The sequence below is a fragment of the Bombina bombina genome, chromosome 6 (genome assembly GCF_027579735.1).
Source record: "Bombina bombina isolate aBomBom1 chromosome 6, aBomBom1.pri, whole genome shotgun sequence".
Classification (NCBI taxonomy): domain Eukaryota; kingdom Metazoa; phylum Chordata; class Amphibia; order Anura; family Bombinatoridae; genus Bombina; species Bombina bombina.
In genome coordinates this window covers 496,274,074-496,346,162 of record NC_069504.1, presented here as the reverse complement: position 1 = coordinate 496,346,162, position 72,089 = coordinate 496,274,074, and the positions used below count along the sequence as shown (strand labels likewise).

The 72,089-nt window shown below is 37.3% G+C and overlaps 1 protein-coding gene across 1 annotated transcript; it reads left to right on the top strand.

The window, feature by feature from the left end:
* The first annotated feature begins 23,093 nt into the window (after positions 1 to 23,093).
* CPLX3 (complexin 3) lies at positions 23,094 to 54,638 on the top strand. The gene is made up of 3 exons (XM_053717360.1): positions 23,094 to 23,257; positions 33,183 to 33,270; positions 53,371 to 54,638. The coding sequence occupies exons 1-3, from the start codon at positions 23,094 to 23,096 to the stop codon at positions 53,593 to 53,595; spliced, it is 477 nt and encodes a 158-aa protein (XP_053573335.1). The 3' UTR covers positions 53,596 to 54,638.
* Positions 54,639 to 72,089: the final 17,451 nt, after the last annotated feature.

Sequence of the window (72,089 nt, the reverse complement as noted above, 5' to 3'; positions counted from 1 at the left end):
ACTACACGCTGAGCTTGTTTCCTGCTCCCAAGCGTGACTCCAGCGTCTTCACTGTCTGCGTGCGTGCTGTGTCACCTGATGGTTAGAGTCCAATGGGGTTTCTCCAAAAGCGGTCCAGTTTCGAATGTCACTTTCAACATACAAAGTGAAAATTTTCCAGTGTGGTGTCCAAACGTTTAGTAAGTCTCTTCTACGCGTTTCGGCACGTTGTGCCTTTATCAAGATTCTTGATAAAGGCACAACGTGCCGAAACGCGTAGAAGAGACTTACTAAACGTTTGGACACCACACTGGAAAATTTTCACTTTGTATGTTGAAAGTGACATTCGAAACTGGACCGCTTTTGGAGAAACCCCATTGGACTCTAACCATCAGGTGACACAGCACGCACGCAGACAGTGAAGACGCTGGAGTCACGCTTGGGAGCAGGAAACAAGCTCAGCGTGTAGTGCTCTTCGCTGCTCACTCCACTGTGAGCCTGGAAGCAACTTCGGAGCCACTCTTAGCCGCAAGTCTGTCAGGTACGTGGAATACAATTTCAACCCCACTTTACCGTTTTTGGGGTGAACATTTGTCTGACCGGTCAGCATTTCACTTATAAGCACTTGGAAGAGACTTACATTTCTAAGATTCTATGATATATGAGCTACCAACTATCACATTTGTTTCTAGTGACTTTTGTGTTTGCCATAATTTGTTTTCTTGCGCACAAAAAGTGAGACTTGAATTTCACAAACCATTTTACCGGATTTCTATCTTTTAATATTAAAGTATAAGCAGAAATAGAAATTTTTTATATATATTCATCACATCTGTGAGATTTCTTGTCTTATATTTAGCGGTTGTTTCTTTAGAGTATTAACATCCTCCAAGTACGTTTTTTACTGTTCATTGTATATCTATGATCAAATGCCTCATTAATTGTTTGGTTTTTAGTATTTATGATTAGATTTTAGACGATGTGGCCACATCCTATAGATTATTTTAGATCCAATACTTATTATTTTTACTGCCCCCATTTATCTATTGAGTATTAATATTTATCATATGTATATTTATTCAACTTATTTGTTTCATTTAGAGCTTGTGATTCTACTTATTTGTTTTATTTAGAGCTTGTGAATTGATTAATAAATAATCTGACTGACATTACGTCCATTTAGTGCTTTATCAGCAGTTATTATATTGTATATATATATATTTAATTTTTTGGTAAGGATATTGGCCTTTTTCCATTACATATTAGATTTATGAACTTAGCCTTGTGCGCCACTCTATCATCCTCCCTAGACTTACTTGACCTTCTTTACCTTTAGCAGGATCTCATACCTGTTGTTATTTGTTCGCAATTATGGTTGGAGAATAAATATTCCAAAAAGTATTCTTTCTCCTCAAACATGTGTCTCTTTTCTAGAAGTCATTATAGACTCAATATAAGTAAGACTTTCTTTAACAGATCAAAGGAGATCAAAGTTACAGATAACATGTGTGACACTTCAGTCATTCTCCAACCCTACAGTAGCTCTTTGTATGGAAGTGTTAGGTATGATGACTGCAGCATCAGATTCCCTTCCATTTGCTCAGTTTCACATGAGACCTTTTCAACTTTGTATGTTAGATCAATTATGCAAGGACTACACCCAACTTTCTCAAATGATCCATTTCTCTGGGTTATCCTTTTTCTGTTTAACTTGAACAATTAGCATGACTGGCACAAGTCTCTTGGGTTAGGTGCAGTATGGGGGTCCAGGAGAACACAAGTTGTTTGGGCTCCTCAGGAGGTGAGGTTACCAATAAATATCTTGGAACTCTGTGCTATCTTCAGGGCTCTTCAGAGCTGGCCTTTCCTGAAAAAAAAGAGACTAATCTGTATTTTCAATCAAACAGTTCCACAGCAGTGGCTTATATGAATCATCAAATGGGAATTTGCAGTTCCCTAGTGATGAAGGAGGTCTCTTGAATTCTAACTTTGGGCACAAAACAATTTCTGTATAATGTCTTCAATTTTTATCCCAGGTGTGAACAACTTGGAAACAGACTATCTCATTTATCTTTTTATTAAACATTTGTGGGACATAAGACAACAAAGAAAAAAAAAAACAATATCCATATTGTATATATTTATAATACACAAGCCATAAGGATACTCATCTCATTCCTATACAAAAATATAAATCATCCTAACCACTGACTTCTTGGTTCAAGCAAACAATATACCACAACATTATACAAAAATATAATAATATGGAATAGTATAATAGTGTGTCTACAATCAACGGAGTTCCCCCCTCGTGTTTAAACTGTAACAAAGATGCAGTATTCTACTCTTTTTCTTCGGTCCACAACATGTATTTTCCAATATAGATAAAACAAAATCGATATAAAAAAATAATATATATATATAACACCCTGCTCACTTCTATCAACACTTGAACAAAAATCTATACTTCCATATTTATGGATCCTCGTTACTAATGTAACCTGCTTTATAAAAAGGTTTCATTATTTCCTCTTTAAGGTCGGCTGTCTGGACCTTGATAATCTTCCTCCATTTTGTATATAAAAATTTAAACTGATCCTCATTATTAGGTTCTATATTCAATTGTTCTTGTATCAATTGAGCAATCACCTTCTGTCTAAATTCTGCTATTCTGGGATATTTTTGTGCCTTCCAATGTTGTAGTATTAAATTTCGTGCTATTTGTATTGCTGTCGTTATCAGGAGGTATTCTTCCTTTTTAAATTGCATTGGAAGCACACAAAAAATATAAAGGTAGGAGTAGGCGTAAAAGTGTTAAAAATCTATTAAGCCAATAAGCCACATTTTCCAGTACTGTAGAATCCTAGGGCAGTACCAAAAACAGTGTATAAAATCTGCCTGTGGGGCATTACTCCTTTAAAGTTTTTATCCCATTTAGCCAGTAATTTAGGAGTGATATATGAATTATTTATAATGTAGCTGTGTGTTTCCTTCCATAGCGTATTACTATATCCAGCTATCTCTATGCTCTGTTTAATATCTATCTCTAGAATTTCTTGCAAACAATTTTGCCATTTATTTTTCAAACTTCCTAAATGTACCTTGCCTGTAATTTTTCATAGTCATCTTATACCATGTTGCAATTGAAAAATGACCTGCCCTAAAGATTTGGATACCTACTCCAATTATCCCTAACTCCCAGTTAATATCTTGATTATACGTTAAGCAGTTATAAAATTGTCTTGCCTGGAGAAAGCCATAGAAGTGATGTCTCGGTATAACAAATTCTTCTTAAATTTGTGTTAATGATTTTATCATTCCAGTCCCCTTATCTAACAATTATACTATTTCAAGGCCTGCTCTTCTCCATACATAGAAAATACCATAGTTCAAACCGGGACCAATATCAAACGCCTAGATTACGAGTTTTGTTGGTAATGGTGTGCGGTGCTAACGATCAGTTTATGCTCACCGCTCACTTACAGACAGCGCTGGTATTACGGGTTTTAACAAACCCGGCGTTAGCCGCAGAAAAGTGAGCGGAGAGCAAAATTTTGCTCCACATCTCACCTCAATACTAGCACTGCTTACGTTAGCGGTGAGCTGGCTAAACGTGATTGTGCACGATTTCCCCATAGGAATCAATGGGGGAGAGCCGGCAAAAAAAAAAAAAACAACTCCAGCAAAAAAGCAGCGTTCAGCACCTAACAGCCCCATTGATTCCTATGGGGAAATAAAAGGTATGTCTACACCTAACACCCTAACATGAACCCTGAGTCTAAACACCCCTAATCTTACACTTATTAACCCCTAATCTGCCGTCCCCGACATCCCCGACACCTGCATTATATTATTAACCCCTAATCTTCCGCTCCGGACACCGCCACCACCTACATTATACTTATGAACCCCTAATCTGCTGCCCCCAACATCGCTGACACCTATATTTCATTTATTAACCCCTACTCTGCTGCCCCCAATGTCGCTGCCACCTACCTATACTTATTAACCCCTAATATGCCACCCCCAACGTCGCCGCCACTATATTAAAGTTCTAAACCCCTAAACCTAAGTCTAACCCTAACCCCCCTAACTTAAATATAATTTAAATAAATCTAAATAAATATTACTATCATTAACTAAATTATTCCTATTTAAAACTAAATACTTACCTATAAAATAAACCCTAAGCTAGCTACAATATTACTAATAGTTACACTGTAGCTAGCTTAGGGTTTATTTTTATTTTACAGGCAAGTTTGTATTTATTTTAACTAGGTAGCATAGTTATTAAATAGTTATTAACTATTTAATAACTACCTAGTTAAAATAAAGACACATTTACCTGTATAATAAAACCTAACCTAAGTTACAATTACACCTAACACTACACTATAATTAAAATAATTCCCTAAATTAACTGCAATTAAATACAATTATCTAAAGTACAGAGAGAACACACCACCCACACAACCAACCCTACTCTAAAACCCACCCAAACCCCCTTAATAAAACCTAAAACTAACCCCTTGAAGATCACCCTACCTTGAGAAGTCTTCACCCAACTGGGTCGAAGTCCTCAACGAAGCCGGGCGAAGTGGTCCTCCAGACGGGCAGAAGTCTTCATCCAAGCCGAGAAGAAGAGGTCCTCCAGACGGGCAGAATTCTTCATCCAGACAGCATCTTCTATCTTCATTCATCCGGCGCAGAGCGGGTCCATCTTCAAGACATCCGACAACTGAATGAAGGTTCCTTTAAATTACGTCATCCAAGATGGCGTCCCTTCAATTCCGATTGGCTGATAGAATTCTATCAGCCAATCAGAATTAAGGTAGAAAAAATCCTATTGGCTGATGCAATCAGTCAATAGGATTCAACTTCAATCCTATTGGCTGATTGGAACAGCCAATAGAATGCGACCTCAATCCTATTGGCTGTTCTAATCAGCCAATAGGATTGAAGTTCAATCCTCTTGGCTAATTGCATCAGCCAATAGGATTTTTTCTACCTTAATTCTGATTGGCTGATAGAATTCTATCAGCCAATCGGAATTGAAGGAATGCCATCTTGGATGACGTCATTTAAAGGAACCTTCATTCAGTCGTCGGAAGAAGAAAGAAGAGGATGCTCCGCGTCGGATGTCTTGAAGATGGAACCGCTTCGCGCCGAATGGATGAAGATAGAAGATCCCGTCTGAAGACTTCTGCCCATCTGGAGGACCACTTTGCCCGGCTTCGTTGAGGACTTCGGCCCGGTTGGGTGAAGACTTCTCAAGGTAGGGTGATCTTCAAGGGGTTAGTGTTAGGTTTTATTAAGGGGGGATTGGGTGGGTTTTAGAGTAGGGTTGGGTGTGTGGGTGGTGGTTTTTAATGTTGGGGTATTGTACTTTTTTTTTACAGGTAAAAGAGCTGATTACTTTGGGGCAATGCCCCGCAAAAGGCCCTTTTAAGGTCTATTTGTAATTTAGTATAGGGTAGGGCTTTTTATTATTTTGGGGGACTTTTTTATTTTATTAGGGGGATTAGATTAGGTGTAATTAGTTTAAAAAATAATTTTATTATTTTCTGTAATTTAGTTTTTTTTTCCGTACTTTAGATAATTGTATTTAATTGTAGTTAATTTAGGGAATTAATTTAATTATAGTGTAGTGTTAGCTGTAATTGTAACTTAGGTTAGGTTTTATTTTACAGGTAAATTTGTCTTTATTTTAACTAGGTAGCTATTAAATAGTTAATAACTATTCTACCTAGTTAAAATAAATACAAAGTTGCCTGTAAAATAAAAATAAATCATAAGCTAGCTACAATGTAACTATTAGTTATATTTTAGCTATCTTAGGGTTTATTTTATAGGTAAGTATTTAGTTTTAAAAAAGAATAATTTACTTAATTGTAGTTATTTTATTTAGATTTAGGGTTAGACTTAGATTTAGGGGTTAATAACTTTAATATAGTGGCGGCGACGTTGGGGGCGGCAGATTAGGGGTAATAAATGTAGGTAGGTGTCGGCGATGTTAGGGACGGCAGATTAGGGGTTAATAAAATTAACTAGTGTTTGCGAGGTGGGAGTGCGGCGGTTTAGGGGTTAATATATTTATTATAGTGGTGGCGATGTCTGGTTCGGCCGATTAGGGGTTAAAAAATGTATTTTAGTGTTTGCAATGTGGGGGGCCTCGGTTTAGGGGTTAATAGGTAGTTTATGGGTGTAAGTGAACTTTTTAGCACTTTAGTTAAGAGTTTTATGCTACGGCGTTAGACCATAAAACTCTTAACTACTGACTTTACAATGCGGTACCAGGCTTGACAGGAGAGGGTCTACCGCTCACTTTTTGGAAGACTCGTAATACCGGCGCTATGCAAGTCCCATTGAAAAAATAGGATACGCAATTGACGTAAGTGGATTTGCGGTATTTTCGAGTCTGGCCGACAAAAGTGAGCGGTACACCTGTACCTTCAAGACTCGTAATACCAGCGGGCATTAAAAAGCAGCGTTGGGACCTCTCAACCTGCTTTTAAGGCTAACGCAAGACTCGTAATCTAGCAGTATGTGTCCTAGAAGTAAGGTGTTTAGAGATCCTATAATTGATATTGAGGGCAGTACAAAATGTTTGCCATGCAATTACTATATTACTTATCATCTTTATATTTTTAATAGGTAATTTAGTGATTGGGATATGCAATATGGCTTTTAAAGAAAATTGTTTTATTAAGCTCTTTTCTATCTCTAGCAAAGAAAACTGACGCATTCCTGTGATCCAATCAACTGCTAATTTTACCATAGTAACCTGGTTATATAGTTTAATATTGGGAAGTCCAAATCCCCCAAATTCTTTATCCATATACAGAAGTTTTTTAGCTAATCTCACCCTTCTCTTCCCCCATAAAAAGGAATTACATTCTTGTTCATACTTCTCCAAGTCAATATTTTTAACAAAAATAGGTAAATTTTGTAGTAAATATAACAAGCGGGGGAATATAAAGTTTTCAGAACCGTAATTTTGGCTGATAGTGAGATAGGTAATGATCTCCATCTGTCTAGCAGACTTTTACTTTCTTGAAAAAATTTAGTAAAATACCAATTATACCATAATCCTGGATTATTACTTAGTTGTAAACCCAAATATTTAATTTGTTCTACCTCATGAAATGGATGGTTGATAACCTGCCCTGCAGGGCACCTAATCCATAATATTTCTGATTTTCCCTGATTGACTTTATAGCCTGAAAACGAGCTAAATTCGTCAATTAATTCTAATAGCACTGGGATATTTTGTGTGGTGCTGGACAAGAAAAGTATTAAGTCATCTGCATAAAGAGATAACTTTATCTTAACGTCTCCTACCCTTATGCCCGGTAAAACTTGTCTAAGTGTCATAGCAAATGGTTCTATTGACAGATTAAATAACAGAGGTGAAAAGGGCACCCCTGTCTTGTCCCCTTGGTTAACCTTATTTTTGTAGACAATTGACCATTTATTAAAAGGCAGGATTATGGTGTGTTATAGATCAATTTCACAAAATTTTAAAAATTCCCTGATAGCCCAAACTGGGTTAATGTAGTGAAGAGGTGGTCCCAAATGATTACGTTGAACGCTTTTTCTGCGTCTAGTGTTACTAAGACTATATCACTATCACTGTAATTACCTTTTAACTTAATTTCATTCCAATAATAATAATAACTTTTCTTATATTTTTCTATTTTCTCCCTGGCATAAACCCTGATTGATCCCTATGGATCAAGTTATTAATATATTTTTTTAATCTGTCTGCAACTATTGCTGTAAGTAACTTGTAAGCATTATTCAATAATGATATTGGTCTGTATGCATTTGGGTTTTCCGGGTCTTTATCTTTCTTATATATTAAGGTGACTGTAGAGGCAAAAAAACTAATTAGACTCTGCAAGGTTCTTAGTATAATATTGATTAAATAGGTCACTTAACGTACCAGGTAATTCATTTTTGAGTATTCTGTAAAATTCGACCAGAATTTTATCTGGGCCTGGAGATTTATTCAATTTGGCTCTTCCTACCATATTAAGAATTTCCTCTTCTGTTATTGGCAAATTTAACTCTCTTAATTCCTCTGGATTAATTTTTGGGAGGGAGACTTTTTCCCAAAACTGTTCCTTTACCTCGTTATTACAAGCTCCGGCAGTGTGTATTTCCTTGTAATACTCATACATTTTCTGTCTTATTTCGCTAGCGGTAGTATACCTTGTATCTCCTATTCTAATAGATGTTAAATATCTTTTTTCGGCCTTCCTACCCTTGATGATTTTAGACAGTACTTTGGCTGACCTCCCATGGTAACTTGCAAAGAAAGCATTATTTTTTTTATCCTGTTTAGCCATTTTTATTTTCAAAAAATCATCTCTTTCTGTTTTAGCCTTTAGGTAGTCTGCCCACCTGATCTCATTAGGCATATTAATGTAAGCTTTGTATTCGTTTTTTAGTTGGTTTGCCAGCTGTAAATCTTTTGCTGTAATTTTTTTCTTCTACTTAATCATATAGGCTTTTATTTCTCCCTGGAGAACCGCCTTAGCTGCCTCCCAGAATATATTAATCTTATGATAGCAGTTTTTGTTTTCTTCATAATATAATTTCCATTTTTGTATTAAAAATCTGTTAAATTCAATATCCTGTAATAAGTATTTAAGAAAGTAAAAGTTGTTAACACCACTCTTCCGCCATCTAATACCATCTATTTCTAGTCCCACTATTGCATGATCCGAAATTACTATATCTTGGATCATAGGGATTAGATCAAGCGAAAACATTGATTCATTTATTAGGAAGAGATCTATTCAAGACATCGCCTTATGTGTCTTAGACTCACAGGTGAAAGTTCTTATATCTGGATTCTTAATTCACCAGATATCAAACAGATTCAGTTTACTACGAAAAGAAGTAAATATTTTTTCTTCAGTTTTTCTATCTACATGAGGTTGACCAGTTCTAATTCTGTCTAGCATTGGGGCAGTCTTCATATTAAAATCCCTGCCAATAATCAAATTTTTGTTAATGTATGGGTATAATTTAATATAGATTTTATCCCAAAACTCGGGGTCTAATTCATTTGGGCCATATATGTTGCATATTACTAAATGTGTGTCACCATGTTCTATTTCAGCTATAATATACCTACCCTCTGGGTCCTGCACTTGTGAAACAATTTTATAGCTAAATTTTTTTGCAAATAATATTGCAACCCCTTGCGTTTTGGGCCAGGAGCTGATAGTATCTCACCTACCCAGCTACGACTAAGTTTAGTCATTTCAACATCTTGTAGGTACGTCTCCTGCAGGAGAGCAATGTCTGGCTTTTTTTTTTTTTTTAATAGTTTCAAAATTATACTCCTCCATGTTATTCCCCCAACATTCCATGATAAGATATTAACTATCTCTTCTTCTAGGCCAGGGTGCTAAAAACAAAATAGAACACACACAAGAAAGAAAAAAAAAACACAGCAAAAATACAGTACTATAAAACAATAAAAACACAATTCTCTGAAAGCCATAATTCTGTATGATCATACTCCCCACCATCATATTTTGTTCATTTGTGATCTTGGAAAAATAAAACACTTTTAGTGACCACTTGTGGTCTTCTGTTATTCTCCTATTGGCATACATTACACCAAAAATAAAAGAGAAAAAAGACTTTCCTTTCCAGGGATGTACAATATACCAGATTTACAAGTCAGGTTTTTAAAATGACTATAATGTACTCATGATATATAAGCCTGGCCTGTACACCTTTCTGAATTAGAGCTGTACAATAAGGGGCCATTTACTTACGTTTCATCTGTGTTTCCTCTGAAAAATCTTGGAACAATAGTATCTTATCCTGGCCTATCATTAGCAGGTTTTTCTGTCTAAATTGTCTCATAATTAAAACCTTATCTTGAAAGTTTAAATATTTTATCATAATAGGTCTAGGCTTATGCGTACCTTCAGTGTCATTTTTAAGCGGCCCTAGTCTATGTGCCCTTTCTACCTTGAACAATGAGTCTGAGGTTTGAAGGCCTAATAGAGTTGGCAGTTCTTGGGCCGCAAATTTAATTAAACCCTGAGGCATTATAGATTCTGAAAGGCCCACTATTTTTACATTGTTCCTACGTGAACAATCTTGCAATTCCTCCACTTTAGTTTGTAATTTTATTATTATATCCTCTTGGGTTTTAAACAGCTTATCCTGTATTTCTACCTGATCCTCCAAGTCTGAAATTCATGATTCTGTCTCTGCTAGCCTTTTGGAAAATTGTCTGACTTCCTCCGTAAGACCGGTTATGTGATTTTTAATTGAGCTAAATTGTGGCATTATTAAGTCAGTAATTTGTGTCTGTGATTCATGATTACCTGGCTGGACCAATTGAAAACCAATACTCTGTTCTAACTCCATATTTTTTGTTGTCTTTCTTTCTCGTTGTTTAGGTGGCATTGCTGGCGATTTGCTAGATTGTGTGATATATCTATCCATAAATTAGAGAAAGGTGTGAGTGATCTTATGTTCCTCTCCTGAACCTTTGAGTCTTCCCTATTATGAATGGACTCTAAGTATGGGAGTGAAAAAAATATATATAAGTGTATGTGTCAAGTTGAAAATTCATTGTGCTAACCAAAAAGAAAAAAAGTGTGGTTATAAAAAAAAAACTAGACAAAACCAACAAAGCAAGGTGTGACTTCCCTTCCGATGACTATAGTGTGGTTTTTTTTTGTTTTTGTTTTAATAATAAGTGAAAATCTAAGAAGCTAAATTAAGCTTCAGTGCGCAAGTTATGACGCCAGACAAAATTAGTTCATATTTCCCCAAAACAACTTTTGTAAAAATATATCCAATCAGGCCAACAGATAAAGCGCAAGTTACTATCTTGCAATAGAAAAGGAGAAAAAAACTAGCTTACATGTATCACCTATTTAACAACTTACAGTGAATCATGAGCTAACAAGATAACACCTGTTATACTACTACCTGTTATAGAACAAGATAACACCTGTTATACTACTACTTTTCCACTATTTTTCCCTTTGGCCTTTCTAGAGGTTAAACCTTTTTTTTTTTTTTTTTTTTTACTCCCTGCAAACCATGGATTGTGAACTCCTTTATACTGCTATATATCTGAATAGTAATTCAGGATTACCATCAAATATTATAGTACAACCAGAATCAACACTCTATTGGTTTACTAGGTATTACATCAGGGTGAAAAACCTCTTCTTATGTTCATGTTTAAAGCATATTTTCTTGTTGTTTAATACTTATACAACAACAGCCAGTGTTCATGTATCAACAATCTGTTGGCACTTTAGGAAAAATTATTCCAACTTAATCGGGCTTTGAAGCACCTAAAGTTCTTCACCAACTGATTGTCCCCAGGGCTGTGTTTTTCTCTGCTGTATTCAGCTCTGTTCTAAGGTTTACAGCCTGCTTGTAGACAGAACCATTTTTGTATTTAGGCAAAAAACAGGCTTGAGACCCTTAAGAGCGATCACTGTTTCCCATTAAAAGATTATAAAGTTCCAAGCATATGGGACGAAATAAAGAGTACTTTTAAACTTGTACTGGCCAAGTCCCTTCTTTTCCTAGGAGCTGCGGGATTTACCCATCTCCCAACACAAAGCTGTAGGTTCATCTCCTATTTGATCCAGGGATGATCACTACTACTGCTCTTTCGCGTGTTTAGCAATTCGGGCACGTATGCTCACCGTGCTTGGGTTGGTGATGTCTCATCTATTCCACGTCACTCCAATTAGGTCCACTGTAGGTAGTGCCAAGGAAGCCAAGGAAGCCTGGAGCCTAGAGGAGTGGTCCACCTCCACAGCATCTCCACTCGGTGCTCCGTGCACGATCACCAGCTTGACCACCACATTGGAGATCCACCTGCCGCTCCCAGTCGCCAGCCACAGACAAGGTAATGCTCGAAGGCTGTGTGATTTACCCGTCCTCCACCTGTCAGGTCGATGTAGTGTGGTCTAGTGTCCTCAATCTGATCTCTGGAGCCCTCCGTAGTCGGCTGGTGAATTTATGTTTTCAATGCTCTAGGGACACCCGCCTTGACTTGGCCGGTGCCTGTACTTCAGGATCTGCTTGAGCCGATAGGCAATAGAGTTGCTTCTGCCACAAAGCTTTGTTTGGTAAAATGTGACTTCCACATCAGCGACCCGTGGGTCCGTTGTCCAGGCCGGTGGTAGCCGGCAATGGTGTGCTGTGATGTGAGGGGATGGTAGGTAACTCGATAAGCCAAGACAGAGAGCTTCAGCAACTTGCTCGCTCTCCTTCCCCCAACCGGAAGTCACCGGAAACAGACTATCTCAGTCATCAATCCCTTAATCCAGGTGAAGAGTTTCTACATCTGGATGTCTTCAATCAGATTGTAGCACAATAGGGTCTCCCAAAAAACAGACCTGATGTCTTCATGTTTGAAGAACAAGATTCTCAGATAATTTGCAAGATCCAGGGATCCTCAGACGGAGTGTGTAGATGCTCCAGCAGCGTCTTGGTCTTTTTGTCTTGCTTAAATATTTTCACCAACTTTTCTTCTTCCAAAAGAGATAGCTCAGATCAAGCAGGATCTATAGTCAGTAATTCTAATTGCTCCAGCTATACCTCCCAAAACTTGGTTTGCGGATTTAGTGCATATGTCCAGCTTGCCTCCATGGTCTTTTAGCAATATCTTCTGCCATATGAGTTTCTGAATTGTCTGCTCTTTCTTGCAAACCTCCTTATCTTGTTTTTCACCAAAATAGGGTGGTTTTAAGGACTAAAGGTGGTTTCTTCAAAAGAGAGATAATAGTGAGCAGTGTTTCACACTCTTCTACAGGCAATGAGAAAACACAGGTGAATCTAAAATGGCAGCCAAGATAAAAAGCTTCAAATAACTAGTGAAGTCAGGGTGAAACCCTGACAGTAAGAGAGCGATGAGACTAAACTTAGTAGCTGAAATCTCTCTAGTACTTTATTCAGCTCCTACAAAACAAACAACAATTAAGTACTAGAAAGTAACTGTAAGTTTATAAATTAAAATATCAAAGAAAGACATACATTTGTTAAAGTTTAGTGTCGGCATCCAGATGAATATAAATTTACATAAGTTACTTAAATGCAGATCTTCGGATAGCAGAGGAATCCAGGTTTAAGGTAATCTAAGTCAGACAGTCGAGGTTAAGGCCTCACCGGGAAAAGCAGCACAAAATCATTAAACAAATGCAGAGTTCACAAACAAGCTAAAGTCATAAATCAAGTAAGTCCAAACATAGGCTTAAACAGAAGCATAGTCAGGGAAAGCAGAAGTCAAACTGAAACCAGAATATTCAAACAGTAATTGCCAGAGAAATTGTTAATAACTCAATCATCAAGCAACATCATGCTACAAAAACAGAGCAAATATAGACTACTGCAATTAAAGCCTAATTGATCTTTTAGGCCTCCTTAAAGGTACAGTACACCTAACTGCAGTAGGGAAATAAATCACTTTTTTAGACAAACACCTATCGGTACATGTCTTTTTGTATTGCATAGTTTTCAAGATGCAAGGTTAAACTGAGTTTTCCACAAGCGGTCTCCTTCTTCCACATCTAGAAAAAACATAATAAAAAGCACAATTTATACTTACAATAAATAAGCCTATCATATATTCACATCATCAGCACAAATGCTCATCTCTAGATGTTGCCAGTTCCTAGGTATCTTCCTAAGTCTTTTTTTAATGGTCTTCTTTTTCTATATTCTACTATTTTCCAGCTTGACTATATATAAGGAGGTGAGGGAAAATGTCTAACTAACCTTCTGCTTTCTTCAAGAGCCACATTATTGTAACACCTCCCAAGGCTTCATTCCCCCCCCCCCCCAAAAAAAAAAGTCAAGGTATTTTAAATTAACTAAAAAATAAACGTAAAGTTGAACATTCTTTGCAATTTGAAGAACGAATTCTACAGGTATTTTAGTATTAGAGGGTTTTTGGTATACAACATGTAACCATAAGGACATACATATTTATATGTCAGAAATTTGTGAATCCTTTCTTTTGAATTTTACCCAGAATCCTTTATCTTCCCCTCCTATATATTACTAGATTGGGCACGTTATTACCTCAGTATTATTATTTATAATTCTACAACAAACAGTTACATTAAATTTATGTGATCAGACATTTTTATTTAATGTTTACATTTGTATCAGTTTATTCATAATAGTATGTTTAATAAATTGTTATCTTTTTTTCCCTTTCAACTGTTACAAAATGTTCTCATTAATTATTAATACAACTCCTGGTCGTTAGGAGATGTCTTTTTTTTATATATTTAAGTTGGACTTTGTAATTTGTTATGTTTGCTTCCGCTATAACAATCTGGAAGTGAACTGTCCAGAACTCTGGTCTTTTGTTGACTGATAGAACAAACAAGTATATAATGGAAACTGTTACTTTCTTGTGCATTGTATTGGTTTTTTATGCTTCTGTATTCTGTATGATGAGAAATAATAGAGAGTAAATAAAAAAATGTAAAGCCAAGCCTTTAAAACATATTCTATATTAACTATTAGTCTAAATATAAATGTCTTTAGTAAAGTAGTAAAGATGTCTAGAATTCAAAAATAGAAAAAAAAAACAATATTAAATGTCAAAAAAATCTTACTTTTCTGCCAGGGGCAAAGTTTGGTCTCAACTCTGCTTTAATAAAATTTCAAAACGTAAACACTAGAACAAATAGAAAACATACTCTCCCATCTTATCCAAGAGTTCTGTCTTCAACAACAACAGGTTCTAATTTTTTGGTTATGGGGGGGGGGAGTACAAATTTTAAATGTCAAATCTGCATTGTTCTCTTTAAGGGCCTGATTCTCTAAAGTTCTCTTTAATTTTACCCGTAGTAGAAACTGGCAAGATTTACATCTATTAAACAAGAATTCAGTTTGTTTGAAAATGCTGTTAATTTGAAGAGCACCAGATTTCTGGAGAAGCTGAGATATTCATCCCCAGATATTTTATGATGTTTGTATTTCTAAAGGAATGCATAGCCATTCATGGGATATGAAACACAATTATTTTTTATTATTCAGACAGAGCAAATATAAATGACTTTCCAATTTACTTTTATTATCAAATTTGCCTTTGTTGAGGGATCAGCAATACACTACCGGGTGCTAGCTGAACACATCTGGTGAGCCAATGATAAGAGGCATATTTATGCAGCCACCAATCAGCAGCTAGCTCCACATTATACAACCTTTTATAAACCCTGTCTTATCTTCATGTATAAGATATTTTAAGACTAGATGTATTCTTTTAGCAGTTATCAAGGCCAAAATTTTAAAGTTGCAATTTAGTATTTTGATAGGGTGGTATGAGCCCATGGACAGTAGGGTGAGTAGGGAAGCTTCTGTCAGTGTGATAAAGAGACCAGGTCACAGCCAAGTACAGAAGTTGTGTGGAGCCAGTGAAAAAAGCAGTGGACAGCCGCACATCAATATTGGAAAGAAACCGGCTACTGAGCAACAGCATGAAAAAACTTCTCCTTTATTCCATATAAAACTAAATATACAAAACACAAAGGAAGGGCTCAGCTATCTTACGTTTTTCATGCCATAAGGCGCTTAGTCATAGATACTGAGCGCAAGTAAAAGCGCCATCACATTTGAAGGCTGAACGACCAATCAGACCATAGGTCAAAAATGACGTAAACTACAGCTGTCAAACAGACAACCAAACAAATGTCCGTATTGTGGTAATCACACCCTCAAAAAAATGTAGTGGCTTCTAAAATCAAATGATCATTATTTACAGATGATGGTATGAGCCCATGGCCTCTAGTTATCAATGTCTGTCGGACCTGATCCAACAGTGCGGATCAGGTCCGACAGACATCGCTGAAAACGGCGAGCAATACGCTCGTCGTATGCAGCATTGAACCAGCAGCTCACAAGAGCTGCTGGTGCAACGCCGCCCCCTGCAGACTCGCGGCCAATGGGCCGCCAGCAGGGTGGTGTCAATCAACCCGATTGTACTCGATCGGGTTGAATTGCGGAGATGTGTGTCCGCCTGCTCAGAGCAGGCGGACAGGTTATGGAGCAGCGGTCTTTGTGACCGCTGCTTCATAACTGCTGTTTCTGGCGAGCCTGCAGGCTCGCAAGAAACACGGGGCATCAAGCTCCATTCGGAGCTTGATACATATGCCCCCATGTCTGTACATTTGTCCAGGTTTAAGAATTAAAGTAACTCATGAATTTGTGCTAATTTGGAATATATAAACAAAATATTCATGAAAAGAAAGTTTTAAGCATTTGAAAATGTTAACTTATCTATCAATATAAAATATTAATTAGCTGCTTGATACACATTTTAGGGGTGTTTTCATGCAAATGTGAATTTAAATGATTTAATTTATATAATACATTGTGTATTTTTAGTTTAACTGTCATTTAATTGTATGCATTTGTCAATTATTTCAAATGAAAAATGTAAATTGAGACTGTGAGTTTTGCAAGGCAGGTATAACTTTCTCCAGTAGTGGCACATATTGTTTCCTAACATCCTGTATTATGTTCTTCTGTAATAAAAACCTGCACTTGTGTGGTGCTATATAAAACATGAAGTACCAAATGCTGATTGGTAATAGCTGTTAATTTAGTGATATGGATGTGTAGCTGCTGTGTACAGTGTGTGCTGCTGGAGGAAGACTGAGCACTGTATATCACGCTCCAATGGGTGACTTCACGCAGATGGGGATCTCCTGGAACACACTCCAAAAATAGCTGCATAATCCTTATAACAGTCACAAAATCAAATTGCATAGTGGCCCCTCAGGGACTTCATGGATCATTCTGCAATGCAATATACATTTAATTCTAAACTTGCATACTATATCTATCTATCTATCTTGTCTGTCTAATCTATCTACCTAATCTCTATCTATCTAATCTATGTATCGAGATAGATAGATAGATAGATAGATAGATAGATAGATAATACACATACACTACTCGGCACATGCAAGTAAAGACTTCACCATTAAATACATTTTGATCTGACTGTATTTACAAAATATACAGTATATGTAATGCTCAACATTTCCATACACATAGTGCTTGGTATTTACAGATGATATATTTTATTCTCAGCACAGCATTGTAGTCTTACAAACACAATAGCTCTTATATATTGTTGTACCTACTTTGCCTTTGAAAAACAGTTAAATGGGTTCTTCTTTATTTGTTTGGTGATAGGAGAGGGAAAGAAACCACATTATGAAATAAAATATAAGCTCACATATCAGATAATTGTTTCAGATACTTGGCCATTCTCTCCCCTTTTTTTACCATTAAGTTAATAGGTCAAACGTTTTTTATGGTAACAGCTCAAAGATTGCTGTGTGAAAGGGTGACACCCATATGTATAAATTACATGTTCCATATTATAAGCTTCCCAGTTTGTTTGTTTATACAAATCTCATACCCCACACATAATTACATCTACACTTAGTCCTTTAGTTTTTCACTGGTCCCTTATAAAGTTTAACCAGGGAATCTGAATTATTGTTGTCACCAAGAAGCATATAACATGATACATTATTAACTTTGACAGAAGTTTTGTTGTCACCAAGAAGCATATAACATGATACATTATTAACTTTGACAGAAGTTTTGTTGTCACCAAGAAGCATATGACATGATACATTATTAACTTTGACAGAAGTTTTGGTGTCACCAAGAAGTATATGACATGATACATTATTAACTTTGACAGAAGTTTTTTCTCAGATGTACAAGTGTTATTAAATTGCATCAAGTCGGTAGGTAACCTGACAATATGCCACGGCCTGAGTTCAAAACAATCTTGTCTTCTGAAATCCTACAGTTAAAATATTGTCATTGTCACACTACCATCGTCAGTAGGGCATTGGGTTTAGAGATTTGTAGTTATAGACTGGGATACTGTTAACCCATTGGATGCCAGAGATTGTAATACACTGCAGTATTTTATGGTATCCAAGTAGTTAACTGTAGACAATTGCATTCATTGGTGAAACAAATGCCAAATATGGCCATGGGCAGCGGCATTTGTCTATTTTCGGTGCCAGATTTATTTGTGTGAAAGTGTAATACACAAATATCTGTATTTGCACAGTCTTTATGTGTTGCACACAAATAAATATGGGGCTGAAAATAGCCAAATGCCACTGCCTGCAGCCATTTTCGCCATTCACTTCACCAAGGAATCAACTAATGCACATGCCTAGTTAATTTAGCTTGTTGCGATGTGGGGGACTGGCGATTTAGGGGTTAATAAATGTAGTATAGTGGCGGTGATATCAGGAGTGGCAGATTATGGGTTAATAATTTTATTTAGGTAGTGGCAATATCGGGAGCAGCAGATTAGGGGTTAATAACTGTAGGCAGGCGTCAGCAATGTTGGGGGCAGCAGATTAGGGGTGTTTAGACGTAGGGTTTTAGGTTTAAACTGTCTTTTTATTTCCCCATAGACATCAATGGGGCTGCGTTACGGAACTTTTGTTTCCGCGGTCGCAGGTGTTAGGTTTTTTTTTGGCCGGCTCTCCCCATTGAGGTCTATGGGGAAATCGTGCATGAGCACGTCTCAGCAGCGCTCTGATTGTGTGCGGTATGGAGCTCAACACAACCATATCGCACGCAAAAGGCGTATGTTTGAAAATTAAATAACGTAACTTTTGTTGCGTTTGTTAATTTCTTTATAGCGCTCAAAACTCATAATCTAGCTGACTGAGCATTATTAGTAGATCATGTCATTAATACGGCTGAAAAATAATTAAATAATAATTATTGAGCTACATCATGTTCCAATATTGATGTTTCATTTTCAAAAGTCAGATATATTACATGATGTTGTTCAAATAATACTCAGCATGATTATATATATATATATATATATATATATATATATATACACACATGATTCTAACAACACAAATGCTTCAAAGGTTTATCTTTACATAAACCTCATATCATTTGTAAAAAAAAAGGTTTATATACTAAGGGCCAGATTACAAGTGGAGCACTAAATATTACGTGCAAGCAAACGGTATTAGCGATCCACTTTGTAATACCAGTGCACGATAATGTAAAATCGCAATGATCCACATGTACTCTAGCACTAAAGGTTTGCTAGGAAGCATTGCACTCACAAGAGCGCGCTTCTATAGGCTCCTCCTGTCAGAGACAGGTACATTGCGGTCTATGAGAACACACAGTTCCTATAGACCGCAATTTAAAGGCACTTTTCAGTGCCGTTTTTTTTCTAACACCCCACTCCCAAAAACTGCCTAGTGCAATTGATTTTTTAGAAATCTAACCAAAGATCTAATCTCTGGTCATTTTCGTAGCGCTAAATGATACTGCGAACTCTTGAAATGGCTGGTTCATTTTTGGCAACAATTTAGCTCTCCACTTGTAATCTAGCCCTAAGTGTAAAATAAAGTGTAATATATATATATATATATATATATATATATATATATATGTGTGTGTGTGTGTGTGTGTGTGTGTGTGTGTGTGTGTGTGTGTGTGTGTGTGTGTGTGTGTGTGTGTGTACTACACTTTTTAACCTAATCCACACTTTTTTTTTTATTTAAAAAGTCCAAAGTAAATTCAGTGATTACAGTAATTCCGGAGAGTACAATACCAGTCTCTTGAAAGCTTATAGATTGAATTCTTGTCAGTGAGACCTTCACTGTAGAGGAGAAATTGCTGTTCTGCTACATAGATTACATGGCACATGCTAGTTCCCATCCAGATAAATGACCTACCGACTGTCAGAGTAAAACACAATCTTAGACTCAAGACCCTTAATGAGGCAGATGTGTCAGCGCCTCTGATGGGGACCACAGTCCTTTTTTAAAAAATATCCTCGCCAAGGGCCCACAGCATCCTATATGCAAATGCTCTACCTTAGGTTCCACGTCAGGCCCTATTACAAAACCTCAAGTTTACAAATCATGCAGCCTGGGCCCTAGCATTTGTCCTAATGATAAACCTCTAGAATTGGCACCATAATAAATACTGCTACAAATCTACAGAACATTTTCTATTATAGTGCCCTTTAGAACGCAATGGGCCACATCCTTTAGCTTAAACTTCACAACATATCCTACAATAGTCCCAACATCCTGAAGCTTAGTCTGCAAAACATGCCACGGTCCTTAAAGGGACATTTTCTTACATTACAATTTTAAAAAAAGTTTTCAATTTACTTCTATTATAAAATTTTCTTTGTTCTCTTGTTATTCCTTGTTGAAGAGATATCTAGATAGGTAGCATGTACCTGTCTAGAGCACTATATGACAGGAAATAGTGCTGCCATCTAGTGTTCTTGCTAATGTTTAACATTGTTGCAAAACTGCTGCAATATAATGCTGGAGAGTTGTGCATAATCCTGAACTTACCTTCTTGCTTTTCAACAAAGGATAACAAGAAAATAAATACAATTTGATAATAGAAGGAAAATGGAAAGTTGTTTAAAATGATCTGAGTCATGAAAGAAAATGTTGGGTTTTATGTCCCTTTAATCTTAGGACCCACAAGATGCCTTATTACATATCCCTTAGTTTATGGGGCCGATTTAAAAAGGTCCATATTGTACCCAATGCTTCTGTTTCCGCGCAAGCCTTCAGCCTTCTTAAGACCGCTGCTCCTTAACTCTTCCACCACCTTTGAGGCGGCGTACAGCAATCCGCCCGATCACATACAATTGGGTTGATTGACACCCCCTGCTAGCGGACGATTGGCCACAAACCTGCAGGGGGCGGCATTGCACAAGCAGTCGGCATTTATCGATGTGCGGCGGACATGATCTCTTCAGCGGATCATGTCCGTCCACACAATGGTAAATCTACCCCATGACTCAAGAGACGTTTTATTACATATGTCAACATAGTTCAAGGTCTAAAATTATTCTGGCACATTATCTTTCCTAAAAGGGCCATTGAAGGGACATGAAACCAAAAAATGTTATTCCATGATGTAGGCAGAACATACAATTTTAAACAACTTTCCAGTTTACTTCTATTATCAAATTTGTTTCATTCTCTTGGTATCATTTGTAGAAGGAGCAGTAATGCACTACTGGGTGGTTTCTAACTGAACACATAGGTGAGCCAATGACAATCGGTAGATATATGCAGCCACCAATCCGCAGTTAGAACCTAGGTTCTTTGCTGCTCCTGAGCTTGCCTAGATAAACCTTTTAGCAAAGGATAACAAGGAAGCAAATTCATTAATATAAGTAAATTGTAAAGTTGTTTAAAATTGTATGCTCTGTCTAAATCATGAATCTCTAATTATGACTTTACTGTCCCTTTAAATATAGTAAAATTGCATAATAAACAGGTGCATAATAAAAAGACAGTGCAACAGTAGTTACTCTGAATTTAAAAAAAACAGTAGATTGTTTTTCTGACAAATTTTAAAAAAAAATCAATCTATTTCTGGACCCCTGCATCACGTGACAGCTATCAGCCAATCCCAGATACATATACACTCTGATGTCTTGCACATGGTCAGTAGGAACTAGTGTTTCAGAAAGTGTGCATATAAAAAAGATAATGCACAATTTATTAATGGAAGTAATTTGGTAAGTCTCTTAAAACACCATGCTCTGTCTGAATGAAAGAAGTTTAGCTTTGACTTTAGTGTCCCTTTAACATATTTTATTGCACACTCCAAGTTCAGAGCTGTGGTTCTAGTGCTTAGACATACCACAGAAACCTTACATAGCCTAGAAGAGCACCATACATGTACTGTGACACTAACACATATTCTATCACATATCCCTCCTCTGGACCTATATTTCTTCCCTAGGTATTATTTTTTTTACAAGTCCCTTAGCATTTTTATCTATAGTCCCTTAGTGATGAACTTCAGGTAGCTATTTTCTCCTACCTGAAGTTCAACACTAATAGACTATAGATAAAAAATAAGACACCCTATTCAGCTAGCTATATACACTCCAGTATCCTAGTATTATTTAATTGTCACTTAATAGCTTTTTTGCAGTACACTACATTCCTGACAGATTTATACGTCAGTGTCTTAAGGGACTTGAATCTCATTTATTGATATATTTGCCCTATATCCAAATGTTTCTGCTGGAGAGTCTTAATGCCACAGAATTCCGAGCACTACCCTTCATTCCAACAGTTTAGAGATGTGTCTTTGACAAGTTATAGACAAACACCTCGAAGTGATAATTGTATCAACTTGTCAAGGTTGTTGATAGGTTTCACACTTATAACCTAGCACTGCCTCTGTATCATTGGTGCGAACAGAGCTCTTCAGGGTATCTCAGCACCTGTTAGCAAACCTCAGTATTACTGACTGTATTAACCCATAAGTTAAAAGAAAGAAGGCCGTCTGGAGTTCAAGCTGCACATCTGATATGGCATGTGGCCTGGTGACGTTATACTTGTAAACAAGTTAATCTGTCTTTAGAATAAAAGGAGAGTGCTTGGGTAGGAGGCAGTAATAGGGATTTGAATGATTCAATGCTAATGGATATAGATGTGTGTCTGCTGTTACTTCCTAAACACTGAATCTCCCAGCTGAGCTATGTGAACAGCTTGGAAAAGCTGAGTGACTTCACGAGAGCCAATGGCTTTGATGCTGTAAGCCAGACTCAACAGAAGGCGCTGTGAGTTTCTGTGTTAGCTGTGACTCCTGTGTCCCCCTCCCTATATCACTGTCTCAGAAGCAAGTAAGACACTGAAGACTTCATTTGGAACTGTTCAGCACTCTAGTTCTGAATCAGGAAACAGGCAAAGGAGAAGGATTGCTTGATATTTGGAAGACTGGATATTAATTAGCACATGCTGATTAGGAGGACTGATTGTTGTCATTAACTGCTACATAGCAACATGCTTTTGGCAATGCAATCTACACATTAAATTGCCCACTGAGTTTGAGGATGCATCGTCTATATTGAGCAACATAACAGAATCTACAAGGAAATAATATTGACTTTAGTTCTGAAACAGAGCTGAGGAGCCTACCGTGTGGCCAGCTGTAACAAGTTAATTTATAGAGCATCATTTTATAAAGACAAAAGCAGAACTTCAGAAAACTCATTGTCCAAACTCTTGAATAGCGAAATCATGGCATTCATGGTCAAGACTATGGTGGGAGGGCAACTGAAAAACCTCACAGGAGGGTTGGGAAGTAAGGAAGAGAAAGGGGAAGGGGAGAAATCAGCAGCTGAAGCCCAGGGAATGACAAGAGAGGAGTATGAAGAATATCAAAAGCAGCTTCTTGAAGAAAAGTAAGTATTGAGTAAATGAGGTTCTTACAGAGAGTGTACTTTGTGACCAATTGTAAAGATACATCACTATGTCCATTTACCATTCTTTACCAATGCTATAATTCGCCATTCATTCTGTAGTGTACACATTAAAATTATTAATTTTTTTAATGTGGAGAATTAAGCTCTATAATTCTTCTCCCTCTGGTGTCAGGTTTAATTCGCAGTGTACGCCACAGGCAGTTGTGAATTATTATAATGATATTCTGCACACAGAAAAAACCTTAATTTAATCTGACAAAGAAGGGACTATTAATTACTAGCGTTCTGACCTTATCGCTGCCAGCTCTGAAGCTGTCAGAGATTCTCAAGCATTTATATATTTATAGATCTAACAAAGAAGTGTATGTTACGTACAGTAAGCTGTGCAATAAACAATGCGTGTTTAACATAATGACTAAAATAACGTCATATACAGAGGTAATACATCATAAAAACAGAAATGAAAAAGAAGTATGATAGCATGTGGAGGTGCACTATTTGTAATACTTGTCATAGATGTTCATGATATGCTAAATAATCTATTATTAGTAACCTGAACAAATATACTGAAATGATTAATTATACAATAACACAGACATAGGTAAGACTCTGTATAACAACCTGTATAAACATAATAACATAAACATATAGCATCCTGCAAATATGTAATAACTAAAATATATATAATAGACAGAAGCAGAAAACCTTGCAGAGATATAATCTGCTATAAAGATATGGTGAATACGCAAAAATATAATCTATAAATCTTAGCAAATAGCAATCACAATTGTTTTAAAACAATAATAATAATATACAGTAGTTCAAGAGACATAAAAGAGACAGATGATAGATAGATAGATAGAACTAAAAGAATGCCAACACAGTGATATTTCTGGCAGCAAATAAGTTAAATTCTCAAATCCGAATTAATTTGTGTCCTGTCCAGTATTATGGATGCTATTATAGCTTAATTCCAATTCCTGTACATTTCCATTTTATCGTCTTGAGCCCTAAATGTCCCTAAACATAATCCCTCCATCTGCCAGACACAGCCCCTTTCTCTCCCAATGTGCGTACTGAATTGACTGGCAGATTAGGTGGGCAGGGCAGACAGGAAATCAGGTTCATTCATACAGCAGGGTTGATTAGGAGCAGAACATTACCAAGGGATTAACACTTACCCTGCTAGAGGGTAATGAGCAGAAAGGATCAGCAGTATAATAATAATAGTACATTTAAACAAAGCTTTGTGAGAATATGTTGGGTGAAAACATAATTGTGAAATTGAATATTGACATGAAAAGCAATAAAATGACATAAAAAAATATATGACAACATGCAGAGAGAGGTTCGTAAAATACTGAAAAAACAATCGGCTAGATTTAGAGTTCTGCGGCCAAAGGGCTGCGTTAGGCTCCAAAAAGGGAGCGTAGAGCATAATTTACCGCCACTGCAACTCTCAATACCAGCGGTGCTTACAGACGCGGCCAGCTTCAAAAACGTGCTCGTGCACGATTCCCCAATAGGAAACAATGGGGCAGTTTGGGCTGAAAAAAAACCTAACACCTGCAAAAAAGCAGCGTTCAGCTCCTAACGCAGCCCCATTGTTTCCTATGGGAAAACACTTCCTATGTCTGCACCTAACACCCTAACATGTACCCCGAGTCTAAACACCCCTAACCTTACACTTATTAACCCCTAATCTGCCATCCCCGCTATCGCTGACCCCTGCATTTTATTATTAACCCCTAATCTGCCGCTCCGTACACCGCCGCAACCTACGTTATCCCTATGTACCCCTAATCTGCTGCCCCTAACCCCCGCCGACCCCTATATTATATTTATTAACCCCTAATATGCCGCCCCCAACGTCACCGCCACCTACCTACAATTATTAACCCCTAATCTGCCGACCGGACCTCACTGCTACTCTAATAAATGTATTAACCCCTAAAGCTAAGTCTAACCCTAACACTAACACCCCCCTAAATTAAATATAATTTTATTCCAACTAAATAAAATAATTCTTATTAAATAAATTAATCCTATTTAAAGCTAAATACTTACCTGTAAAATAAACCCTAATATAGCTACAATATAAATAATAATTATATTGTAGCTATTTTAGGATTAATATTTATTTTACAGGCAACTTTGTATTTATTTTACCCGGTACAATAGCTATTAAATAGTTAATAACTATTTAATAGCTACCTAGATAAAATAATTACAAAATTACCTGTAAAATAAATCCTAACCTAAGTTACAATTAAACCTAACACTACACTATCAATAAATAAATTAAATAAACTATCTACAATTATCTACAATTATATCAACTAAACTAAATTACAAAAAAACCCCACTAAATTACAAAAAAACAAACACTAAATTACAAAAAATAAAAAAAGATTACAAGAATTTTAAACTAATTACACCTACTCTAAGCCCCCTAAAAAAATAACAAAGCACCCCAAAATAAAAAAATGCCCTACCCTATTCTAAAATAAAAATTGTAAAGCTCTTTTACCTTACCAGCCCTTAAAAGGGCCTTTTGCGGGGCATGCCCCAAAGAATTCTGCTCTTTTGCCTGTAAAAAAAAACATACAATACCCTCCCAACATTACAACCCACCACCCACATACCCCTAATCTAACCCAAACCCCCCTTAAATAAACCTAACACTAAGCCCCTGAAGATCTTCCTACCTTGTCTTCACCACGCCGGGTATCACCGATCCATCCAAAAGAGGGTCCGAAGTCTTCCTCCTATCCGGCAAGAAGAGCTCCTCCAGAGGGTCCAAAGTCTTCATCCTATCCGGGCAGAAGAGGACATCCGGACCGGCAGACATCTTCATCCAAGCGGCATCTTCTATCTTCTTCCATCCGGCGCGGAGCGGGACCATCTTCAAGCAGCCGACGCGGAGCCATCCTTCTTCACCGACGGACTAACGACGAATGAAGGTTCCTTTAAGGGATGTCATCCAAGATGGCGTCCCTCGAATTCCGATTGGCTGATTAAACAATTAAACCTAACACTACACTATCAATAAATAAATTAAATAAACTATCTACAATTATCTACAATAGGATTCTATCAGCCAATCGGAATTAAGCTAGGAAAAATCTGATTGGCTGATTGAATCAGCCAATCAGATTGAAGTTCAATCTGATTGGCTGATCTAATCAGCCAATCAGATTGAGCTTGCATTCTATTGGCTGTTCCCATCAGCCAATAGAATGCAAGCTCAATCTGATTGGCTGATCCAATCAGCCAATCTGATTGAACTTGAATCTGATTGGCTGATTCAATCAGCCAATCAGATTTTTCCTAGCTTAATTCCGATTGGCTGATAGAATCCTATTGTAGATAATTGTAGATAGTTTATTTAATTTATTTATTGATAGTGTAGTGTTAGGTTTAATTGTAACTTAGGTTAGGATTTATTATACAGGTCATTTTGTAATTATTTTATCTAGGTAGCTATTAAATAGTTATTAACTATTTAATAGCTATTGTACCTGGTTAAAATAAATACAAAGTTGCCTGTAAAATAAATATTAATCCTAAAATAGCTACAATATAATTATTATTTATATTGTAGCTATATTAGGGTTTATTTTACAGGTAAGTATTTAGCTTTAAATAGGATTAATTTATTTAATAAGATTTATTTTATTTCGTTAGATTTAAATTATATTTAACTTAGGGGGGTGTTAGGGTTAGAGTTAGACTTAGCTTTAGGGGTTAATACATTTATTAGAGTAGCGGCGAGGTCCGGTCGGCAGATTAGGGGTTAATACTTGAAGTTAGGTGTCAGCGATGTTAGGGAGGGCAGAAGATTAGGGGTACATAGGGATAATGTAGGTGGCGGCGGTGTGCGGTCAGCAGATTAGGGGTTAAAATAATTTAATAGAGTGGCGGCGATGTGGGGGGGGCCTCGGTTTAGGGGTACATAGGTAGTTTATGGATGGCAGTGTACTTTAGAGCACAGTAGTTAAGAGCTTTATGAACCGGCGTTAGCCCATAAAGCTCTTAACTCCTGACTTTTTTCTGCGGCTGGAGTCTTGTCGTTAGAGTTCTAACGCTCACTTCAGCCAAGACTATAAATACCAGCGTTAGAAAGATCCCATTGAAAAGATAGGATACGCAATTAGCGTAAGGGGATCTGCGGTATGGAAAAGTCGCGGCTGGAAAGTGAGCGTTAGACCCTTTCATGACTGACTCTAAATACCAGCGGGTGGTAAAAACCAGCGTTAGGACCCCCTAACGCTGGTTTGGACGGCTAACGCAGAACTCTAAATCTAGGCGAATGTTTTAAAAACATAAAATTTTATAAAATAACATGAAGAAAATATAATTTAGAATTAACAAAATATAATAAAATGCAAAGGATTATAATGTCACCTCAACTGTTATTAATAGATTTAGTGATTTAAAGCCCTAATTATATACAATACGGTGATGCAGAGCTAATACCAGAGAAATGGCTATGGTGCCCTTATATTTTACCCACAAAAAAAGTTAATACATTTAGGGCTAGATTACATTTTAGTACACTAAATTATTTGACCGTTTGTGGCCAATAGCAATAGCAATAGCAGCATCTTTATTTTTTATTAAAATAACGCAGTCTATGGGAACTGTGTGTTCCCTGTAAATATGTATGTATATGCTTATATACATAATATATATTTATGCGTTAACCCCTTAACACCGTTAGGACGTTCCATGCCGCCCTAACCGCGCTGGGCTTTAGAGCCGTTAGGATGGCATGGAACGTCCTAGCCGTTCTGCTTTACTGAAGCAGCTACGGCTTCCTAACTGGGATTGTGGACTGGAGGTCATGCCTAGGGTCATAGGCACTCCAACCAGACCCGATCCCATCATTGAAATCACGCAATAGCATGTACGATCGTGTGATTTCAATATTTACTTATTTGTTTACATTGGAACTTTGTTCCGATGTAATAAATAAGTACCAGAAGAAGGGGGTTAATATGTGTATATACACATATTAACACATAAATATATATGTATATAATCATATACATATATATTTATATTTGCTGCTATTGCTGCGCTACTTACCTCTTTTGCTACACTTAGGTTCTGATGCTGTCTCTCACGGCATCAGAACGAGGCTCCCATTGGAGCCTATGAAAGTGTGCTCAGTGCAATGCTTCCCAGCAATGCGTACACAAGCTCGCGTTCGCATTGCTGACAACTTGTAATACTAGCACACATTTGCGTGCGCTGGTATTACTCAGTGGATCGCTAATATTGCTTGCGCGCAAGGGATATTTAGAGCTCCACTTGTAATCTAGACCTTATGCTTTAGAAAGTGCAGATTAGAGGACATTTGTGAAGAGATAAACTGTTTAAAATAAGGCATTCTTTACTTCTCCAGAGAAAAGGATGAGGTCTGCAATGAAAGTCTTAGAGGAACAACTGTCCCCTGGACTACATGATGCATATATATGTCTGCAAATACATTGAAATCTTTTACTGACAACCTCTTCAAATGAGTGATTGAAATTTTTGTTTCCCACTATATCAGGGATGGCCAACTGGCAGCCCGTGGGCCACAAGCGGCCCACTGCACTAGTTTTGAGGAATTCAGTGTGCCATCGTTTTTGGGGTCCCAGGAAAAGGCTGAACTAAATATATGAGCTTTGGGGACTTATGGTTAGTGGGCAAATTCAAATGAGCCCTCTAAAGGAAAGAACAGCAAAAATAGGGTACCCTACAAAATTACCTAAATATGACCATGTGGAACTGGACATTTATAGGAAATATATTATTTGAATAATTAATTTAAGATAATCCACAAGGCTACATATTTACACACACATATATTCACAGACCAAAACCACATGTGTGTGGTATACACATATGGTATATATATATATATATATATATATATATATATATATATATATATATATATATATATATATATATATGTAAATATATATGTCTGCCACATTAATTATTTCATTGGCAGATATTTTTGTTTAAAAAAATATTTGTGAGTTTTACTCATTTCCATAAAATTCAAAAAATAGAGGGCTTTACTTAAAAAATGGGAAACTAAAATAAGTACATGTGGGTAGAAAATGTAAAATAATAGTCAGAAAAAGAAGATAAATACATGAGACTGTGGGTAAAGTGTGGCATGAGGTGCAAATTAAGTGAGAAAGGAGACTTAGAAGGGGAGAGATAAGCAGGACTGTGCATGGGAAGGGTTAAGAAGTTGGTAAAAATCAGAAAGAATAATGAAGGGTGTTAATTGAAGGCGTAGAGAGACAATTAGTATGTGGATTAAATAAGAGGTGGACATGAGACACAAAGGGTTAAGTAGTATTGGGAGAAAAAGTGGTAGAAAGGAGATAAACATCTGGACACAATGAGAAAGAAGGGATGAAAAGTGGCAAGAGAAGGGAGTGTTAGCAAGGGTTAGATTAAAACCGGATTCTCTAATGCTATCTACCTTTACAAAAATATCTAAGACGTTTTGTCATTTCTGTGAGGTCCTATCGGCTTTAGCTGTTTATCTCATTCCAATTTAATAATCAAAAAATGTTTTTCTGTGATTTCTCTCCATGCTGGTGAGTTTTTGATAATCATGTCCTGAGAGTTACAATGAGGAACGGAATTTAAAAAGTGGGGAGATTATGAATCAAGGAAAATAAATGGAGAAGTGTTACTCTGAGATTGAGAGTTAAAGTGAGATTAATAGGGTAGTGTGAGGAAGGGTGAGATTAAAGGGATAGTAAACCCAACATTTTTTCTTTCATGATTCAGATAGAACATGCAATTTTAAGCATCTTTCTAATTTACTCCTATTATTAATTTTTCTTCGTTCTCTTGGTATCTTTATTTGAAAAGCAGGACTGTTAAAGTGATGGTAAATTTCAGACTATAAGAATGATGCAATAAAACATATATTGGTTTGCAAGTAAAACCACATCATTATTATTTTTTTAAAGAGTATATATATTTTATAATAACAGGTTTATAATTCTAATTGGTATTGTCTTTTCCTCCACCCCCCTTCATTTCCTCTTTTGGCTGGGCTGTGACGTATAGAGCAGTCACATCCACTCTCTACATAGGCTTTCTATGGGCTTTAAAGAGTCTGGACTTAAAGATTGTCAACTGACACACATGTTGATTGGATGTTCACTGGAATTGTCATTAAAAAAAGAGTTCATCCATGTGGGGCAGTATAACATTGTAATAGAAGCATTACTATATGCACTCATTTAACTCTTTCACAGATGGATTTTTTTTATTTTTTAAAAAGGTACACATATACTTTTTTAAGGCAAATATTACTTTTATGACACTTGATTATTTAAAGTTTACCATCACTTTAAGAGGTGGAGTTTAAGAGCTAGTTTGTGACTGATGGAAGAGTAAGATGGCGCAAAATTCAAAGCAAGTCCCCGATTGTGGGGAATTGTAATAAGGGGTGTGATTGCAGTGTCTGTGATTGATGGAGTTTGGGGGGGGGGGGGGGCAGTGTAACAGCTATGATTATATATGCAGTGAGAGAAAGGGTCTGAATGCAAGCTGGTATGAAATGATGCAGTTTGATGGGTGAGATTGACACATAGTATGAGATCCATGGGAAAGTGTGAGAAAGGATGAGACAGGATGACAGTTTGTGTAAAATTCAAAACTGGGTGTGAATAGGGTTGTGAGACTGACAGTTTTATGACATTTACAGGTCTGTGTAAGGTTAATATTAAGAGCTAGTGTGAGACTTGTGGGAGTTTTGAGGAGGGTGTGATTGACAGCTAATATAAATTTAATGGGACAGTGTGAGGAGGTGAGAAAATGACAGCAGGTGTGAAAAGCATGAAAAATGTTGAGGAGAGATTGAGAATTTGTAGGAGAATCACAGGACAGTGTAAGGAGGGGTCAGATTGAGAGCCACTGTATGATTCATGGGAGAATGAGGAGGAGTGATATTGAGAGCTACTGTAAGATTCATGTGAGAGCGAGGAGGAGTGAGAGCTACTGTAAGATTCACGGGAGAGTGAGGAGTGAGATTGAGAGCTACTTTAAAATTCATGCGAGAGTGAGGATGAGTGAGATTGAGAGATACTGTAAGTGTAAGATTCATGGGAGTGTGAGGAGGAGTAAGATTGAGAGCTACTGTAAGATTCATGCGATAGTGAGGAGGAGTGAGAGCTACTGTAAGATTCATGGGAGAGTGAGGAGGAGTGAGATTGAGAGCTACTTTACGATTCATGGGAGAGTGAGGAGTGAGACTGAGAGATACTGTAAGATTCATGGGAGTGTGAGGAGGAGTGAGATTGAGAGCTACTGTAAGATTCATGGGAGAGTGAGAAGGAGTGAGATTGAGAGCTACTGTAAAATTCATGCGAGAGTGAGGAGGAGTTAGATCTACTGTAAGATTCATGGGAGAGTGAGGAGGAGTGAGATTGAGAGCTACTTTAAGATTCATGGGAGAGTGAGGAGGAGTGAGATTGAGAGCTACTTTAAGATTCATGGGAGAGTGAGGAGGAGTGAGATTGAGAGATACTGTAAAATGAATAGGATTGTGAGGAGGAGTGAGATTTAGAGCTAGTATGAGATAATGGGAGAGTGTGAGGAGGAGTGAGATTGAGAGCTAGTATGAGATACATGGGAGAGTGTGAGGAGGAGTGAGATTGAGAGCTAGTATGAGATTCATGGGAGAGTGTGAGGAGGAGTGAGATTGAGAGCTAGTATGAGATACATTGGAGAGTGTGAGGAGGAGTGAGATTGAGAGCTAGTCTGAGATACATGGGAGAGTATGAGGAGAGGCTAGATTGAGAGCTAGTATGAGATACATGGGAGAGTGTGAGGAGGAGTGAGATTGAGAGCTAGTATGAGATAAATGGGAGAGTGAATAGTGAGATTAACAGTATGTATGAGATTCACATGAAAGTGTGAGAAGGGATATTATTGAATGTTTGCATTACATTCATGGGAAAGTGTGGAAAGGGGTGAGATTGAGATCTAGTGTAAGATTAATGGGAGAGTGTAAGAGGAGTTAGACTGAGAGCAAGCATGAGATTCATTTGGAGAGTATGTGGGTGGGTGAGATTGACCACTAGTATGAGATTCATGTCAGAGTAAGAGTGTGGGGACGGGTGCTAGTGACACCTAGTATAAGATTAAAGGGACATTATAGTCAAAATTAAACTTAAATGAATTGTATAGAGCATGATATGTTCTGTTATCGATTTTGCTTAGTTGTGATAGTGTGATAAAATGAATGTAGGAAGCTGGCAGATAGGAAGAGATAGGAAGACAGCTATGAGAGGAAGCAACTGATCTGAGAGGGATATATTTAAATAAAAATACTACAGTGAAAGCACGTTTTCAAGTTATGCATGAGGAACACATATTTTACTAGATATGACACTGAGACAGCTGTCCTGTTATTAAGAGTAATCATTTAAGATTATGGAATGGACATCCCTATTATTATTATACTATACTCAATCTCTCCCTCTCAAATTTATTGCTTTCTCTTTCATCATCTGCTAAGGAGCTTTTTCTCAATGCCTCTCTGCACAATAAATAACAGGGTAAAGGCTGGATTAAAGCATATTAAACATTAGTGACAATTGACTTGTTTTAGACAACCACATTTTGTTTGCTAACTCTTTCTTGTGCATTGTTGGGCCTCTATTGCACCCAGTCAGTTGTATCATAATCATTGTTTGTACATGGAACAAATCATGAAAATGTGACAGGAAGTCACAACATAAAACTTTAATTTTAACTGTTTATTATTTTTTAAGTAACTGTATATAGTGTTTTTCTAATCAATGTTAGAAACAATATTAATAGCATTTTGCCATGCTTTTGTAAATGGCCTAACATAATCTACTCAATCCAGGATGGAAAGGGAGGCTATGTACACCCAGAGGAAAGCTGAAAGAGCCACACTGCGGACTCACTTCAGGGACAAGTACCGCCTACCCAAGGTAAACAGTGACATATTTGTCCTAAGTGGGAAATGAAGGAAGGCAGTAAGATGTGTGTACAGAATATTCTCACAAATTAAACAAAACTATAGAAAAACCTCTTTATACCTTGTACATCAGGGTCGTACACTTGTATGCACATGCACACACTGGTTGCATTTTATTATTGCCCTGTTGCTTGCAAAGAGGTTAAATGTCCACTAAAGACAACATTAAAGTTTTGTAGTTCGGATAAAGCATAACATTTTAAAAAATCAACTTTCCAATATCCTTCTATTTTAAAAATGTGCACAATCATTTTATATGCAGACTTTCAGAGGCTGCAGCTCCTACTGAGCATGTGCAAAAGTGCACAGTGTTTGTACATGATGTAAAGGAGGGAAAATTGGATTCACTTATAAATTTGCCAGGAAATATTCTACTGCTCATTTCAAATTAAATATGCTATTGTATTATCTATTGGCCAGTTATACACGTCTACTATAGCTTATTAAATATACTTCTACTCTGGAGCAGACCTTGGCTGGTGATTGGTTGCTTTGCTTTTTGTTACTGGCTCACCAGCGCTATTCGGCTACAGAAGAGAAGCACATTGCTGCTACTCATCTGATTTTAACTACTTGTTTATGAACCCTTTGCAATTTACAATTCATCAGTAATTATTTAAAAAATGAAAACTTTACATATTTTCTTTTCTCACATGCAAAAACAATCTGAATGGTGGGAATGCTATTTATTGTCCTTTAGTACATGGCCATCTTTACAATGATTAAAAAAATGTTATTCTGCCCTCTTAAAAATACATTAACCCCTTAACCTATTTGGATGTATATATACGCTATGTGGTGCCTATCGTACCGCATAATGTATATATACGTCCGAGCTGCAGAAAGCTCCAGCAGTTTTAGCTGTAAAGTTCCAGCCGAGTTTCTGAGCTCCAGGCATCTGCGTGCATATGGAACTGGAGCACCATCGATGCTCCAGTTCCTTATGAAGACAGATTGTTACACGGTGACACTGAGTGTGTCACCATCTGTATTGATCATCTGCTGGTGCCAGCGGGAGGTGTGGGAGGGAAACCAGAAGGTCGGTGGGTGGTCCAGCAGCCAAGGGAGGGGGTGGGATGGCCCTACACTGCAGAAAAATAAATAAATGGAGATGAAGGGATGGGGAGCTACACTACAAAAAAAAGGTGGGGTGGGGGGCCCTACACAACAATCGTCAGGGGGGTGAGGGTAGCACTTCGCTACAGAAAATATATATTTAATATGTATAATTATAGGTATTGGCAGACAGCTGCCTGTACTAATGATGGCTGCAAGTAGTGGGAGGGGGGAGGATTAGAGAGCTATTTGGGGGGATCAAGGAGGAGGGAGGGTTGAGCAGGATCACTACACTGCAGGAAAAAAAAATAATAAAAAAAAATAATAATAATAAAAAAATAAACTGCATACTGGCAGACTGTCTGCCAGTACCTAAGATGGTTGTGACCAGTGAAGGAGGGAAGAGAGAAGAGAGCAGTTTGTGAGCGATCAGGGATCAGGCGGTGGGAGGGTAATCTCTACACTAAAGCTAAAATATTACCAAGCTACCCGATAAACCCCCTCACTGTCAGGAATAATAAAATTAGGGTTGCTACCTCAGCCAAGTTTTCCTGGACACTTACGAGTTACACATGCTCCAGGGTGTGCAGCAGGGGCGAAACTACAGGGGGTACAGAGGTTGCAGGTGCGACTGGGCCCCTGAGGGTGGGGGCCCAGCTTTAAAAAAATTTTTTATAAAAAAACGTTAACCTACCACTGCCTGCACTGATATAATGTGAGTGTGACATGACTTCAGGGGTTAGTGTTTCTGTTTTACCCATTGGTGTTTATGTGTGTGTGTATGGTGTGTATGTATGTGACTGTGTGTGTATTTATGCATGTATGTGTGTCACTAACTTACTATATACAGTACTGGGGGGTTAAATAGTGTCACTATATATATATATATATATATATACAGTAATAGGGGGTCAGACCATCTTACAGACTGTGGGCACAGGGTACCTCCTTTTGCAGACATGTAATCTGATTCACAATTTTTTCTGTGTTAAATGTAAATATATATATATATATATATATATGTATTAAATTCACCTTTTTTTGGAGGGGGGAGGGGTGATGGGGGGGGCCCTTCTTAGATTCTTGCACCTGGGCCCTGTGGTTTCTAGTTACGCCTCTGGTATGCAGGGAGGAATATGAATAGAGCTGTCCAGAAACACAAGGGGGTAGATTTATCATAGTGCGAACAGACATGATACGATGTAGCGTATCATGTCCGCTGCACATCGATAAATGCCGACAGCATACGCTGTCAGCATTTATCATTGCACTAGCAGTTCTTGTGAAATGCTGGTGCAATGCCGCCCCCTGCAGATTCACTGTCAATCGGCCACTAGCAGGGGGTGTCAATCAACCCGATCGTATTCATGCGGAGCTTGATAAATTGGCCCCAATACATGTTCCTTCCTGCATACCCTGCAGTATGTGTAACTCATAAGTGTCCAGGAAAACATGGCTGAGGCAGGAACCCTAGCTGCAATCAGCAGAATTCTAATTACCAAAAAGCAGTGGCAAAGCCATGCATGTCTGCTATTTCTGAACAAAGGGAATCCCAGAGAAGCTTTTACAAGCAGTATGTAAATAATTTCAGTGAGAAACCCAAAGTTTGTGAAAAAGTTAACAATATTTTTTATTTGATCGCATTTGGTGGTGAAATGGTGGCATGAAATATACCAAAATGGGCCTAGATCAATACCTTGGATTGTCTATTTAAAAAAAATATATAATTTTGATAGGTAAATAAAAAACAAAAAAAAACAAGACTATTTCTGTTTAAATGGAATGATAGCAAAAATGCTATTTCTTTCATGTAAGTGGCAAGAGTCCATGAGCTAGTGACATATGGTATATACATTACTACCAGGAGGGGGCAAAGTTTCCCAAACCTCAAAATGCCTATAAATACACCTCCCACATCACTCATACCTTAGTTTTACAAACTTTGGCTCTCGTGGAGGTGGGAGGTGATGAAGCAAGTTGGGCTTGATTTTCTTCTGTGAGCGGCGCTTCTAAGCATATAAAAGCCCAGTTCCTCTCAAAGTACAGTGTTGTCTGAGGGATGTGAAGGGAGTATTGCCTGATGACACCATGTTTTCACCTATGTGAAATCTATTCTAAGGCTCTCTGTAAATCGGTCGCAGGGATTCATCTGCTGCCTCCCTTTGCAGATCGACATTATACTCCTCTACCATTACCTCTGCTGATATGTTTCAGTACTGGTTTGGCTGTCTGCTATATGTTGGTGGTGTCTTCTGGTAAGTATATATAATTTTTTAAGACACTCTCAGCTATGTTTGGCACTTTATCTTATAAAGTTTTAAAGTATATATTTTTGCCATGAGTCAGGTCTGTGTATTTCCCTTTGCAGTCTAGCAGTTTCAGCATGGAAATTATGTTTATGGAAGTTTTTAGGCTTACCTAGGGTTCCAGTTAGTTGTAACTTGGAGTCTTTTTATTTTTTTCTCAAAATTTTCATGGGCTTAGGCTCGCAATAACACAGAATGTTGCTTTTTATTGCAATATTTTTGGTGCGAAAATGTTTTTGCCGCGAAGTTGCGTCTGCCGTGACGTGAGTCGTGTCATTTCTTGTGTCTTTCTTGATGTGAGTTTTTTTCAGCGCAGAGTCGCATCATTTAATTTCTTAAGCTTTGGCGCCAAAACATTTTTTCTCTGTGTTTGCGTCATTCTTGGTGCCAAAATTTGTTATATTAAGTCTCTCCCTCTACTGCTCTCTGCTTTGATTCATAGAGGGCTAGGTTGTTTGCTTTTTTTTTTTACTTTTGTATAAAAAAAAATTATCATAAGCATTTTTTCCCATTCCTGAAACTGCTATTTTGAGGAAATTGGATATTTTTTTTAAATGTTATTTTTTTCTTTTGTATTACATTTACATATTACTGTAGGAACTAAGCTGCCTGAACACAATTCTACCAAAGCTAAGTGTGTATGTTGTAAATTATCTGATCTTACTTCTTCAGCTCAAATATGTGGCACTTATGAAAAATGATTACATGCTGATAATGTTTCTATAAGTACAAATACATCTACTGTTAATCCTTCACAGTCTAATGTACATGATATTCCTGTAGATATGACGAATTATATTGCTGCAGCCATAGAGAAGGCTATGACTGCTATTCCGCCTTCAAATAAACGTAAGAGGTCTCTCCTAACTTCTCATAAACTTGATGAAGTTTGTATTGATTGACAGCATACTGAAGTATCTTCTGCTGATGATGATTTATCTGGCTCAAAGGATCCTACTTTAGAGACTGAAATTGATAAATCAACCTTTCTTTTCAAGATTGAATATATTCATACTTTATTAAAGGAAGTATTGTTTACTTTGGGTATTGAGGAATCTAGTCCTCTTGATAACAAGCATAGCTTTGTTTCGTTTGAATTCTGTTTTTAAAATTTCTGAGGTTACTCCTAAATTTTTTCCTATTCCAGATGCTATCTCTCATATGTTTACTAAAGAATGGTCTAAACTCGGTGCTTCTTTTAACCCTTCTTCTAGGTTTAAAAAGCTATATCCTTTACCTGTGGCTAATTTAGAGTTTTGGGGAAAAGTCCCTAAGGTTGATGGGGCTATTTATACTCTTGCCAAACGTACTACTATTCCTATGGAAGATAGTACTTCCTTTAAGGATCCTTTAGATAGGAAAATTGAATCCTATCTTAGAAAAGCATATTTGCATACTGGCTATATTCTTAGACCTGATATTTCTATGGCTGATGTTGCTGCTGCTTCAACTTTTTGGTTGGACAGTTTAGCTCAACAGTTAACAGATCCTGAATAAAGACAAACAAACAATGGCACTATTAAGGCTTTTCCCCAAAGTATTCATCCAATTATAGGTATCATTACCTAGTAACAAATAGTTTTGGAGGAAATGGTGCTTATGCATAAAATTCTAATCAGAACAAAAAGTGGAACATAGGATAAATTCCACACAAATGTATGCACATATAGCACTCTAGGCCCAGACTAGTAGGCAGTTGTTTCCAGAAAGGTTTAAAACTTAACCTTTATTCAAATGTTTATAAAAATAGGGTCCCACACAATTTAAAAGTGCCAAGACACTAGCAATTGTTATAATATAATAATTTGTAAAGGGAGTTATAAAAAAGGACAAAAAGAAGGACAATATAAGGCCTAAATGTGAATGTCGTCCTACTAATCCTAGTGTAACAACCCAATATCTAGGTAACGGGCTCCTAAATAAATGGATCCTATGAGTCCTCATAGAATATAAAGTCTAACTAGAAATATAGTTAAATAAAAAATAAAAATTACTGAACCAACTCACACAGGGTTAATAATGCTATAAAAAAAAAAGTACTGCTTCAAGATGTATAATCATATGCTAAATATGAAGTGGTCTGCATCCTCGTTTATAAGAATGTACCTATGCCATATATACATATATCTAGTTCAAATAATTTATTAGCGTTTAATCCCCTACTCTGGATCAAGTACTGATGGGTTATTAAAACTCACACTCCCTGTCAAACAATAGGAGGTATACACTGTTTATGTTATGCTTCAACACATGTGGTTATAAAGTTAAGTGTTCTAAGTTATTGTCATGTTCTGTCTCAGGATATCATGTGAGAGCCTCATTGTCTGGAATAGTTGCTTTAAAGGAAGATTAGTAGAAGCCATACTGATTAAAAATGATAAATTTATTTAAACAACAAAATACTTTGTTTAAGCAAATACTTGCAGAATATTTAAATATGCTACTCAGGTATGTTAAGACCACATACAGCAGGAGTGAAAATAAACAAACAAAGTAAGCAGAGATGCAGATTCAAAAATGAAAGTCTTTCTCCTGATAATAACTGAAATGTAAGATTTGCACAAGGTAGAAAACAACTTGTAAACAGGTAGCAGGTTTAAAGGTAAAGTCTTTCTCCTGGTAATTGCTGAATGCAGGAATTGCACAAGGTAGGAAACAGACTTGTGAACTGGTAACAGGTGTAAAGGTAAAGTCTTTCTTTGGTTATAGCCGAGTGCAGGAATAGCACAAGGCAGGAAACAAACTTGTAGATTGGTAACAGGTTTAAGGTAAAGGCTTCCTCTTGGTAATACCTTGTAAACAGGTGCAAAGGTGAAGACTTTCTCCAAAGAAGTACAAGAAACAGGTTCTGACTTGACAAAACAGATCCAATGTGAAGACAAAACTGCAGACTAAAAGCCATCCTTAAATAGGGAGGTTTTGCACAGGGTTGGTTCTGATTAATTCCAGAATTGAGAACACCTGTGTGTTGCACAGGTGTAATAACAAGTAAGGCAAATAGTTATTTATCAGATCTTTTAAGATCCATGCTATTGCTAGAACTGTCTGTGGTTCAACACACAAGCAAACTGACTTGCAAGCAAACAGGAATAGTAACCACACAGCCCTTCTTAGCAGAATGCCTCCCAGACCTTTTCTTTTTAGTCTGGAGGCTTGGTTCATGACAGATGCCCCCTCCAAAGAGCGCACTCCGGGCGCTCAAAGCCTGTTCAAATATCTGAAGGTGGGATTTACGAACAAGTGTTCCATTTGAAGCCCTAATACAATCAGATGGAATTGATTCTTCGCTTGGAACAGCTGCCTGAGATTGGGGACCCTTAGAAGATATCCCTGTAGACATAACAAGAGCTGAAAAACAAAGACAGTTTTGATTTAGAGGTTCTTGATTATACCCAGCAGCTTGCAATGGACTGGCTGATGGGCAGAGTACCTCCGGGTAAAGTATGACCTCTCCTTCAGAATCCAGGAATTCATTTTCTGTGTCATTTATATCCAATTCAACCATCTCATTCAATTCTCTCTCAGTCAATGAGTAGCTGGGTGAAGGTGGTGCAGGGAGGTGTGGAACTTTAGATTTGTCAGGGTCTGATTCAGCTGGAAGATTTGTTACTTTTATGTCTGATGAGTGACTTTTGTTAGATGGATCTCCAACCAAGGCAGAAACAAGGTAATGTGCAGGATTTCCAGGAGGTGTTTTTGCAGAGTTCCCCAATGTGGTAGATGCAGAAACAGAGGCAGTGGCATGGGTAGTGGATGTTGTTGAAGTTGTACTGCCAACAACCATCTGTTTCAAATCAGGTACCATTTCTTGAAGCGTGTTAGAAACGGTTGCTTGTAGAATAGATGTATTCTCAGTAGCTGGATCCTCTCCAGGGGTATCTTTAAGTTTGCTAGTGGAAGAATAATTTGTTCCCTTAACATCAGAGTCCATTTTAAACTTGGCTGTATCTCGACTTGATCCTCTAGGGGGTCTTACTGGACACCCAGTGATGCGGTGACCAGTTCCCCCACAATAGAAACAGAGGTTAAGCTGTCTTCGCCGAGTCTTTTCCTCTTCTGTTAAGGGTTCTTTAAAACCTTTCCTTGTTTGGGAGGTAACTTCAGACAAGGTTTTGGTTGGGAGAGATAACATTTCCACCAGCTCCATGAAGTTAATCAGTATGTCCTTAATAAACTTTAACACTGATTCCAATACAGCAATAATCCCAGAGGGCTCTCTTTTATGGTCTTCACATTCTGTCATGTTCTGTCTCAGGATATCATGTGAGAGCCTCATTGTCTGGAACAGTTGCTTTAAAGGAAGATTAGTAGAAGCCATACTGATTAAAAATGATAAATTTATTTAAACAACAAAATACTTTGTTTAAGCAAATACTTGCAGAATATTTAAATATGCTACTCAGGTATGTTAAGACCACATACAGCAGGAGTGAAAATAAACAAACAAAGTAAGCAGAGATGCAGATTCAAAAATGAAAGTCTTTCTCCTGGTAATAACTGAAATGTAAGATTTGCACAAGGTAGAAAACAACTTGTAAACAGGTAGCAGGTTTAAAGGTAAAGTCTTTCTCCTGGTAATTGCTGAATGCAGGAATTGCACAAGGTAGGAAACAGACTTGTGAACTGGTAACAGGTGTAAAGGTAAAGTCTTTCTTTGGTTATAGCCGAGTGCAGGAATAGCACAAGGCAGGAAACAAACTTGTAGATTGGTAACAGGTTTAAGGTAAAGGCTTCCTCCTGGTAATACCTTGTAAACAGGTGCAAAGGTGAAGACTTTCTCCAAAGAAGTACAGGAAACAGGTTCTGACTTGACAAAACAGATCCAATGTGAAGACAAAACTGCAGACTAAAAGCCATCCTTAAATAGGGAGGTTTTGCACAGGGTTGGTTCTGATTAATTCCAGAATTGAGAACACCTGTGTGTTGCACAGGTGTAATAACAAGTAAGGCAAATAGTTATTTATCAAATCTTTTAAGATCCATGCTATTGCTAGAGCTGTCTGTGGCTCAACACACAAGCAAACTGACTTGCAAGCAAACAGGAATAGTAACCACAGAGCCACAGGTTCAAATCCCCACACAGCCCTTCTTAGCAGAATGCCTCCCAGACCTTTTCTTTTTCTTTTTAGTCTGGAGGCTTGGTTCATGACAGTTATGTAAAGTCCTGTCAATAACAGAAAGAGCTCCCTAACGCTCTAAATTGTCCACTGACACGTTTCGCCCCTCCAGGCTTTATCAAAGGGGACAATTTACTAACAAGCAGGATCCTCAATATTCACATTTCCCCACTGGGTCTCTTAATGTTAGCAATAGTTTGATATAATAGAACATAGTACCACACTTAGACAGCAATTTCATTGATCTGGTATTTGAAATCAGAACTGTGAATTTCTATAGTGCTCTCATAGCCTCAGAAGTGATTAATCGTTACAGGCAGTGGCAATTATAAAATTGATACAGTAACAAGTTATCAACCTCAAAGTAGCTTAATGCAAAATGATACAAATGATATTGGCTATAACCGCTGTACTTTTTAGCGATAATACGGATTAGAGACCTTATAATAGAGGAAAACGCTTATTTACTATTATCACAGAGCATATGTAATGGGTTTGTCTATTATTTATGTGTGGAACTGGCACTTACTCGCTCTATATTTGATACTAAATGGGTACAGATATATTCTTGCCCATTTTGTGAGAAAATGTTATTGACAGGACTTCACATAGCTTAGACCACTTCACTGTTAACTAGAAAAGTGGAACATAGGAGAAATTCCACACAAATGTATGCACATATAGCACTCTAGGCCCAGACTAGAAGGCAGTTGTTTCCAGAAAGGGTTAAAACTTAACCTTTATTCAAATGTTTATAAAAATAGGGTCACACACAATTTAAAAGTACCAAGACACTAGTAATTGTTAAAATATAATAATTTGTAAAGGGAGTTATGATAGGACAATTTAAGGCCTAAATGTGAATGTCGTCCTACTACTCCTAGTGTAAAAACCTAATATCTAGGTAATGGGCTCCTAAATAATTGGATCCTATGAATCCTCATAGAATATAAAGTCTCGCTAGATATATAGTTAAATAAAAAATACCGAACCAACTCACGCAGGGTTAGTAATGCTATAAAAAAATGTTGTACTGCTTCAAGATGTATAATCATATGCTAAATATGACGTGGTCTGCATCCACTCGTTTATAAGAATGTACCTATGCCATATATACACATAGCTAGTTCAAATCATATAATAGCATTTACTCCCCTACTCTGGATCAAGTACTGATGGGTTATCAAAGCTCACACTCCCTGTCAAATATTAGGAGGTGTACACTGTTTGAGTGCTGTGTATGTTATTCTTCAACACATGTGGTTTTAAAGTGAAGTGGTCTAAGTTATGTGAAGTCCTCTCAATAACATTTTCTCACAAAATGGGCAAGAATATATCTGTACCCGTTTAGTATCAAATATAGAGCGAGTAAGTGCCAGTTCCACACATAAATAATAGACAAACCCGTTACATATGCTCTGTGATAATAGTAAATAAGTAATGCTTCCTTCATTGCTGAAGGACTGCGAGTTCCTTTCTTGATGATTGACATATGCCACTGTTGTGATATTGTCTGTTTTAAAATGAATGTAAAGCTCTCTCTTCAATAGAGACCCAACACTCAACTCTCTCTGACTTGGTGTTTAGACCATCACCTTATTGTTCAAGGGGCCTCATTTGTTCGTCCTACCTGGACTGTGATCACAACAGATGCAAGTCTCACACGTTGGGGAGCTGTCAGGGGGTCTCTGACAGCACTAGGGGTTTTCAAGAGGCAAGGTTACCAATCAATATTTTAGAACTCTGTGATATTTTCAGAGCTCTTCAGGCATGGCCGCTATTGAAGAGAGAGCTTTACATTCATTTTCAAACAGACAATATCACAACAGTGGCATATGTCAATCATCAAGAAAGGAAATCGCAGTCCTTCAGCAATGAAGGAAGTATCTCAGAAACTTTCTTGGGCAGAATCCAACTCTTGTCAAATTTCTGCGATTCATATCCTAGGTGTAGACAACTGGGAAGCGGATTATCTCAGCCGTCAAACTTTACTCTCCTCTCCATCCAGATATGTTTTTTCATCTTGTACAGATGTGGGGTCTTCCAGAAATAGATCTGATGGCCTCTCGTCTAAACAAGAAGCTTCCCAGATACCTTTCCAGGTCCAGGGATCCTCAGGCGGAGATGGTGGATGTCTTAGCAGTTCCTTGGTTTTACTAACCTGCTTACATTTTTCCACCTCTGGTTCTTCTTCCAAGGGTGATCTCCAAGATCATAATGGAACAATCTTATGTGTTTCTGATAGCACCAGCATGGCCTCACAGGTTTTGGTATGTGGATCTTGTCTGTTCAGATTTGGAAGCAGCAAGAATTACTACCCTCATGAAAGGGTCAAGAGAATTTCTAAAAACAGTTCCCTTAGAACACACAACGAAGGAGTTTGATAAATTGTCGAAGAAAAATTTAGCGTATGACTTACACGCTAATACTCACTGGGTCAAACGCATTCCAAGGGGCTTGCGGATAAATGCTAGACCAACACTGATGAGGGAGAACCAGGATTATTGTAATAGATTTGAGCATATACTTAATAAATGTTCCATGGACATTATTGTATTAACTGTGGAGTGCCTCAATAGAGAAATTGAGGAGCAAAGTGGCAAGCTGTCAGAGATGGAGAAAGGGCTTAAAAAAACCTTACCCATAGAAGAATTCAACAAAACTATACTGGAAGTAAACAACAAGATTGCTGAGTTGAAGAAGTCCATTGAAGAATGCAAACGTACAAAGTTTGCAAGAGATGAACAGGATTACTCCTCTGGTAGAATTTACAGATGGCGCTATGACCCTGAAGGTGCCAGACGAAGATATATGTCGTATACGCAAAGACGTCAAGGTCGTGGACAGGCGCAGAGCGGCAGCAGCACAGAGTCACTGGATACCTCACCAGGGGAATCTGATCAAGAGAGAGGGCGCAAACACAAGTGGAAGCTCAGAAATGGAAGCCAAGAGGAAAAAAAACGGCAGACAGCTGTGGTCTGCACGCCGCCATTAGAATCTGAGGACTTCGCCTCCGAGGCACTAAGGGTAAGCACCGCTGATGACACTAAGACCTACGTTAACCCTACAGATTCTAAGAACACTGTGATTAACATCTCCAAACACTCTTTATCAGAAGAGGAACTTGGACTGTTAGACAGGGGTTTTCTTTTTTCCCCAGAAAGGAACAGTAATTTTTTCCAATTTCAAAAAGATCTTTTTCGGTTCATTAGAACTTTGAAATTGAAAACTATCAATTGGGCTAATCAAACAGCCCCTGCCTCTGAGAGTCCTACAATTCATTTAAAACAGTTAGGGTTAAGAAACAAGAGTCACTTTATCCCTAGCGCCACCAATCACAGTATAGAAACCTTTACATCTCTTGTACAAAATGATATAGCTAAATTACAGCTAAGAACAGAGAAATATAGAGATACTAACAGGAGATATAAACATAAAAAAAACAATATCTCTGATCAGATATTATTTTGAAAAGAGCCGATAAAGATGGGGCGATAATTGTGCTAGACAGGGGTTATTATATAAATGAAATTAGGAATCAACTTAGTAACGATAACGATAAACTATTAATAAAATTCAGCAAGAGATTCAGTGTATAGTTTCCATTGCGGAGGGTAATAATATTATTGGTAAAGATGTGGCCTCATATTTAAAAATTGGTAAACCATGTACACCGGTTATATACACTCTCCCTAAAGTACATAAGAGTGTTACCAACCCCCAGGCCGCCCTATTGTGGCAAGTACCAACTCAGTCTTCACGCACATTTCAATATTTCTGGATAAAATCCTTCACCCCTATATAGAAATCTTTAATTCTTTAATTAAGGATACTGGAGATTTCCTACTTAAGCTTGACTCCCTTGAACTCCCTACTACTAAATTTATCCTGTTCAGCCTAGATGTTGAAAGTTTGTACACCAATATTAAACACACCAGTGGCATTGATTTGGTGTATTCTGTTCTGAGGTCTGACAATAGATATAATTCTGTTCAAATTGATTTCTTTATACAATTGCTTTCAATTATATTGTATAGCAACTACTTTATTTTTCAAGATGACTATTTCCTCCAACTCCAAGGTACTGCCATGGGTTCCAACGTCGCCCCTAACTATGCTAATATTTTCATGAATTTATATAAAGAAAGATATATTTTTACTAATAACCTGTTTATCCGATATGGCGCCACATGGTGGCGGTATATCGATGATATTTTTGGGGTATGGTTGGGCAACGTTGGAACCCTGGTAGAATTTGTTAATTAATTAAATATTTCTACTAACCATATAAATTTTAAATTTACCTGGAGTGAGGAGTATATAGATTATCTTGACCTGAGGGTTATTAAAATGGGCAATTCCTTTAAGACTGATTTATTTAAAAAGAGTACTAACCGCAATAGCATTTTGAGATATGACAGTGCCCATCCTCCGTCCCTAATAAAAAGTCTTCCCCATAGTCTAATACTTTGTGTCCGTAAGGTTATTTCAGATGAAAGTTTATTGAACTTTAGATTAATAGAGATGGGGGAGAGATTTAAAAAAGAGGTTACCCTGAAACATTAATTAATGAAGAAATTAACTCTATACCTAGAACTAATCTATTGAAATCTAAAAATATGAGGACTACCACTTTGGAAAAGGTGGATAAGAATGATAGACTAATCTTTGTATCAGAATATAATGCCCAGAGCAAAGAATTCCAAAAGATTATAAGAAAACACTGGGGTGTACTTACTAATTGTAATCCCACTATACAAGAATTTCAAAAATATCCTATGCCTGCTTTTAAGCGAGGCATCAATTTTCAAAGTAAACTGGTAAAAGCAGATATTGTCCAATAGTAAGTCTTACCCATGCTTGGGGTGTTCATGTTGTAGCAACATGACAAAAGGGTCTGTGTTCTACCATCCCCACACTGGTAAAAAGTACAATATAAAAGGTTTATTCCACCTGTTTAACTACTTTTATTATTTACATGATTATATGTCCATGTGGGGGGTATATATTGGCGAGTCTACAAGGTCTGCTAAGGACCGCATTATTGATCACAAAAGTAACATCCGAACAGGTAACTTAAAAGCTCCCCTTGCTTCCCATGTTTTGAAAGCTGGCCATTCTATTAGTCAGTTAAAATTTAAAATCATAGATTTTCTTGATAAGCCACGTAGAGGGGGTGATAGGTAGTTGCTGCTTAAGCAAAGGGAATCCTTTTGGATATACGAATTGGAAATTTTAGAACCAAAAGGGTTAAATAAAGAATAGGATTTGTCAGTGTTCTTATGATTTAGATGATTCTGTTAAAAGTTTTATTTATTGCATTGTTGAGGTTGTATAACTAATGCATTTGTTGTTTTTTTCTGCTCCAAATTTAGAGTTTAAAGAAAAAATATTTTTTGAATATGTATACCACTATTAGAAGGTAAAGAAGATTGTATATAAGAAAGAGTTAATTGCTCTAGAGCACCACCTAGTGGTATGTGGTTATAAAAGTCACTATTGTATGTTTGTTTGGCATGGCATGAGTAAGGGATAGGATCCCAAAACACTGCCTGTCTATTTGTATCTCAGTTATTACTGAAATAAAGGAATTTGCTGTCACCTTCTTGCTCTTTTTTGTATTATGTACTTGGGTCCTGAGCGGTGTTCCTTAGGTGACTTGCATTATCTGCCTTGAGTGCTGGAGCATAATTTTTTGATTGAGCCACTTCCTTTAAGGCCAGACCTTCTGTCTCAAGGGCCGTTTTTCCATCAGGATCTCAAATCTCTTAATTTGAAGGCATGGAAATTGAACGCTTAGTGCTTAGTCATAGAGGTTTCTCTGATTCAGTGATTAGCACTATGTTACAGGCTCGTAAGTCTGTTTCAAGGAAAATTTATCATTGGTTTTGGAAAACCTATATTTCATTGTGTTCCACTCATAATTATTCTTGGCATTCTTTCAGAATTCCTAGGATTTTACAGTTTCTTCAGGATGGTTTGGATAAGGGTTTGTCTGCAAAGACTTTGACAGGACAAATTTCTGCTCTTTCTGTCTTATTACATAGAAAGATTGCTAAACATTCTAATATTCACTGTTTTGTTCAGGCTTTGATTTGTATCAAACCCGTTATTAAATATATTTCTCCTCCTTGGAGTCTCAATTTGGTTTTGAAGATTTTACAGGCTCCTCCTTTTGAGCCTATGCATTCATTGTATATTAAATTACTTTCTTGGAAAGTGTTATTTCTTTTGGCCATCTCTTCTGCTAGAAGAGGTTCTCTCTTGTGAGTCTCCTTATCTGATTTTCCATCAAGATAAAGCTGTTTTGCGGACATCATTAAAATGTTTGCCTAATGTTGTGAATTCTAACAACATTAATAGGGAAATTGTTGTTCCTTCCTTGTGTCCTAATCCTAAGAATACTCTTGAAAGGTCTTTACATTCTGTGGATGTGGTAAGAGTTTTAAAATATTATGTTGAGGCTACTAAAGATTTCAGAAAGACTTCTAGTCTATTTTTTATTTTTTTCTGGCTCCAGGAAAGGTCAGAAAGCCTCTGCCATTTCTCTGGCATCTTGGTTGAAACTTTTGATTCACAAAGCTTATTTGGAGGCAGGGCAGTCTCCGCCTCAGAGAATTACTGCTCATTCTACTAGATCTGTTTCCACTTCTTGGGCTTTTAAGAATGAAGCTTCAGTTGTAAAAAAAACGTGAGGTGGAGGGCGCTTAAAGCAAAAAGTGCTTCAGCAGAGTGTAAGATAAAAAATATAATACAATATTTATATAAGTTAGATTCAAAAACTATATATTAAAAAATTAAAAAATCTATAGGTGTGAAAAGATGAGATTCTTAAGTCTCACAAGAAAGGTTCACAGTGGTAATTTCTAATGATGTGTGATTGTGTATTAATTACTTTCAGACTCCCAAATGATTTAGAGTACAAAATGTTTTAATAAACAGAGTTGGTACAAAATATTAAAAACTGATACAAACAGGTAATTCCAGATGATACCGGAATTTGACGTTCTCACTATTGAATTTAAACCAGCATGCTATACGTATCAGGCATAGGGTATATATATAATATATAAAGTTCAATATTAGAGCTTAAAGTTCCAGTCTTGAAATGTCTATATAGGTTACCGGATTGGATATTTCAGTTTACTGTGGCAAATGTATCAATGCATTCATTTGTGCTGTTATTCACAGTGCTTATCTGTATGCTGTTAATTGCTTCAACTCACAGTTCAATGTTGTGATATTTATCAGTAACTTTGTTTCTTTAAAATGTACGGTACTCACCCTTCCATAAATAATAGATGATGCGGGTTACCTTTAGCTTAATTGTCCTTGTAGAAATTCTTATCCTTAATTGCGAACCCCAAAGGCCTTTTTTCTCTTTGGAATTACTTTTTGCTGTGTTCCTGAATTCGAATGTGTACCGATTTGCAGAAAAAAACTTTTCACGAGTTTGGCCAAACTCTCCTCCAAGATGATGTAAATGTCTCCAAAGCGGGTCACAGGTAAATGCTGACAGGTCTTTACATTCTTTGGATGTGGTAAGAGCTTTGAAATATTCAGAAAGACTTCTAGTCTATTTTTTATTTTTTCTGGCTCCAGGAAAGGTCAGAAAGCCTCTGCCATTTCTCTGGCATCTTGGTTGAAACTTTTGATTCACAAAGCTTATTTGGAAGCAGGGCAGCCTCAGAGAATTACAGCTCATTCTACTTGATCAGTTGCCACTTCTTGGGCTTTTAAAAATGAAGCTTCAGTTGATCAAATTTGCAAAGCAGCAAATTGGTCATCTTTGCATAATTTTACTAAATTTTACCATTTTGATGTGTTTGCTTCTTCGGAAGCAGCCTTTGGTAGAAAAGTTCTTCAGGCAGTTGTCTCAGTTTGATTCTAGTGCCTTTGATTTGAGGGTTTTTTTGGGAAATTTTAAAAGAAAACAATTATTTTTTTGGATTTCATTTCTCAGCGGATTTAGCTGTTGTTATTTTATCCCTTCCTCTCTAGTGACTCGTGAATTTTCACATCTTGGGTATTATATCCCATTTATCACTAGCTCGGGGACTCTTGCCACTTACATGAAAGAAAACATAATTTATGTGAGAACTTACCTAATAAATTCATTTCTTTCATAGTGGCAAAAGTACATGAGACCCTATTTTTTGTGGTTATGATTTTTTGCATAAAGCACTTTATTTTTTCAGTTCCACTTTTTGTATGCTTTTTATGCCTTCTTTTACACCCCACTTCTTGGCTACACGTTAAACCAAGGTATAAGTGAGGTGGGAGGTGTATTTATAGGCATTTTGAGGTTTGGAAAACTTTGCCCCTTCCTGGTAGGAATGTATATCCTATACGTCACTAGCTCATGGACTCTTGCCACTATGAAAGAAATTAATTTATCAGGTAAGTTCTTACATAAATTATGTTTTTGGGCAAGTTCTTCCCTGATAGTCCCGTAGCGAAGGGGTTAAACTAAACCCATAAAATTTTTCATTCTACATCACTGGTTTTCAAACCTGTCTTCAGGCGTCCCTTACAGCCCACATTTTGAGAATATCTTAACTGGAACACAGGTGAAATAATCAGCTTATTAGTAAACATGGTTATTTTAACTGCTCTCATACAAGGTAATCCTGAAAATCTGGCCTGTTCAGGATGGCTTGAAGTCAGGTTTGAAAACCAGTCTTCTACATAATACAAAAAACTTTGTAATGTACATTCATTAGAATTTAAATCTGAGAATTGTAGTTTTTCCAAATTTGTTTTCATTTTTTTTTTTTTTTTTTAGGTTTTTCATTATCACATAATCTTCAATTAAACCCTTCACACCCTTAGGACGTTCCATGCTGTCCTAACTGAGCTGGGTTTTTAGCGCCGTTAGGATGGCATGGAACGTCTTAGCCGTTTGGCTGTCCTGAAGCCATAGAGGCTTCCTAAATGAAATTGCGGGCTGGAGGGCGTGCCTAGCGTCATAGGCACTCCTCCCTGACCCGATCCCACCATTGAAATCACGCGATTGCGAAGGGAAATTATTAAGCAAATGCATGAACCCTGGTATACATGTTGTTAGGATAGTTCTCTAGAGGGAGTGTAATAATCCTGTCAACATAAACCCTCACAATGCCTATCAGTCTTCTCTATTGTAACATTTAAATGGACAGTGTACTCTATTATTTCTCCTCTTTAATGTGTTCCCAATTATCCATTTTACCTACTTGAGTGGATTCAATTGTTTACAAATATCTTCTTCAAATTAATTTTCTCATTTGAAATAGCCTATTGTATCCCCACCCAAACTGAACATTTATGAACTTAAGTTCTGGTTAAAAAAAAAAAAAAAAAAATGTAACCAAGAATGTTTAGATAAAATAATGCCCCAAGTGGAGGTTGTGACAGAGAGGTACTAGAATGTCAATTTCCCATTATTATCTCTAAGCATTGGCATTTGAATAAACAGTAATAATGTAGATAAGTATAACTTTGTAAAAATAATTAGACAGATAAGATAATGAGGCATTCTCTCCCTACAAGATCAGCCCATTGTATTAGGTTGTTGTTTCAGTTAGCAGGAACAGCTATTTTATACACAAAAATATACACACAAAAAAACAATTTCCCATACATTTTAAACACTGCAGCTGGTAGTAATGGGAAAAATATTAAAGGGACATTAAACAATTTGAGATGGTAATATAAAATGATAATATATATAAAGTCTGCAATATACTTTCATTATTTATTTTTTCCTGTAATTCCATTCTGAAATTCTGAGCTTTTCAATTCCTGTTGGAAATGGAAGGGCAGAACACTGTTATATTCCACAAAGCCATTGGCTGCACACTTTGGTGACTTGTTTATAACTGTCCCTAATTGGCCACAGCAGAGAAGGTAACCCAAGTTACAACATGGCAGCTCCCATTGTTTTAAAGACATTAAAATTTTACACTTATTTTGTCAATATTTAAACAGCTGATGAAACGTTAAAAAATACATCTACATGTTATTCTCAGACTAATCTTTTCTTTAAATGCATCATTCTATCTAGCATGTGTTTAATGTCCCTTTAAGGAAAAAACAATTTTACAGTACACTGTCCCTTTAAGTATGCCCGACTGAACTCTTCTAGGGCACTTCCCTATGAATTATGTAGGTTATCAGGTTTGGCAAGTACTATTTTTGTTAATTATCTATTAAGATTTACTGCCCATATACTGTGCCAATTGCCAGCTAGCTCCCAACAGTGTGTTGATGCTCCTGAGCCTATCTAGATATGCTTTTTAACAAATGTTATTCAAAGAACAAGGTATATTTTCTAGACTTAAATTGAAAAGTAGTAAAACAAACAGGAACTTTGTAAATGTATTAATAAGAAGCAAAAAATCACTGTAATGTTTTAAATACTTTTAAGTGTATGTAATGACCTCAAATTGTGATTGAAAGATAGTGTTAAACAGAGATTTGAAGATGAAACAACAAATAGTAATATACCAAATTATTTCTGTCTCGGGGGGGTGGGGGGGCAACAAAATGGAAAATCTAGTCAAAATAAAACTTGCATGATTCAGATAGGGCATGCAATTTTAAAGGGACAGTATAGTCAGAATTAAACTTTCATGATTTTGATAGGGCATGTAATTTAAAACAACTTTCTAATTTACATGTATCATCAAATTTACTTTTTTCTCTTGGTATTTTTTGTTGAAAGCTAAACCTAGGTAGGCTCATATGCTTATTTCTAAATCCTTGAAGGCCGCCTCTTAACTGAATACATTTTGACAGTTTTTCACAGCTAGAAGGCGTTAGTTCACGTGTGCCATATAGTTAATATTGTGCTAATGCTAAAAGTCTGTCAAAAGAACTGAAATAAGGGGGCAGTCTGCAGAGGCTTAGATATGAGGTAATCACAGAGGTAAGAAATATATTATTATAACTGTTGGGTATGCAAAACTGGGGAATGGTAAATATGATAAAATGGAAATAAAGGGATTATCTATCTTTTTAAACAATAACAATTCTGGAGTAGACTGTCCCTTTAAACAACTTTCCAATTAAATTTTATCAGCAAATTTGCTTTATTCACTTGGTATTCTTTGTTGAAAGCTAAACCAAGGTAGGTTTATATGCTAATTTCTAAGCCCTTAAAGGCCCCTCTTTATCTCAGTGCATTTTGACAGTTTTTCACAGCTAGACAGCGCTAGTTCATGTGTGCCATACAGATAACATTGTGCTCACTCCTGTGATGTTACTTATGAGTCAGCACTGATTGGCTAATATGCATGTCTGTCAAAAGAACTGAAATAAGGGGGCAGTCTGCAAAGGCTTAGATACAAGGTAATCACAGAGGTAAAAAGTATATTAATATAACCGTGTTGGTTATGTAAAACTGGGGAATGGATAATAAAGGGATTATCTATCTTTTTAAACAACACAAATGCTGGAGCAGACTGTCTGTTTCACAGTGATATATTGTCTTTGATCTAATGAGCGTACAGATTTTTTTATAAACAACAAGTATGATAAACCAATTACTAAATCATGTATTATCTAATTGCCTTCTGTGTATCCATCTCTCTATAGAATGAAATGGATGATGCACAAATTCAGCTTGCTGGGGGAGATGTTGAGTTACCCAAAGAATTGGCCAAGATGATAGAGGAAGATAATGAAGAGGAGGAAGGAAAAGCATCTGTAATCAGTCAGCTAAGCAGCATCCCGAACCTTGACCTGGATTCAATCAAAGGAAAAGCTCAGTCCACTCTTGATGATCTAAAACAATCAGCTGAGAAGTGTTCTGTCATGTGATCCTTTTTATCTTCCCTCACCTTAAATCATCCGACCTAAGTTAGCTAAAGGTTATTGTGTCCCAATGTCAGGCCTTTAAGATCTGAGGAAATACCGAGAGGTTTCTTCAACTTTTTAAGTGAGTGTCAACTGATGTTGATCTCTGACCAGTCTACATTCAGGTACAAACCACGTGACAGTTTTACCCCAACATTAATTTAAAAGGTTTGGACTTGGGACCTTGTGGAGTTAACCATTTCCTAACTCTATAATCGTCAAGAGCAACCTAGGCCTAGTCCATATTGTTTAACCTCAGGCTGAAAAGATGGAAAGGTGAAATTATAATGAGCAAGTGGTTTCAATGAGATATACATTGATGATTTTCTATTGACTTCAAAGGGGAAACTTACCTTACAGCATTGTATCCCTGAAAACACAAATTTTACCCTAATGCATATGCAGATATCTAAAGCTGCATCATTCTAAAAATGTCTAAATTATTTTACTTAAAGGAACAGTAAACACCTTAAGATGTTTAGATAAAATGTTTAGTTATGAGTAATTAAATTACTTTGCAATATTGTTTCATTATTTATTTTGTTCCCTTTTTATGTAATTTAGCTCTGCAAATTGATCAATTTCTAATTCTCAGAATGTAAAATACACCCTGCTGACTTTTCAAGGCTAAGCCTGCTACATATCTGTACCTATACATATCTGTCCCTAACTGGTATTATCAGATAACAACTGTAAAATAATGCATTTTATAATAACATTATGACAGTGACTATCCTTGTTGTCTGTGGACTAAAGTCTGGATTGGCTCCTCTAAATAAGGTGGAGTTTGGCAATAAAAATATAATTGCAGTTAAAAGGATGTTAAAAACATTAAGACTTGGCTGATATGTTATTCTATAGCAACGCAACAGAAATTACTTATAATTACAAGGTGTTTACTGTCCGTTTAAAACTCATGTTGTAAGATCTAGTAAGTCCCACAACTACAGTTTCCCAGATCACAAATTATTCTTGTGTAATTATAATAAAAAAATCAACGCTGTAAACTTTCAATGTCAACTCTTTAAGGTGTTTGGGTCTTGCAGCGGTGTGGATAGCACAGTATCTCTAGGAACATATTTTATCATATTCTGGTTAAACCTTTTGTTTAAAACTTAAAAGGCACTTTGTTTTATCAATTAGATTTTGTATTATGTGTGTTTTTCTTGCATTACATGTCGCCAACAACTTTTTGTATTTTTTGCTATAATACAAACAGATTCAGTAATGTATTAAAGGTGAAGTCTTTGACAACATTCCCAGCACAGTACTTTTAAATAATCTGCAGCTGAAAGTGAGCAGTAAATTGAGTATATTAACTTTTTAGAAGAAAGGCAAAGTATTCCAAGTAAGAAAATAATAGAGGCTAATACTCCAATAAAATAACTGCTAGTTGCCATTTTATGTAATGTAAGTCCCACCCCTGCGGTGCTTCTCACTGTCCTCAAGTAGATTGAAGCCTATTATGTTGTAATCTTATTGTAGATACAAATGACATCCTCTAGGAATTATGGTTATTTAGGTGTTTATATAAATCTGTAACATGAAATTAGCTTCTAGATTTTAAATGACTACATTTATATATTTTTATTTATTATTATTAAGTTTATTTGATATAGTTAAAAAATGCTTAAGTTTCTCTTCAAATTAAATTTTCACATGCTCTCCAAGGTATCTTTAAGCTGGTTTCCAAGTATTTATTATTATTTTTATTATTATCGGTTATTTGTAGAGTTGTTTTATTACCTGCCTTACTGTTCAAATATCATGTATTAAAAATGAATTTGAACGTAGTTATAATGTAAGTACAATTACATCACCGGATTTGTATAGATAAAATTAAACAGGAAATCCCATGTTAATTTTTAATGGATACTTAAAGTGAAAGTAAACTTAGCTCTTCAGCTCTGCAGATTTACATAAATCCTTAAAAAACAACAGCACTTTCATTCATGATATTTTTAATTGTGTACATAAATACCCTTTTCGTCGCATTTAACCGCATATTTTTGGCATCTTCAATTCAGCCCGTTGCAGATGAGTCAGTTTATTTCCTGGTCACGTTTTTTTCAGTTACCAATTGACTTTCTGGCCGATCGGCGGCCAGAAAGCTACGTCACAGCCTGCTTGCATCGAATGTGCATGCGCGGAGTCCAATATAAGCACGGTGATGTCAGTCGCGCGTTTACAATTCGTGCATGCGCATTCCTGACGATCATTTGCTGCCAAGATTTTCAGCGTCCTAGCCAAACAGTTTGACGCATGCGCGTTTTCAGTAGGGGATGAGAAAGTTCGCATGCGCATTTGTACGCCGATCGCCGATTAGCGCATGCGCAATAGATCACAAAATCGTGAACGAGCTTTCAAGCCTACGTGTAGAGCGGGTGGGACCGCTCTATACGTAATGAATACAAAATCCAGGAAGAAGAGGGTGGGAGGAGTAAAGCCAAGAACGGTAGGGAAATAAATAATAGAAATATAAACAATTAGATTGAAGTAAACGGGGAAAAAAACATGCGAAAATGTTATATTTCACCTATAGATTATTATGATATATTGCAATGAGGAATAATTTACTTTCACTTTAATATAACATAAATCTGAACTATAAACATAAATTACATTTCTACAATAGCATATGCCTCAGAAAGATGTGGTTGCTAAGACCTCTGATTAAATTACCTTTCCATGACTTCATTTTTGGAAAAAGAAAGACCTGGATTTGAGGGACATTCTCTGCCTGCAGAAATAATTCCTGGGGATGAAAGACTTGAAAGCAAGGACCCATTTAGATGCACAGAATGAGTTCTTAGCATTGGTGAAGTAAAGTCTTTTTTTGTCATTTGGTCTCTGTTGTTGTGGGTTATAGTGTAGCTGGGAATAAATTCCAGTTCATTTGGTGCTTCTTGTTTTCTTTTGTCAATGTGTTTTTTTAAAAATAACTTATGAATATCTTTATAAATAAAGAAACAATCCTACAGTTTATTGGTCCACTACATAATATTCAGTGAAATTTTTTTAGTGCAGTGTAGAGAAACACATTGTATGAATGTTTAATAGATTCAAAACGTTGTATACCTGAAAGTTCATATGCAAAACACAGCTTGTACATACAGACAGCATAGTATCCAGGACCTTTGTTTACATGGTGTATACACTTTTTATGTGTGTTTATTTAAAGGGACGCTATATACAATATATACGCTATATACTATTTATTTATTTGTACCATCTAAAAAAAGAAGGTATAAAAAAATATCACTTTTTTTTGTTTAACAAAAATAAATGTTTTTGTGCTAAAGATACTTTCTTTCATAAAGGTGGTGAGAGTCCACGAGCCATTAACTCCTGGGAATTCCATTCCTAGCCACTAGGAGGAGGCAAAGCTCCAAGAGCCCTTAAAAACCCTCCCATCTCACTGGCAAACCAGTCTTATATTTGCCTTGGCATGAGGAAGGGGAAAAATGGAGGTGCTCTAGGTGTTCTTTTGTGACAGGGGTTCTCAGATTTAGGCCCATTATTCCCTCAGAGAGCTACTGTTCGGACAGAGGGAAGTTTATGGAGATTTGAGTAGTGGTACTATTACACCCAGTGGGAGTTAGTTACAGGTCTGCACAGGTGTCATCGGGACTGGTCCCTAGCCTCCTCCTGTTGGATCGTTGTTATACTTCACATACTCAGATCCTCTGCTGTCACACGTACAGCACTGGATTGGCTATCTACTGGAAGCAGTTTTTCTATAGATAAGTCCAGTAGTGTAGGTGGTTATCAGGTAAGTATGTAGTTTATTTATGTGGGCACTCACATAGCCTTTAGGCTATTAGTAGGTACTCAGTGTTGAACATCATAGCAGAGGACTATTATGACAGGCATTTTTCCTTATATGTTCAGTATGGGAATTTGGGCTGCAGGAACGTACATTTTTATTACTTACCCCTTATGTCTTTCACTTTCCTACGAATATTAAGTGTGTTGTTTGCAAGGTTCATCTGATTTTCATCAGCAAGTGAGGTATTTTTAGATGATCGGGAGTTGGTCTCTAAACAAGATACAGAATCATCCTCCTTTCTGTTTAGACTTTAACAAGTATCCTAGGGTTCCTGAGGAAAGGTCTGTTAAACAATTTTGATTTTAAACCTACTACTTAGTCACTGGAGATTTTTCAGTTTCCTGATGCTATCTAAGAACTAATCTCCATAGAGTGGTTTAAGCCTGGTATACACTTTAATCCAGTTAGGTAAACCCTTTAATCCAGCTTTAATATTTTAAAGGGTGTTTTGCTTTACTTGATTCTAATAAAGAGCTATGGGAACTATCCCTACGGTAGATAAGGCTATTTCAACGTTTGCTAAATATGGTACAATTTATCTTGAGGATAGTACTTATTTTACTAGACTGAATAGGAAGTTAAAAGTCTTTCAATAGGAAGGCTTTTCATCAAAAAGTTGTTGTTTTCTAGGCCAGCAATTGGTATTGCTTGTGTTGCTGCAACCTTTACTCTTTGGTGTGATAGCTTATCTGAGCAGCTTTCATATGAATTCTGCTGGTGAAATATTTTAGAATCAATTAAGACTTTTAATGTCAGCTAATGCTTTCATTTGTGACGTGGTTGTTGACATTATTAAGATTAATGCCAAAAATATGGCATTAGCAGTTCATTGTAGCCCAGTGGTTAGCACCGCCCCCTAGCAACCAGTGGGTTGAGGATTGAAATACTGCCAAGGTTGCTGATTTCTAATAGGACATGGTTTCTAAGTCTAGGCTTCTTTTCATAGAAACATTTTGTTTGAGGCTGATCTGGATGCTGTTATTTCTTTCTGTGACTGGAAGTCACAAGAAGTCTAAGGGTAAGATCAGGGCTTCTATCCGTTTTCTTTCCTTTGTCAATCTAGGAAGCAAAAGTCCTCTGTCATTCATAATTAGGGATTTTTCCTGGAAGCCAAATTTAAATTTGATCAAGTCTAAATAGTCTAAGAAATCTCCCTTATCTAGTTAGTCAGTATGAGGGTACAGCCCCAATCCAGAACTTCTGGTAGGGACAGATTAAGCCTGTTTTTTAGGGGTTTTGGATCAAGATTCATAGGTTGTGAATATAGTTTCCCAGGGATACAGATTTGGTTTCAAATGTATGCCTCCCATGGGAAGGTTTCTTCTGTTTCATGTTCCTAAGAATCCTGTAAAGCAAGAACCTTCTTTCACTTAGTCTTAGATCTGAAATCTATGGGAATAATTGTCTCAGTTCCAAGGTTGGAACAAGGCCAGGGCCCCTATTTATGAAAGTCTGGCAGACCTGATCCGACAGTACGGGTCAGGTCCGCCAGATCTCGCTGAATACGGCAAGAGCTGCTGATGCAACGCTGCCCCCTGCAGACTCGCGGCCAATGGTCCGCCAGCAGGGGGTGTCAATCAACCCGATCGTACTCGATCTGGTTGATTTCCGTCAATGTCTGTCCGCCTGCTCAGAGCAGGCGGACAGGTTATGGAGCAGCGGTCTTTGTGACCGCTGCTTCATAACTGCTGTTTCTGGCGAGCCTACAGGCTCGCCAGAAACACGGGGCATCAAGCTCCATATGGAGCTTGATAAATATGCCCCCAGGTGTTTTAGTACAACCTTTTCATTGTTCCCAATGTGAGGGCCTATAGGCCAGTTCTGGATTTTAAGACTTTAAACAAGTTTCTCAGGGTTCTTTCTTTTAAAATTGAGACAATTTGTACTATTCTACCTCTTGTTCTACAAGGGAAGTTTATATCTACAAAAGATTTAATGGATGTTTTTTTTCATATCTCTGTCCACAGGGATCATCTTCAGTTTCTAAGATTTACATTCCTAGACAAGCATTTTCAGTTTGTTGTTCGTCCGTTTGGCCTGGCTACTGTTCTTTCGTTTGGCCTGGCTACTGCTTTAGAAAGTTCTGGGAATGCTCATGTCTGTAATAAGAGCTCATAGTACATAAATGTTTCATTTTCTTAACAACAGACTCTTATTGTTTCCTTTAAGAGCATGGTTGGAGAATCAATTTTCCAAATCACTCTCTCTTCATACCAGGATTATATTCCTACGTGTCATTATAGACTCTATCTCTATGAGACTATCTTTGACATACCATAGGACAGTGTTTTTCAACCAGTGTGCCGTGGCCCACTAGTGTGCCGTGAGAGATCGTCAGGTGTGCCACGGCAGACTGACAACAGTGCGGGGGTGTCCCTCTTTCAAATTTTGAAATATTGGGAGGTATGTGACAGGCTCATCAGGCATCATTTACAACCATGACATTGACATTCATTCACAGACAATCATTATGATTGTTTGTGAATGAATGTCAATATGTCATGTATAGTTTGTAGGAGGCATGGCATGACAGCACAGTACAATGTGTATATATACTGTATATATATATCCTGTATTAGGCTACAATGTGTGATTTTGTAAAATTTTAGGATGGTGGTGTGCTGCAGGATTTTTTAATGTAAAAAAGTGTGCCATGGCAAAAAAAAGGTTGCAAATCACTGCCATAGGAGACAGAAGTTACTTTGAGATTGTTCTAATCTTCTGTTTATTTCCCTTCTTTGCATGGAGGTATTAGGTCTGATGATAGCAGTATCAGATGCTATTCCATTTGCTCGGTTTTACACGAGGCCTTTTCAGCTTCATCAGTGATGCAAGGATCATTCTCAGCTTTCTCAGAAAATACTTCTAGATTTTTAAGCAAGACATTCTTTTGGTGGATTAATCATCAGTGCATTGTTTTAGGGGCATTCTTGTTCATCCAAATTGGACTGTGATCTTAACAAACACTAGGTCTTTCAGGTTGCAGTGCAGTTTGGGGTTCTTGGAGAGAGCAGCCATTTTGTCTCCTCAGGAAGCGAGGGTACCTATAAATGTTCTGGAACATATTGCATTCTTCAGGGCTCGTCAGAGATGGCTTCTGTTAGTGTTCTAATCAGACAATGTCATAGTGGTGACTTACTTCCATCATCAAGAAGGAACAGTTTCCTGGCAATGAGGGAGGTGTCCTCGACTTTGTTCTGGGCAGAGACTAATCTCTCCCAAGATATTTTGAGAGGTTTAGGGATTTTTTGGTTGTTCTAGCAGCTCCTTGGTTGTTTTGTCTGGCTTACATCTTTCCATCTATTGTTCTGTTACCAAGAGTGATAGTCAGGATCAAGCAGGGAGTATCATCAGTAACTCTGATTCCTCCAGCTTGGCCTCACAGATTTTATCTTGCAGATCTGGTTCAGATGTCCATTTGTCTTCCGTGGCCTCCTCCGTGGCCTTTTCGTTTGTCCCACAACCTTCTGTTTCAAAGGCTGTTTTTTTCATCAGGTTCTCGATTGAATGCTTAGTTTTTAGACAAAAAGTTTTTTTCAGTTCTGTTATTAAGACCTTGATTCAAGCCTGTAATCCTGTGACAAGAAAGTTTTTTTTTTATTAGGATTTGGAAGACCGTTATTTCTTGGTATGTGAAGTATGGGTTTTAGCTGGCACTTGATTAAAATTCCTTGAATTCTTTAGTTTCTTCAGGATGGTTTGGATTATGGTTTATCCACCTGTTTTTTAATGTGCCAAATTTCAGCTTTTTTAGTTTTGTTTCTCAGGAAGATTGCTAAGTTTCTATGCACTATTTGGACACTCAGCCTTTGTCTTGGTAGGTTTTGTTTCTTTTAGCATTTCCTGTAGACTTTCTGTTTTGTCTGGTTTGCCATCAGGATAAGGTGGTTTTGAGAGCTAGTTTGATTTCTTGCCTTAAGGGATTGTCTTTAGATAATTTTAGTCATGAGTTTGTTGTTCTTACTTTTTGTCCTAATCCAAAAGATTCTAAGGAGAAGCTTCTTCTTATTTTGGATGTTTTTAGGGCTTTGAAATTCTATTTGCAGGTTACTAAGGAATTTAGACAATCCTTTAGTTTGTTTGTTCTTTTTTCTGGTTTTGGAAGAGGTTAGATATCAACAACTGTTTTGTTGTCTTCCTGATTGAATCTTTTGATTCATAAGCTTTTTTGGAGGTCGTTTAGCCTCCTCCATCTTACTTCCCATTCTACTAGGTCAGTTGCTTTTTCCTGGGCTTTTCAGAATGAGGCTTCTTTTGATTAAACTTTCAGTGCAGCTACTTATGACCAGACCAGGGTTGTCTAGCTTTCAGTGTATCTGCTTTACACGCTGAAGGCTGCACGTTTGAGCACAGTTATGGGTGCTGGTTCTTATTTACATATATTTCCAAATTCTTCCTTTTTATGTTCTTGCTTTTTTCTGAAGTGACTTTTGGTAGGAAAGTCCTTCAAGCAGTAGTTTCTGAAATTAGATATTAAAAAAAGAGGGTTTTGATATAAAGGATATATATATATATATATATATATATATATATATATATATAATTAAAAATATTTAATTTCTTGCTAATTACTCATGGACTCCAAAGCTTGGGTATTTGTTTCCCAGGAGTAATGGCTCGTGGAGTCTCACCAACTTTATGAAATAAAATATAATTTATGTTTACCTGATAAAGTAATTTCTTTCATGGTGGTGAGAGTCCACAAGACCCTCCCATTTTTTGCTAGATTTTAATTATATTTTTTCTGACAACAGTTTAAGGGGGGGTAGTTATCAAGCCGTCTACTTTTCTGGCTTCGCCGGCCCAATACGCCCGCCTAAGCTCGCCTCACATCGCCGCAGCGGACCTGAAAAAGTACGCCTAAGTTATCAAATAAAGCTGTCAAAAAGCCGCCGGTCGATGAGCAGCGGACTGTGACAGTTATCACTCATCCGATCTCACTGCCCTTCGGCTTTTTCCCAGCTTTATTGCTAGCCTATCACTAAGCACTCCCACTAAACTACACTGTTCTATCCCTATACCGGCGCCCCCGGAGCCCCCGCAACTAAATCAAGTTATTAACCCCTAAACCGCCGCTCCTAGACCCTCTCGCAACTCTGATAAATGTATTAACCCCTAAACCGCCGCTCCCGGACACCGCTGCCACCTACAGTATACCTAGTAACCCCTATCCTGCCCCCCCTACACCGTCGCCCTCTATTATAAAATTATTAACCCCTATCCTGCTGATCCCGCACCTCTCCGCAACTAAATAAATAGTTTAACCCCTAAACCGCCTCTCCCTGAACCCGCCGCAACCTATATTAAACCTATTAACCCCTATCCTGCCCCCCCTACACCGTCGCCACCTATAATAAATTTAATAACCCCTAATCTGCCCCCCCTACACCGTCGCCACCTATAATAAATTTATTAACCCCTAATCTGCCCCCCACTACACCGCCGCCACTGTAATAAAATTATTAACCCCTAAACCTAAGTCTAACCCTAACGCCCCCCTAACTTAAATATTAATTAAATAAATCTAAATAAATTAACTCTTATTAACTAAATGAATCCTATTTAAAACTAAATACTTATCTTTAAAATAAACCCTAATATAGCTACAATATAAATAATAATTATATTCTAGCTATCTTAGGATTTATTTGTATTTTACAGGCAACTTTCAATTTATTTTAACCAGGTACAATAGCTATTAAATAGTTATTAACTATTTAATAGCTTACCTAGCTAAAATAAAGAGAAATGTACCTGTTAAATAAATCCTAACCTAAGTTACAATTACACCTAACACTACACTATACTTTAATAAATTATTCCTATTTAAAAATAAATACTTACCTGTAAAATAAACCCTAAGATAGCTACAATATAATTAATAATTATATTATAGCTATCTTAGGATTTATATTTATTTTACAGGTAACTTTGTATTTATTTTAGCTAGTTAGAATAGTTATTAAATAGTTATTAACTATTTAATAACTACCTAGCTAAAAGAAATACAAAATTACCTGTAAAATAAATCCTAACTTAAGTTACAATTAAACCTAATACTACACTATCATTAAATTAATTAAATAAACTACCTACAAATAACTACAATTAAATACAATTACATAAACTAACTAAAGTACAAAAAATAAAAAAGCTAAGTTACAAAAAATAAAAAAATAAGTTACAAACATGTTAAAAATATTACAACAATTTTAAGCTACTTACACCTAATCTAAGCCCCCTAATAAAATAACAAACCCCCCAAAATAAAAAAATGCCCTACACTATTCTAAATTAAATACATTTCAAAGCTCTTTTACCTTACCAGCCCTTAAAAGGGCCATTTGTGGGGGCATGCCCCAAAGAAAACAGCTCTTTTGCCTGTAAAAGAAAAATACAACCCCCCCAACATTAAAACCCACCACCCACATACCCCTAATCTAACCCAAACCTCCCTTACAAAAACCTAACACTAATCCCCTGAAGATCATCCTACCTTTAGTTGTCTTCACTCAGCCGAGCCACCGATGGAACTGAAGAGGACATCCGGAGCGGAAGAAGTTAATCCTCCAAGCGGCGCTGAAGAAATCTTCCATCCGATGAAGTCATCATCCAGGCGGCGCTGAAGAAAAGTCTTCGATCCGGCCGATGTCATCTTCAAAGAGGCGCTGAAGAGGTCTTCTATCCGGGCGAAGTCATCTTCCAAGCCGGGTTTTGAATCTTCCTTCCGCCGACGCGGAACCACCTTCTTCACCGACGGACTACGACGAATGACGGCTCCTTTAAGGGACGTCATCCAAGATGGCGTCCCCTCAATTCCGATTGGCTGATAGGATTCTATCAGCCAATCGGAATTAAGGTAGGAAAATTCTGATTGGCTGATGGAATCAGCCAATCAGATTCAAGTTCAATCCGATTGGCTGATCCAATCAGCCAATCAGATTGAGCTCGCATTCTATTGGCTGATCGGAAAAGCCAATAGAATGCGAGCTCAATCTGATTGGCTGATTCCATCAGCCAATCAGATTTTTCCTACCTTAATTCCGATTGGCTGATAGAATCCTATCAGCCAATCGGAATTGAGGGGACGCCATCTTGGATGACGTCCCTTAAAGGAGCCGTCATTCGTCGTAGTCCGTCGGTGAAGAAGGTGGTTCCGCGTCGGCGGAAGGAAGATTCAAGACCCGGCTTGGAAGATGACTTCGCCCGGATAGAAGACCTCTTCAGCGCCTCTTTGAAGATGACATCGGCCGGATCGAAGACTTTTCTTCAGCGCCGCCTGGATGATGACTTCATCGGATGGAAGATTTCTTCAGCGCCGCTTGGAGGATTAACTTCTTCCGCTCCGGATGTCCTCTTCAGTTCCATCGGTGGCTCGGCTGAGTGAAGACAACTAAAGGTAGGATGATCTTCAGGGGATTAGTGTTAGGTTTTTGTAAGGGGGGTTTGGGTTAGATTAGGGGTATGTGGGTGGTGGGTTTTAATGTTGGGGGGGTTGTATTTTTCTTTTACAGGCAAAAGAGCTGTTTTCTTTGGGGCATGCCCCCACAAATGGCAATTTTAAGGGCTGGTAAGGTAAAAGAGCTTTGAAATGTATTTAATTTAGAATAGGGTAGGGCATTTTTTTTATTTTGGGGGGGTTTGTTATTTTATTAGGGGGCTTAGATTAGGTGTAAGTAGCTTAAAATTGTTGTAATATTTTTAACATGTTTGTAACTTATTTTTTTATTTTTTGTAACTTAGCTTTTTTTATTTTTTGTACTTTAGTTAGTTTATGTAATTGTATTTAATTGTAGTTATTTGTAGGTAGTTTATTTAATTAATTTAATGATAGTGTAGTATTAGGTTTAATTGTAACTTAAGTTAGGATTTATTTTACAGGTAATTTTGAATTTCTTTTAGCTAGGTAGTTATTAAATAGTTAATAACTATTTAATAACTATTCTAACTAGCTAAAATAAATACAAAGTTACCTGTAAAATAAATATAAATCCTAAGATAGCTATAATATAATTATTAATTATATTGTAGCTATCTTAGGGTTTATTTTACAGGTAAGTATTTATTTTTAAATAGGAATAATTTATTAAAGTATAGTGTAGTGTTAGGTGTAATTGTAACTTAGGTTAGGATTTATTTAACAGGTACATTTCTCTTTATTTTAGCTAGGTAAGCTATTAAATAGTTAATAACTATTTAATAGCTATTGTACCTGGTTAAAATAAATTGAAAGTTGCCTGTAAAATACAAATAAATCCTAAGATAGCTAGAATATAATTATTATTTATATTGTAGCTATATTAGGGTTTATTTTAAAGGTAAGTATTTAGTTTTAAATAGGATTCATTTAGTTAATAAGAGTTAATTTATTTAGATTTATTTAATTAATATTTAAGTTAGGGGGGCGTTAGGGTTAGACTTAGGTTTAGGGGTTAATAATTTTATTACAGTGGCGGCGGCGTAGTGGGGGGCAGGATAGGGGTTAATAAATTTATTATAGGTGGCGACGGTGTAGGGGGGGCAGATTAGGGGTTAATAAATTTATTATAGGTGGCGACGGTGTAGGGGGGGCAGGATAGGGGTTAATACATTTAATATAGGTTGTGGCGGGTTCAGGGAGCAGCGGTTTAGGGGTTAATACATTTATTATAGTTGCGGTGGGCTCCGGGAGCAGCGGTTTAGGGGTTCATATGTATAGAGTAGCTTGCGGTGGGCTCCGGGAGCGGCGGTTTAGGGGTTAATACATATATTATAGTTGCGGCGCGGACCGGGAGTGGCGGTTTAGGGGTTAACATATTTATTATAGCTTGCGGTGGGCTCCGGGAGTGGCGGTTTAGGGGGTAATACATTTATTTAGTTGCGGCGGTGTAGGGGGGGACAGATTAGTGGTGTTTAGACTCGGGGTACATGTTAGGGTGTTAGGTGTAGACAGCTCCCATAGAAATCAATGGGATGTCTGTCAGCAGCGAACTTGTACTTTCGCTATGGTCAGACTCCCATTGATTCCTATGGGATCCGCCGCCTCCAGGGGTGGCGGATTGAAAACCAGGTACGCTGGGCCGTAAAAGTGCCGAGTGTACCTGCTAGTTTTTTGATAACTAGCAAAAGTAGTGAGAATGTGCCGCACTTGTGTGCGGAACATCTGGAGTGACGTAAGAATCGATCTGTGTCGGACTGAGTCCGGCGGATCGATGCTTACGTCACAAAATTCTACTTTTGCCGGTCTCGAGCCTTTGATAACTAAGGCGTATCAGCCTCGCCACAAATACGCTGCGGAATTCCAGCGTATTTGAGGTTGACGGCTTGATAACTAGGCCCCAGTGTGTGCACCTCTTTTTTTCCCCTGCTCCTTTTTTTATTGCTCTTGTCCTTTCCTTCTTCTTCTGCTTGGCTACACATCAGACTGGTTTAGCAGTGAGGTGGAAGGGTTTTTAAAAGGCTCTTGGAGTTTTTGGAATCTTTGCCTCTTCCTAGTGTCCAGGAGTGGAATTTCCAGGAGCAATGGCTCGTGGACTCTCCCCACCATGAAAGAAATGAATTGTAAGCATAAAATATATTTTTTTTATGTGGGGTTTATGCAAATTATTGCCTCTCCACAAATTTGGGAGTTGTTCTTATAAGCAAGTGAGAATGAATCCCTAGGTATGTAACATATTTTTTGCAAGCTTCAATTTAAATAGCTGCACCTAATTTGAATTCCAAGAAAAAAAAATATATTTTTTTAACAGATGTAAAAGGACAATATAGTCAAATTATTTTATGGGGCCTATTTATCAAGCTCCGTATGGAGCTTGAAGGCCCGTGTTTCTGGACCGCTGCTCCATAACCTGTCCGCCTGCTCTGAGGCAGCGGACAGAAATCAACCCGATCGAATACGATCGGGTTGATTGACACCCGGCGATAATCTGCAGGGGGAGGCATTGCACAAGCAGTTCACAAGCACTGCTGGTGCAATGAAAAATGCCGACAGCGTACGCTGTCGGCATTTATCGATGTGCAGCGGACATGAGGTCCGTCCGCACTATCATAAATAGACCCCTATGTCCCTAATATATCTGCAGCAATGCTGGATCTCACTGTGTAAGCGTGAAGCAGAATGCACAGTCCATGGCTAATACATGTGTACAGCTACAGTATTTTGGCAATAAAAGGTACATTTTCTGTTTGTTTTTTGTTTTGTTTTTTTTATTTATTTCTCCAAGCGGTATGTCTGACCATAATGTCCTTTTACCTGCTCTTTGAAACATTTTGCAAACAACTTGGTACGCTAGTCTTAACTTTATTAAATGGACAGGAACTTGGCTGTATTCATAGGAATCTTAAAGGGACAGTCAAGTTAATATTAAACTTTTGTGATTCAGATAGTGCATGCAATTTTAAACAATTTTATAATCTAATTTGCTTTGTTCTCCTGGTATGCTTTGTTGAAAGCCCTTGAGAGCCGCCTCTTATCTCAGTGCATTTTGACAGTTTTTAAGCACTAGTTCATGTGTGTCATATAGATAATATTGTGCTCACTCCTGTGGAGTTACTTATGAGTCAGCACTGATTGGTAAAATGCAAGTCTGTCAAAAGAACTGAAGTAAGTGGCAGATTGCAAAGGCTTAGATACAAGGTAATTCCTTTCTTTTATTTACTTGTGGAATTGAATTCTTGCCACTAGGAGGAGGCAAAGATACTCCAAACACCAAGAGCTTTTGAACACTCCCACCTCCATGTACAACTCTTATCTTATAACCAAGTAGAGAAGAGGTTAACAGAAAGGTAGGAAAGGCAAAGCAGGTTATAAAGAGGTGGGCCTTGTGGACTCTCACCACCATGAAAGGAAGGAATGTATCAGGTAAGCATAGATTATGTTTTCTTTCATAAGGTGGTGAGAGTCCATGAGCCTTGACGTGTGGAGTCCACAAGAAAATGGGTGGGACAAAAGAATAAAGAAAGTTCCCATTTGCTAGACACTGTGGCCTGAGGGACTTTCCTGCAAAAAAAAAAAAGCCTCAGAGGAAGTAAAGACATCAAAATGATAAAATGTAGTAAATGTGTGTAATTAAGATCAGGTTGTAGCTTTGCAAATCTGTTCAGCAGAAGCCTCATTTCAGGGCCCAAGAAGTAGAAACTGAGTCGAATGAGCTGTAATACCTTTAGGGGGTGACCTTCCCACCACCAAGTAAGCCTTGTGTGTGAATCACCTGTTTTAACCAAGAACCTATAGTAATAGCAGAAGCCTTTTGTCCTTTACTAAGACCAGAAAAATGGACAAAAACATTGAACTTTGTCTGAAATCTTTAGTTTCCTGGAGATAAAATTTTAAAGCCCTAACAACATCCAGGTTATGCAGTAGTCTCTCCTTAGAGTTCGCAGGATTTGGACCTAAAGAAGGAACTACAATCTCTTGTTTATGTTCTTGGTAGAAAATACCTGCAGTAGAAAACCATATTGAGTTCACAAAACACAAGATAGTGCTGACAACTCCGAAACTTTCCTAGCTGGGGAAATCACTAGGAGAAATAAAACTTTTAATGACAGAAGTTGAATGTCAATACCATGCAAGAGTTCAAAGGGAGGAGCTTGCAAAACAGAGAGGACTAAATTTAAAATCCATGTAGTAGAAATATACTTAACATGCTTGATTTTAACCAAAGCCTAAATGAAAGCTTGAACATCTGGAAACCTGGCTATCTTCCTGTGATAAAGAACAGAAAGAGACGATATTTGGCACTTTAATGTACTGGCTGACAAATCCTTTTCTAAACCATCTTGAAGAAACTGAAGAATCCTCAGAATCCTAAAAGAGTGCCAACAAAACCCATTACCCTCACACTAAGAAAGATTGTCCAAGCCATGCGATACATTTTCCTAGTTACACACTTCCTAGCCTGAAGAAGAGTATCAACCACAGCATCGGAAAATCCCCTTTGTTTTAAAATTAGGTGTTCATCTCCACACCGTCAAATTAAGAGATTGTAGATCTTGGTAAAATAGAGGACCTTGAGACAATAAATGCTGAAGCTGTGGGAGAGTCCAAGGTGGAAAGCTGGACATTTGAATTAGATATGCATACCAGGCCCTGCAGGATCAGGCCAGAGCAATCAGAATTACTGAGGTCTTCTCTTCCAAGCGATTATTCTTGGTAGAATGACAGAGGAAATATATAGGCTAGGACAGGCAACAGGGCCATAGATTCACTAGAGCATCTATCAGTTCTGCTATTGAGTCCCTGGATCTGGCACAGTACCTGGGAAGTTTGAAATTGAGATGGGATCAGGTCTATCTCCGGAGGGCCCATTTGCCAACAATGTGATTAAAACTCTCCTGATTGAGAGACCACACCCCCGGGTACAGATACTGATGACTGAAGTAGTCTGCTTCCTAACTGTTGACCCCTGCAATGTGAAAGTGAGTTATGCCCAAGTCAAGATCCAAGCTACTTCTTTCATTGCTAAAAGACTTTGAGTCCCACCTTGATGACTGATGTATGCCAGAGCCATTACATTGTCTGACTGGAAGGGAATATAAGTTTCAGGAAAGGCCACGACTGGATAGCCAGAGAAATCGTCCAGAGTTACAAGATTCGTAACCTTGTCTCCTAAGGAGACCAAACTCTTTTCACTCTCTAATCTCCCCAAACTGTGCCCCAGCTCGAAAGATTGGCATCTGTAGTGACAATTAACCAAGATAGCAGAAGAAAGGAATCCCAAGAGCAAAAGAATGGTGGTCTATCCACCGAGATACAGATTGCTTTACTTTGGAGTCTAGAACAATCTCCTAAACGAGACGAGAGTAATTCCCTGTCCAATGATTAAGCATAAAAAGTTTAAGAGGGCGTAAGTGAAAACATATAAAAGGAACCGTGTCTGAGGTTGCTACCATCAGACCAACAACCTCCATACATTTTGCTACTGTGGGATTGATAGTGGAAAGAAGATTGACACAGGCTCTTGAAGACACAAAATCAATATATACTCCCAGAAAACAGACCTTGGTACTGGGAGACAGAGAACTCTTTGGCACCTTGATTTTTCAATCGTCACTGCATAGAAAATCAAATGTTTCTGAGTGTGAGAAATCATCAAAGGCAGGGATGGAGCCTGAACAAGAATGTTGTCAAGGTAAGGAGCTACTGAAATACCCTGAGATCTGATTACTGCCAATACAGCTCCCAAAACCTTCGTGGATATTCTGGGGAGCAGTAGCCACCCCAAAATGAAGGGCAGTGAACTGAAAGTCTCAAGAATCTTTAAAGCCAGGATAGGTCTGAACATTCCCTTCTTTTTTGGGACAATAAAGAGATTTAAGTAAAACAGGAACAGGTTGAATAACCCCCATCCGTTCTAAATCCTGAACACATTGGAGAAAGAAAGCCTCCTTCGAAGAATCATTTGGGACATAAAACAGAAGAAACTATCCTGTAACCTTGAGATAAAATGTTTAAAACCCAAGAGTCCTGAACTAATTGAAACCAAGCCTCCTGGAAGCGGCTCAACCTGCCCCCTATCAGAACTGAATCTGGTTTGGAGGCCGCACCTTTATGCAGAATTGGATTTCTTGATTTGTTTGGATTTGGACCAAGAGGAACCTGGTTTCCATGATGGCTTAGAGGACTTGTGCTTCTGGGAAGAAGACAACTTCTAAGCTTTGGAAGAACAAAAATGATTACCTGATCTGTTTTTACTCTTAGATCTCTTATCCTGAGGGAGGAAGGCATCCTTACCTCAAAAAACAGAGGAAATGATTAAGTCCAGGCCTAATCCAAAAACAATCTTTCCTTGAAAAGGAATAACAAATAATCTGTTTTTGGTAACCATATCTGCAGACCAAGACTTAAGCCATAAGGCCCTTCTGTCAAGACAGCAAAAGACATGTTTTTCACATTAATCCGAATGATATCCATCACTGCATCACAGATAAAAGAGTTAGTGGTGCAAAGTAATTTAATGCATCTTTGTAATTCTTCCACAGAGGATAGATCAGAAATAAGATCAGACAAAGAATCACAGCATAAGGCTGCAGCTACTGCCACATACGCTATTCCAGCTGACTGGCTTAAAGAGATAACCTGTCTGAAGGAATAACGTTCTGAAATAAAGCCTCTAATTTGTGATTCATAGGATCCCTAAAGTATGTACTATCCTCTAATGGAATGGTAGTAGGCCTGGCTAGAGTAGAAATTGCTCCTCCAACCTTTGGAATAGATTCCCAAAGATCAATATTCTTAGCAGGTAAAAGATAAAAAAAATTAAAACGTAGAGGACGTAGCAAAATGGATACTAAGCTTATCCATTAATTGGAAATTTCTGAGATTAATTCAGGAACTGGAAATCAAATCCAGTTGATTAATCGTTTTTCATAAGCAGGTTTAAAGGACCTCACAAAGTAAATGGTCCACCCTGAACATAAGAGTAATCTGATTCCAGATCAGAGATAGACTCCTGATCATCTGACGTTAATTTTTTTTTTTACAATATTTTTATTGAGGAAGAAGAAAATGAAAGCACTACAGTGTTGCTGCATAAACAGCCAGTATAAAACAAATAATAAAAATACAAATGGTCATTAGAGTCACAGCAGTGTAAGATGTTCAAATTATAGTAGTGCACATATAACAAGATATTGCTAAATCAGCCTCAAT

Excerpts from the sequence above, each read along its gene's own strand:
- CPLX3 (XM_053717360.1), top strand. The coding sequence starts at position 23,094 with ATGGCATTCATGGTCAAGACTATGGTGGGAGGGCAACTGAAAAACCTC. Across the intron at positions 23,258-33,182 it reads AAGCAGCTTCTTGAAGAAAA|GATGGAAAGGGAGGCTATGT; the intron begins GTAAGTATTGAG and ends TACTCAATCCAG. Across the intron at positions 33,271-53,370 it reads ACAAGTACCGCCTACCCAAG|AATGAAATGGATGATGCACA; the intron begins GTAAACAGTGAC and ends ATCTCTCTATAG.